This window comes from Microplitis mediator, chromosome 10 (assembly GCF_029852145.1).
Source record: "Microplitis mediator isolate UGA2020A chromosome 10, iyMicMedi2.1, whole genome shotgun sequence".
Lineage (NCBI taxonomy): Eukaryota > Metazoa > Arthropoda > Insecta > Hymenoptera > Braconidae > Microplitis > Microplitis mediator.
This window is the reverse complement of record NC_079978.1, coordinates 10,890,576-10,962,664: the sequence shown is the minus strand read 5'-3', so window position 1 is coordinate 10,962,664 and position 72,089 is coordinate 10,890,576. Positions and strand designations below refer to the sequence as shown.

Genomic DNA, 72,089 nt, shown 5'->3' with positions numbered 1-72,089 from the left:
ATCTTGGTTTTCACAAATTTCTATCCACTACTACTACTACTACACGGGCTGCTAGTCATCATTAAAATGGGCCAAGAGCATATAAGCCCACGGCTCGTGGAAGCTTATTCTTTTAATTGAGTTTATTTAAACGGTTATTTATATTGTAACGAATGTGAAACTGATCTTTAAAATATTTGAATAGCTAGAAAACAAATGCCTTCTTCTCTTGTTTTATAGATACGCGACAAAAGTCAGTCTTATATTGACAACTAAACAACAAACATTGTATCTAAATAAACTATATTGCTCCCTCTTGCTTTCTTTACTGCTGTTAATTGTGGTGTTGTTATTTATAATTTAAGTGTGTTATCATTGTAGTGTATAAGTGATATTAATTTAAGATACCAGTCACTACAATTTGGTGTCAGAAGTGCGTGAGTGAGTGAAGTGACATATATAAAAAAAAAAAAAAAAAAAAAAAAACAATATTAATAATTATGCCGCGACAAACAAGACGAACAATTTCCGATGATATCTCGGATATCATCGAGGACGCTCGGGACAATAAATTGCGGAGCGAGCTTGACAACAAGCTGGAAGATTTCCGCGAGCAAATTACGTGTTATCTAGAAAAAAAGAGTGAGGAAGATAAAAAGAAGAGAGAGGAGGATGAGAAGAGGTTCGACAGCCTGGAATCCAAATTCTCCAGGATGGAAGGTTTCCTCAACAGGATCATGGATAAATTAGAAGATACATCAAAAGGAAACATATCCGGTGATGTACCCCTTACTAATAATAATAATAATAATAATAATAATAGTAGTCGCGACACAACATTTGATGCGGTTCCTCCTCGGAACATTAATGTTGACGCGGAAATTCATGTTGACGCGGAAATAAATAAAAACTTAGAAAATAAATCGGGCGAAAAATTTGATAAAAACAAACCAAAAATAATCGCGACATCAAACCCATCATTTGTTTTTAAACCGATTGACTCAATTAAACCAAACACATTTGATGCTTCTGTGTCTGCTGATAGATATTTAAAACATTTTGAAATCGTTTCAAATCATAACGGATGGTCAGAACAAATTAAAGCGTCATACTTAGGAGCTTCATTGAGAGGAAAAGCTCAAACAATTTTAGACAAATTATCGTCAGATGAATTAAAAAATTACGACAAAATTAAAGAAATTTTAATATCGCGATTCGGAGAAAGAAAATTTTCTTATGTTTATTTAAATGAATTACAAAATAAAAAACAAAAATTTAACGAGTCTCTTGACAGCTTTGCTGAAACAGTAGACAAACTCTCTCGTCTCGCGTATCCCGATCTAACGGATGATATGATTGAACGTCAATTTTCTCAACAATTTATTAGTGGGTTACTAGACAAAAAATTACGATATTCTTTAAGATCCGAAAAAATTTTTACGTTAAATAAAGCTTTAGAAAGAGCTTTAGAATTAGAATCAATTTCAAAATTAATTGACAGTGAGGAAAGAAATAAAATTCATCCAAATAATAATTTTAAACAATTAGATAATTATAAAAATAATTTAAAAAGAAAACTAGAATTTGATAATAATATTCGTAAATGCTGGAATTGTAATCAACAAGGTCATGTTATGAAGGATTGTAGAAAACCACAAACTAATAATCAACAAAATTTTCAACAAGTTAAGAAGTTTAGATTTAACCAAAATAATACATCTAACCAGCGTCAGGGAAACTAAATGGGGTTGATTCGACGGGGGACGAATCAACCTATTCTATTAAAAAAATTAAATTAGATAATTTAGATTCGGATATAAATTTTAAATTACACGGAACTATTAATAATATTCCTTGCGAAATGAATATTGATACTGCGGCTGACATTACTATTGCTAATGTTAATTTATTTAATAATCTAAAAAATAATAATTATAAACCTTATAAAATTTATACGGCATCTAATGAAGAATTTCCATATAAATTTATTCATAAAAGTCAGATTAAAATTTCGAATTTCTCCATCGATTTAGATATTGTTTTTGCAGAAATTAGAGAGGATTGTTTACTGGGTAAAGACTTTCTAAAAAAATCAAAATTGATAAAAGATTTCAATAAACTTTTAAATGAAAAATTTAACAATAACAAAAAGATTTATGTAAATCAATTAAAAACTAAAACAAATTTATTGTTACCAGAATTTTTAAAAGAAGTTTACGATTCATCAATTAAAAATTTAAACGATTCACAAAAAGAAAAATTTAATATTTTTTTAATAAAATATAAAAATATCTTTGCAAAAAATAAAAATGACATTGGCGTTTGTAATTATATTGAACATGATATTGACACAGGAAATGCTCAACCCATTAAACAATCACCTAGACGTATTCCATTACATTACAGGAAAGAAGCTTTCGAATTATTAAAAGACATGAAAAGTCAGGGTGTTATTCAACCTAGTTCTAGTCCATGGGCATCGCCAGTCGTATTTAAAAAGAAAAAGGATGAGACTCTTAGATTTTGTGTTGATTATCGACAATTAAATTCCGTGACAAAGAAAAAGGCTACTCCAATTACTAATCAATTAGAAATTATCGACTCTATAGTAGGTACGGTTTGGATTTCAGTCGTCGATTTTAAAAGCGGATACTGGCAGATCCGTATGAATGAGAAAGATAGAGAAAAGACAGCATTTTGCATAGGTGGTCAACTTTGGGAATTTTTAGTTCTTCCGTTCGGGTTATGTAATGCCCCAGCTACTTTCATCGAATTAATGAATATTGTTTTAGAAGGATTAATAGGAAAAATTTGTGAAGTTTATATTGATGACATCATCATTCGTAGTAAAACATTTTCAGAGCACCTCGAACATTTAGAAATCATATTTGATAGACTTCTTCAAGCAGGCCTAAAGATCAATACTAAAAAATGTGTATTCTTCCAACACAAAGTTCCATTTTTAGGTCATGTAATTTCCGGAAATAAAATCGAATGCGACCCAAAGAAAGTTGAATCAATCACCAATTGGCCTATTCCAAAAAATAAAACCGATCTTCGAGGTTTCTTAGGACTCTGCTCGTATTATAGAAGATTTATAAAAAATTTTTCCCTAATCGCTAAGGATCTTCATAAATTAACCGAGGAGAAAATACAATTTATTTGGGATGATAAAGCTCATCAAGCCTTCGAAAACTTAAAGAAAGCTTTAAGTACTGCCCCTGTTCTAACACCTCCAGATCCGAATCTTCCTTTCATTCTAGATACTGACGCTTCCTATTTCCAATTAGGTGCAGTTTTGTCTCAAGTTCATCGAATTAAAACTCCTGATGGTAAAGAACAAGAAGTTGAAAAAGTAGTAGCTTATTATAACAAAATATTAAACAAAGCGGAAAGAAACTACTGTGTAACTAGGAAAGAATTATTAGCTGTTGTAAAATCAATTGAACATTTTCGTCATTATTTGATAGGGGGAAAATTTATCATTAGAACAGATCATGCCGCACTGAAATGGTTATTATCTTTCAAAAACCCTGAAGGTCAAATGGCTCGTTGGTTAGAGGTTCTATTTCAATATGATTTTGAGATTATTCATCGCCCTGGTAAAAATCATCAAAACGCTGATGCATTGTCTCGTCGTCCTTGTAATTGTAAAAAATGTCAAAAATTAAATTCAAAAATTTCAGAAGATTGTCTCTATATCCAACAAATAAATTTAGGTATTGCAGATCCTATCAATTGGAACAAACTCCAGAACGAAGACGAATTATTGAAAGTTGTCATTAATTTTAAGAAAAAAAATCTTATACCAGATTGGCAGTCTATTTCTCATCTTAACTCCACCTTTAAAGTTTATCTACTCTATTGGGATTCTTTAGAGTTAAAAAACGATATACTTTATAAAAAGTGGGAATCTCCAAACCTCTCAAAAATTGTTTGGCAAATTATTGTTCCAAAAAGTAAAATTAACGATATTCTTCATGAAGCACATAACTCTTCATCTGGTGGACATTTTGGAATCAATAAGACCCTTGACAAAATTCGTCAAAGATTCTATTGGGCAACTTGTAAACAGGACGTTGAGTTATGGTGTAAAAATTGTAAAGTCTGTTTCTCGAAAAAAGGTCCTCATCGTAAAACTAAAGCAGAATATCAGATTTATAATGTAGGGTCACCATTTGAAAGAATTGCAATTGACATTCTCGGTCCAATTACCAAATCTTCTTCGGGAAATCGTTTTATTTTAGTCGTCACAGATTATTTCACTAGATGGCCAGAAGCGATTCCTCTTCCAAATCACCAAACATCCACGATTGTTGAAGCATTAGTTTGTCATATTATTTGTCGTCATGGTCTTCCTTTAGAAATTCATTCAGATCAAGGTAGAGAATTTGAATCTTTAATTTTTAAAGAATTGATGGAATACTTAGGAATAAAGAAAACTCGAACAACTCCTTTGCACCCTCAATCAAACGGTTTGGTAGAAAGATTGAATAGGACAATTCTTCAATACCTTTCAAAATTTATCTCGAAAAATCAAAAAGATTGGGATAAATGGTTACCACTTTTCCTCTTAGCTTATCGCTCTTCTAAACATGAAACTACAGAATTTTCTCCTGCAATGCTCATGATGGGACGTGAACTCAGAATTCCTTTAGATCTTCTTCGAGGTTCTCCGATAAATCTGGAGAATTCGGGGGAATCTGAATCACTGTCTAATTTCGTGAGTCAATTGAAAGAGAAAATAAATTCTGTCCACAATATTACAAGAAATAAATTTGAAATTAAATCAAACAAAGCGAAATCAAATTTTGATTTAAAAATGAATATGTTAACTTTTAAGGAAAAAGAATTAGTTTGGCTCTATTTCCCCCATAGAGTCAAAGGAAAATCCCCAAAACTTCAATGCGATTGGGAAGGTCCTTATGAAATTGAAAATAGGCTAAATAACGTAGTTTATAGAATCAGAAAAATCCCCAAAGGAAAATATAAAATCGTGCATGTAAACCGTCTTGCACCGTACTGTGATCAATGAGAAGAAATAAAAGAGAAGTCCGGCTGGGGCCCTGAACGATCTCAGTGTAGACGTTGTAAAGGGTTCCCGGGATTCTGTAGTCAGTTAGTAAGTCTAGGATATCTTGCAAACTGATAGAATTGAAGATATCTGAACGACTGCTAAAGACTGGTATAGTCCTTAGGAGAAGTCTGGCAGTGGACCCTGAATAGCCACACTGTAGACGTTGCTGAAGAGTTCCCGAGATTCTGAAAGAAGTCTGGCTGAGGGCTCTGAACGATCTCGGTGGTAACGTTATTCGAGGGATTCCCGGGATTCTATAAGGACTGGAAATGTTCTGGGTTTGAGTATATTAGCTGAAGGGAAGTCTGGCCGTGGGCCTTGAACGATTAATCGTTGCGGGGTTCCCGAGATTCCTCAGTCATTGATCGGAGACTGGATATTTCTTTTGATCTAAGTGAGCTCAACGAGGATCAAAAGTTTGATTCTGAGGACTTATCAATGGCTAAGAGCAACCTGACTGGAGCTTTGGGATCCATCCGGAGTTGACACAGTCGACATTTCTCTTTTGTTGATGGCCACGACTTCTGAGAGATAGATGGATGCCCTGGAGAGTTTCCAAGGAGCTTTTAGGGAGAAAAATGAAATTCGTTGCAACGTGTGTTATTCAGAATCATTGGTATGTTAGCTCGAGATAACATATCGGAGAATGGTCTGGATGAATCGAACGGCAGAACATTGAGCATATAAGATCGAAATTATTGAATTGATCACGATAATAAAAGTTTATAAATTAACAACTGATAAATAATGGAATGTAACGATGAAATATGTTTAACTATAAAATTTAATAAAATATTAGAGATACTTGTTTTGTTCTTTATTATGTGCAGATAATATTTCCAATTTCATTGGGGAAGGAGAGAAGGAGTCCATTCCTAGTCCTTCAAGGAGGAGAGGAAGGAGTTCCTGTTCCCATCCCGTACCTGATCCCATTCCCATTGAAGGTCCATTCAATCAAGAGGAGGGTTACATTTTAAATTTTATTTATTTTTGATTCGTGAATAGAAAAATAGAGTCACGCATACCAATTAACTTCTTAGCAGAATATTTTATTTTTTTTTTATTATCAATTCTTAGCTCAATTAAACTATAGACTATTTTTTTTATTTTTTTATTATCTTTGCGTTAGCCTACAGGGTTGTTTTTGGGCTATGGTGTTTTTTTCCCTGTAGGGTGATAGATAGGGTGTGTTGGGACCATAGCGGAATCGAACGAAGATTGTAAATAGTTTTAATTTCAATTAAGTTCGATTCTTCCAACACAAATTTTATCGGGACGATAATTTATTGAGAAGGGGGTAGTGTAACGAATGTGAAACTGATCTTTAAAATATTTGAATAGCTAGAAAACAAATGCCTTCTTCTCTTGTTTTATAGATACGCGACAAAAGTCAGTCTTATATTGACAACTAAACAGCAAACATTGTATCTAAATAAACTATATTGCTCTCTCTTGCTTTCTTTACTGCTGTTAATTGTGGTGTTGTTATTTATAATTTAAGTGTGTTATCATTGTAGTGTATAAGTGATATTAATTTAAGATACCAGTCACTACAATATAATATTTATTGTGAATTGGACCTGGTAGATTGGGAAGGATTAGAATGGTTTGGTGGACTTGGAAGGAAGGACTGGTTATGGTTTTGGTCTTGGAGGAAAAGGATCGGTGGAATAAGAAGGACTGGTAAAGGTTGGAGATTGTTGGAGTAAGTGAACTCGTTTGGTTATTGTCGGGTTAACTATTTGTTTTGTAAAATAATATTTTATGATTGGAGTCGTTTATTAAATTAGAGTCAGTAGAGCCACATTGTCGCTAATTAAATCGCCCCAAAAACAGATTCTCTGTAAATGGTTGCGCCAAGTACACGTTCAACATTGATCTCAGGTTGCATAATAAATAATATTTTCACAAAAAAGGCTGAAATCATAAAACACCAAGTAACTGAGATTTTTAATAATTTATTTAAAAAAAAAATTTTTTTTAAATAAAAATGAAAAAAAAAATACTTGAACGTACTTGGTGTGCGCTGTTAAACTCAATTTTTAAAATTATTTAAGAGTAAGATATAAGAGTAAGATATTCAAATTATATCACATGACTGAATAATTAATTTTTTGCATTTACACACACCAAGTACGTTCAAGTATTTTTTTTTTTTCCTTTTTATTTAAAAATTTTTTTTTTTTTTTTTTATTAAAAATCTCAGTTACTGGGTGTTTTATGATTTCAGCCTTTTTTGTGAAAATATTATTTATTATGCAACCTGAGATCAATGTTGAACGTGTACTTGGCGCAACCATTTACAGAGAATCTGTTTTTGGGGCGATTTCAAATTTTTTTGTAACAGATAATTTTTATTGATTTTACTACTCTTTCGATAAAAAAATTTTCTCTGGTATGGAATAATATTAATAAAATTAAGTAATTCCTTCAAGCTCCAAATTATTTTTTGAAGAGTTCCAATCCGTTAATTATATACACATACAATAATTCTAATTTTGCTCTGTTAAGGAGGTTTAAGCGTTACTAAATGACTCAAAAAAGCATCTAAGCTTTTTCATTTCTTCAGCTGACAAAAATATGATTACAATTTTTTTTTTTAATTGTACAAATTTTTTGTAGTTTATATACATACATTAATTAATGTTTAATAAATTAAAATATTTAAAAAATCCTTTCGTAGTAAAAATTTTAAATAAGATATGACACCAGTGCTCTTTGATAGAGATATATAAACATGTGTGTGAACGTACATAACCGCTTAAGTCGGGTGTTTAGCAAAAATTTAAATATAAATAATTTCCCTTCATTTAAAAATGGAGAAAAATGTTTATCACTTAAACTGTTTTATTATACTTCATGTTTGCTTAAAAATTGGAGTTTCTACCGAGAAGACCAAAAAAATTTTTTGTTTTTTTCATTTTTTATGTTTTTAAAATGGGCGCCACACAACAGGTGTCTCTGACAGTGTTGCCAAGACGTCTTTCCTCTATGTCGCCTCAACTCACTAACCACTAAAATAATTTTTTCAACTCAATTTTTCTCTATGTTTTAACGATGACAATAACTTTTAAATATAGAATTTGACTTTACACGTGTAACAATCGGTACACCTGAGTCACCACTCAATCGAACCTTAAGTTCAAAATTTTTCATTTTCATTTTCACATAAAATTAATCTGGAGAATTCGAAGCACACTCACCAGAATACAATAATGCATGGGGATACGTATATGCGTAATGTACATGTGTTAATATTTATATATGCTGCCCGTATATGGGTACTGACATATTTTGGGTTTGCTCCAAATTCCCACAGACAAGTGTGCAAGTATGAACGGTCAAGTTACAAGATTTAAAGACAAGCAACTAGAAAATAGTACGCACAGCTGCACCGCTATGGCCGGTCCCTTATGAAGAACCTGCTGATTCAATGTTTTCCAGATGTCCCACGCGAGGATTTCTCTGGGTCTTCCGCGACCGCGAGTCCCTCGTCATCGTAAAAGTCTTAGTAAATATGTCAAAGCATTTCTTTGTTTTAGCTCGACTCAAATTTTTACGACTTTTCCAGTTAAAACATCTGTTACCAATAGGTCCCGCTGTTAAGCGGATCCTTACTATTTCTTTTCTAATGTACAAATCTCTCTCGAATTTTATTTTTTCTCTTAATTTTCAATTACATTTCTCAGAACCGTCTAAGATACTGGTAGCAAGTGTCGTCATAAATTTGTCAGAGAGACGTTGTCTTTAAAAAATTACATGGTCCCCTGCAGAACCTCTCTGTTCTCTTTTTCTATCACCCAAATTTTTCCTCTCAATTTTATTTTTTTTAATTATATTTTTCTAGAGTACAAAAATATATTGACCATAAAAGTCATCATATATTTGTCAAAGAGATGTCGTTTTTAAAATCCCACGATTCCCCGCGGATCCTCACTTCCCCCTTTACCACCATAGAAAAACTTTTCTCTCAAATTTTTAATTATATTTCTCAGCAAATGTCATCATATATTTTATAAAAGTTATTTTCAAACAGCCCACCGTGGATTCGTTTTTCTATTTCATATCCTGTTTACTACAAAATACCAAGAACTCCCGCAATAAATATGTCATTCTCAGCTACTCAAAAATCAAACCCTGATATATAATTTTTCCTCTTTCTTTAACCCTGTAAAATGAGAGGATAACTAAAATGGATCTGGTTATGGCGTGAAGGTTTAAAACAATTAAAAATTACTCAAGATTTATCAAATATAAATTATAGATTTATTTACACTTATTTATACTTAAACTGTAAGAAAATACTTGATAGCGAATGCGACAAGATAGATAAGCGATAGCGAATGCGACAAGTAAAGCGGTTAAAAACGCGTGGTGGTCAGTAAGACTGCACAATCTAGATTGAATATTGAGACGGCGTCTTCTTCCTTCGTGGCTGCTCGGTGGTGACGTGGCAGCATGGCTGCAGTAACGAATTTTCCCATTGGGTTAAAAGCGCGCCAACAGGAAATAGTTAGTCGCCAATTTCTTTGATCGGCCGGCTGGTAGCGGGTTCTCATGCCACCGTAGCACGGCCATTAGCAAGAAATTGTATGTGTCGGGCCCAAATAGCGAGTAACCCGGCACGATACTGACACTCAAGTCAGTAGCGAGTTCGGCTACTCCCGATCGTAGCGGAAATGCACGAAGCTTTTCAAATTGCCTAAGCTCGTGACTGAACAAACCCATTCTTTATTTTATCTTCGGTCTTACTTTTTTTTCAAACCTTTTCATATATAAACCCAGGAAAAATACTCAAATTCAGTCATTACCGCCGCAACTAAAACCCTTGTCGGATCTATCCGCGAGTAAAATTCCAAAGTTCGTTCTTGTGACGCTCCACAGCCGAGGCAATCGGGGGTCCTAGATCGATAATCGGAATGCAATTTTCTTTACTTTTGTAATTAAAACTTTTGTCGGATCCATCCGCGAGTAAGACTCACTGAGTCGACTTCATTCGCTCTCGTGACGCTCTACGCCGAGGCAATCAGAAGTCCTAGACCGATAACCGAGTTTCGATTCTTTTATTTTAAATTAAAATTTTGCGACTTAAAATTTTATTTTTAAAAACTTTCCTCGTGAGGTCCTTCGCCTAGGCATCTGGACTCCTAGGTTGGATACCTAAGATAAAATCTTTTGAGTTCGCATTTGAATTAACTAAACTCCTTCACGTGACGTCCACCGCCTAGGCAATCGGAGTCCTTGTTCGGGAATAGTTAATCCTTTTAATAAAACCCTTAAAATAAAATATATATATATTTATATATTTCATAATAAATTCACTCGACAGCAAAGCCGGCCTTTCGGTTCAGCGTGCAGTGCGTTCGTGTGAAAAGATTCAACCTGTGAATCCCAATTAAAAACTGTCATAAATATTGTAAACTCCTGTATACACAAATTCAAACTGGTGAATTTGGAGTGAGTGTGTGTGCAGGTATATCAACCCTTCTGGGTAAGTCTAAAATTATAATATTTACATGTAAGATTTAGCCTGTCAATATACTACACATGTTCTTCTTTTTATACATTCGTCTCTTCAATTACTGTCCTTTTTCTCCAGCATTCAAGTGCTAGTAAATTAAGTCATAGTAAACCTAAAGTAAGACGGAGAAAGAACACGGTCTTCTCGAGGGCCCATATTCACCGACCCAATATCCCTCTCGCTCAAAAATCCCGGACCTTCCCTAACGCCACGCAGGTCATTGAACGGGACGGTCTGTAGTACATCCGCTCAGTACGAATAGACAAATGAGTTATAAAACGATAAGAAATTTAAACATTTTTATATCAGCCACGTGACGCCAATTCCTTGGTTGGATGACAGAATAAAATAATTTCATATTATAACTTAAAATTTAATGATCAGTACCCAATCACTCATAAGTTCTCACACTAACCACGTGACGGTTCAATCGAACTCCTTGGCTGAGTTATAGAACGAGATAATTTGGTATTCCGATATTAAATAATAAATAAAATAATCCTTTCGCCCGTCGCCTTCACTCACTCCGATCGTGACACACGTATTCAACTTTCTTATATTCGTTTTTGAGAACTCAAAGTTGGAATGTTGTCAGCGAAAAAAATTCATATTGCTAGGGGCATAGTGTTTCTGGCATAGGAGCTCATAAATGAAGATTTGATAAACACGATTTTTAATCATTTTTATCGTAATAATCATACAGTAACTCCTCGTATAATATTAATAGTATATGTATGATAAATTTATCTTTAAAATTGTAAAATTTCAAATCTTAAAGTTGGAATTTTCGATAACCATTAAAAACGCGTGAACGTCCTTAAAGTACAACAAGTTTAAGTTTACTATGAGTAACAGTGCGGCCAATGAGTTAAAATATATACCCTGATAGAAAAACTTTCTGATTTGCCTGAAAATTGACGAAACATTTTTTCTAGTCAACTTTTGAAGTGAATTTGCATTCTAAGTCGGAAAGTAAATTTCCGTCAAATTGAATAGCAGTTGCATACAAATGGGGTCTGTTTTGCGAAACTCCTCCGCTTGAGAGCAGCAATACCGCGAATTCGGTAGAGCGCACATTTTTAAATGCCAAATTTAAAAAGACAAAGAATTTGTTCTAGAGTGATTTAGAAAAAAAACTCAAGTAATTTTCAAATTTACAATCAATTATATGATGTTTTCGATAAATAATGTAAATGTCAGACCATAATAAATATACAGTATATTTGTCAATTACATATGTGATATCAGAAAATTAAAAAATTATACAGAATATGGGGAAGTGTTGTGTTCTTTTTTGTAAAAGAAAAGCAAATTTCAATTTTCCCAAAGATGAAGAACCTCGGGCTCTTTGGGAAGGCTATAAATGTAAATTTCCGGTCTTCGAAATCGTCGAGGTTATGTCCTAACCATTTCGCGAAGGATGTTATTGTTGAAAAAAATGAAAGTTATTACACAGGTAAATAGATAGTTGAGTTATCTTCTTTTAACTGTGCAACATCACATGTGAAATATTTATTATTATTTGTATCTATATTGTTAGTGAGACAAATCGCTTTTCGTCTTCGCGATTTTTACCAGCAGCCACCAGAATTCGCGGGTTGAACCCTGGCTTGGGCTGGCCTCTAACAAATTTTATTTTACTTGGACAGAGCAGTGGGCTGGGGTTCTTGCAAAGCAAAGACCCGCACTTATTCAAACTCGGCGACGTATGAGAAAACTTATCAACTTACCTCACGGCTTATAAAATTATAGAATATTCTTATTGATGGTCGAATTACTATTTGTAACTTAATTAATATTTATTTTATCAGACTATTTAATAATCTTACCAGTAAAATAGGAAATAAGTGGGATGAACAGTGATAGATGGAATAAAAGGAATTAATCAGAATACTTTGCAAGTTTATTGCCAATTATAATAATCAAAATTACTTACAATAAAATGCAAGCGCTGGATGTAATGTAGACAGATACGTGGCACAGTATAATTTTATATCGCTAATATATCGCCGGTAACGTACAGTAATATTTAATGGAACTAACTCTATTTATAGTAATCAGTAAACCTGGACAGTAAAGTATATCGCAAGAGAATTGCTAGTGACACAACTGTAACGCAAGTTAATTTCCCGATTTACAAAGTAGTTATCCGTATTAACAAGGTCGCAAATAAATTGCTCGTATATGACAGTAAAACTAATTTATACGTCTTATCACTAATTGATCCAGGATCGAAGTCAAGTTCAATCACCGTAGGGTCTTAGGGCCGAGTTTTTGGGCTCGCTCCTCACTTCCTCTCACGGTCATGCGTTGAGGTGATAACTAGTCATGTGACCATGGCACTATGACTAGCTTTAGGTGGTTTCAGACGGCAACGAGACCGGGAAAAATGGGAACCGCAAGGCTGAGGGAGAAGATGACAATTCACATTGTCTCATTAGACAAGTTAAGAAATTATTTTTAACGTTAAATTTTGGCGCGCCACCGAATTAGCGGTAATGCTGTCCCCTGGGCCGAGTTTGACAAAAACGGAACCCCATTGTCGTCAAAAACAGAAAAGTCCGAAGTTAACGGAAATTCGACAAAAATTCAAGGAAACTTTTGTAAGTAAACTTTTGTTAAAGCAAACTGTGCTATTATGGTAGTAAACTTAATTGCTTAAAATATAACTACGACATAAGTGTAAATTGACAGAATAATAACCACAAATTATACTCTAACCCTAATAGCACAGTTTGCTTGAGCAAAAGTTTACTGTACAAAAGTTTCGTTGAATTTTTCTTCAAATTTCCGTCAACTTCGGACTTTTCCATTTTTTACGACAAGTTGTATGAAATTTACTATTGAATTTAAGGTAAATTTACTGCCAGAATTAGAATGCAAATTCACATTAAAAGTTGACTAGAAAAAAGTTGTCCTTAATTTTCAGGCAAATTTCATGTCAATTTATCGTTAATTTGATTTGAAAAATTGTTAAGTATATTTTTACGCTCAAATTGTAGTCAATTTTACATATAAATTTGCTTACCTTCTGAAATGGTAGGAATGAACATTACTGACCGTTTTTTTTTTTTTCGTACAAGTTTACCTTAAAATTGAAGAAAAATTACCCGCAAATTTTTATTTTCAACTTTTGGTGTGAAATTGTCTGCAAATTCGGGCAGCAGATTTCAGGTAATTTCAACATCAAATTACCGTCAATTTCAATGCAAAGTGGCTATTAGGGAACTTGTTCAGTTCGTAGTTTAAAATTTTAAACTTTCTCACGAAAAATAATTTATTGTATTCTTTCTATATTTTTCTCTAAACTTATTTTTGTAGATTGTAAAATTTATTGCTTCTTGTTTAATTTTAAAATTGTAAAATTCTCACGACGGCCAACTTGACATCTGTTTAGTCTTAAGAAATTGTATTTTTTCGTTTCCATAAGATTTAAATTTTCTTCATGTTTTTTTTTTTTGTTTAACTGCGTTGACCGTCACTTTGTGAACCTTTTTTTTTTGCTCTACAATCCGACCGTTTGGGTCTCGCATCCTTTATTGCACCCTGGGAAAATAACCCGACATTTCCAAATATTTTTTATATAGTTACGTTTAAGAGGTTGTAAATTTTATTTAAGTAATATTTAAGTAAAATGCCATTTTTAAGTAATGACCTTCAACCTCTCAGCGCTCCTTTAGCCTTTTGGGTCCGTCCCAATCGACCCACCTACGTACGACTTTCCACAGCCCCTTTTTCCCTTTCCTTTACTTATTTACCAATCACTCGTGTTAATTTTCCTTCCACTAAAATTGTGACCCTCTCCAGTTTTTCGCATCCTTTTAAAATTTGTACAACCAAATTATGTTCTAAGTTTGTAAGTTAGTTACCATCAATGTACTGTATCGTCAACACGTCTATGACTAGTACAAAATAAACTCAACAATAAACCTTAACTGAGCCGAGTCTCAATTTATTCGACTGCCCTTATATTTATTTAAATATTAAGTGCAAATATTTCACAACAAAATAGTTGTGAATCTGTTCATGGTCCTTCGAGCCGGATTTTCTTAAAAAATTATATAGTTAATTCGGTATTATCTTCATTGTGTTCGAAAACTGTAATTGCACAGTTTTAATTTCGCTACAAACAATTGAATACTTCGATTATTACAATTGTGAGTGCAGTGTATAAGTTTTTAATATTGCATTTCCGTCACCGTTACATCGTTATCATCGAGATTCAACCATCGTCGTCGGCAGTATATCTTCTGAATATCATCAACCCTTTCGAATCCATTGGAAGGACGCCAGTGGCAGTCCCGCATCATCGCAACGTCAGTGATCCTGTCATATTATCGGAGCATTAGTAACCTACAACGATCAAGGTAAGTCAATTGGACCATCCAATATTTCCTTACTTCAATTTGAATTCCTATTTTGTATCGCATTGATCTCAAGTCTCAAATACAACATTTATTTGCTAATTTAAAAATCATGACCGAACAAGCTATTAAGGTTTTAAAGTCCAAGCGCGGAATCGCCAAGAGGGCGTTGACTAGTTACGATACCTTTCTCCGTCGGTTTGATCCATCAAAAGACTTTCCTGCTCTGGAAAAACGTTACAAGGAAATAGAGGCAACTCGGGAAGCCTTCGAGTCTCATCAATCGCAGTTAGAATCACTTATGGATGAAAGCGAAGAGCTTTCAAATTATCGAACTGAATTCGAAGAACTATATTTCGAAGCATACACAGTCGCCATGAATCTTTTGTCTAAACAAATAACAAATGAGTCGCAATCATCGACTTCTTCCGCGCACGGGTCTACCATCTTATCGCCATCTCCGTTTCCAATTCCGAATCTCGCAGCTGTAGAAGGTGGGGATAATCTTCAAACAACGCCATCAGCACCTCTTATTAATTTAACAACCTCACCATCCGTACTTCCTCAAACAACATCAACGACGCCTCTCATGAATCAACCTATCTCACAATCCGCGTCTCATCAACCAAATCAATCGGGCTCACATTGGAATCCAAGCCTTCCGGCCATCTCATTGCCTACTTTTCGAGGATCTGTCGATAAGTGGTTGGAGTTCTATGATTTATTCAATACACTAGTACATGAGGATAACAGCATACCGCCTATTTGCAAATTATTTTATTTGAAAGGCTGTCTAGCCGGTGAAGCCGCCGGTGTTATATCATCTATCGAGTTATCTGCTCAAAATTATCTAACTGCGTGGAACTTACTAAAAGAACGTTATGACGATAGAAAATTCATTCGGGACAGTTACGTCAAATCATTAATAGATATCCCTTGTATTTCAAGGGAATTCTCGACGCGTTCGTTTCTTGATCAAATTCAGAAAAATGTTAGATCTTTCCAGGCCTTAGGAGAACCCGTCGAGCATTGGAACGCGTTATTAATCGTATTGCTCCGCGATAAATTCAATAATTTTCTTCGCGAGAGATGGAAAGACTATAGTAATGACTTGCGCAACCCAACATTAAATCAAATGATCTCATTCTTAAACCGAAGAGCTCAGCTCGAGAGCTCAAAACCCCAGGTCGCTACTCCTAAAGGACAAAACTCTCAAGACAAGCCCAAGTCTTTTAATTCTCAGTCTAATTCGCGATCTCAGCATGCATACATTGCCACTACCTCTCGTAATCAGTGCCTCCATTGCGAAGGTAATCATTACCTCAGTATGTGCACCAAATTTCTGGCAATGAATCCCTCTCAGCGATACGAGACTTCAAAGAAGGGAGGATGGTGCATCAATTGCCTACGCAAGGGGCATCGCGCGGCTCAATGCACTTCTGGAAATTGTTGTAATTGCAGCCAGAGACATCACACTCTCTTACACTTCGATAAGCCGAACGTCGGCAACTATAACGTCACGGACACTGCTTTATCCCCATCGCCTGGTAGTCCTAGCATCAATCTTCACGCACACGTATCCTCCGAGGCAGTGCTGGCTACCGCGCTAGTAGACCTCATAAATAGTCAGGGAAAAACGAAAACTTGTCGGGTATTTTTAGACGCTGGGTCTCAAGCCCACTTCATCACAGAAAGTGCTGCTCAATTTTTAAATTTGGAGCTCAAGTCTGTAAACATTGCAGTTTCTGGACTGGATGATTCATGTACCACCATCAAACATTCGACCACTGCGGTAATTAAATCTCGTCACAACAAATATCAAAAAACCGTAGAATTTCTGGTCATACCCCGAATCAATACAACAATGCCTTCCATTCCTATCAATCCTGCGCTTCTGGAAATTCCGAAGAATATTCCTTTAGCTGATCCAGAATTCTCCAGGCCATCTACGGTCGATGCTCTCATTGGTGTCAAATTATTCTATAAGCTTCTTAGCGTTGGTCAAATTGCTCTAAAAAATCATCCCAATGCAGTTCTTCAAAAAACGCAGCTGGGATGGATAGTTGCAGGTGAGATCGACAATCAATCCACGGCGCAAAATATAGTGTGCCATCTAAGCATCCGTGCGTCCTCATCGGATCTCGATCTCTCTCGGTTTTGGGAACTAGAAGAAGTTCCATCCAACAGGGTCTTTTCTCCTGAAGAGAGCGCCTGTGAGGAACATTATAAACTCCACACTACGAGGGATAACTCAGGTCGATATGTCGTCAGATTACCGTTTAATCATAAAATACATAGACTCGGAGAATCTTATTCGTCAGCACTAAGACGATTGTACTCACTGGAAGCTCGTTTCCAGAAAAATCAAGATCTCAAGCGTGATTATTCAGGCTTTTTAGCTGAATATCTAGATTTAAAGCACATGTCTCTGTCAAAAGACCAAGAGAGCACCTCTTCTGGCTTTTACCTTCCTCACCACGCCGTATTTAAGCACGACAGCTTGACGACGAAACTTCGTGTAGTTTTTGATGGTTCTGCAAAGACCTCCACTGGTATCTCCTTAAATGACACGCTGATGGTTGGTCCAAAGCTCCAAGATGACCTATTTGTCACTCTAACTCGTTACCGCTCTCATGTCTACGCTCTCACAGCAGACGTGGAGAAAATGTATCGTCAGGTTCGTGTTCATCCTGATGACGCTATCTATCAAAAGATTCTCTTTCGAGAAAATCCTCATGCGCCTACTCTCATGTACGTGCTCGATACCGTAACTTACGGAACTGCAAGTGCTTCTTACTTGGCAATTCGATCCTTGCAGCAATTAGCTGAGGACGAAGGCGGTCCTTATCCACTCGCATCCATAGCATTAAAAAGGGATTTTTATGTCGACGATCTACTCACTGGTGCGAGTACGCTCATAGAAGCAGAAAGGCTGCGTGATGAGCTAATTCAGTTGCTAGAAAAGGCTGGATTTCATCTTCGTAAATGGGCATCCAATCACCCCTCTTTAATAACCAACTATCCTGAGCATCCAGACAGCTCTCACCTATCTCTCGACCTTGAAGCCACGGTAAAAACCCTGGGTACTCATTGGAACTCTCGCAATGACACGCTATTCTACAGCGTAAATTTATCCGCATCTGAAGCTGTCTCGAAGCGAGCTATTTTATCGCAAATTGCTAAATTATTTGATCCTTTGGGTTTACTTGGCCCTGTCATCGTGTACGCCAAAATAATTATTCAACTCTGCTGGAAGTTGGGCGTAACTTGGGATGAATCGGTTCCGTTAGATATTCATAACATGTGGGTATCGTATCGCGAGCAACTACCTTCCCTGGAAGGGTTAAACTTTCCGCGTTGTCATATAATTCCAGAACCAATTGACATTCAGCTTCATGGATTTTGCGATGCCAGCGAAAAGGCATACGGCGCTTGTATATACGTGCGATCCACTGATCGGCAAGGTATGGTGCACGTGCGTCTTATATGCTCCAAATCTCGCGTTGTACCGGTCAGTACCGTAAGTTTACCGCAGCTGGAGCTCTGCGGTGCGCTCCTGCTCTCGCGCCTGTGCGCTACGGTGCGGGAGTCTCTTCTACTTAAGATTAACGATATTCATCTGTGGTCCGATTCTACTATCACTTTACACTGGATAAATACTTCATCCCATCTCCTTAAAACCTTCGTCGCAAACCGAGTCGCTGAAATTCAGAGACTCACCGGCGCGTGTCACTGGCGGCATACGCTATCACAAGATAACCCCGCAGACTTCGTATCCCGTGGTCAGCTCCCCTCGGAGTTTCTTCAAAATCCCATTTGGTCACAAGGTCCCTCCTGGCTATTGCTCGAAGCTCAAGCTTGGCCGAGTGGAGTGTTATCTCCTATCGATATTCCCGAATTAAAACCCTTGAAGCCCGACCAAGCTATATGCATGAATCTTACTGTAACAAATTACTGTCTGTTGGAAAAATACAGCTCGATGAGTAAGTTACAACGCGTGGTCGCTTATGTAATTAGATTTATACATAATACCAGAACTAAATCCCCACGTAAGGGCTCGTTCTTAGGCGGTATAGAGCTTTCGGAAGCACATGCTTTGATTATGAAGCTCACGCAATTTTCAGCGTTTGGCAAAGAAATAAACTGTTTAAAAAGAAAAGATGGAATTCCGGAATCTAGCAAATTAATTCCCTTAACGCCATATCTTGACGAAGTTGGCATTCTAAGAGTTGGTGGTCGGCTAAACCATGCGTCAATTCCTGAAGATCAGCGCCATCCAATTTTATTGCCCGCGCAGCATCATATAACTCGACTTATTATACGCGAAGAGCATGTACGTCTTTTGCATGCCGGTCCGCAAGCCACTCTCTACTCCGTACGCCAAACCTATTGGCCGCTAGATGCTCGAAATGTCACACGAAAGATAATACATAGCTGCATTTCATGCTTTCGCGTAAAGCCGCGTTTAGCGGATCATAGCACCGGTTGCTTACCAAAATATCGCGTGTCTCACTCCTGCCCGTTTTTACGCACTGGAGTCGATTATTGTGGTCCGTTGTTTATAAAAGAAAAGCGATTTCGAAATCGCAATAAGATAAAAGTGTACGTGGCGATTTATGTATGTCTATCAACCAAAGCGGTTCATTTAGAATTAGTATGTGACCTCACGACTGAGGCTTTCCTTGCAAGTCTCAAACGCCTGTTTGCCCGAAGAGGAAAGTCTACTGAAATATATTCAGATAATGCCACAAATTTTGTTGGTGCAAATTGAGAATTACAACAGCTTGTTAATTCCGAAGAATATTCATCGTCATTAAAACAATATCTTGACAGTCAACACACCGCTTGACATTTCATACCTCCCAGGGCTCCTCACTTTGGAGGACTTTGGGAGGCCGCTGTAAAATCATTTAAGCATCACCTATTGCACACCGTTGGGGATACCCCATTAACATACGATCAACTAGAAACCTATGTCATTGAGATCGAGGCGATTCTAAACTCCCGACCGCTGTCTTCTATGTCCTCTGACCCACATGATCTCTTACCCTTAACACCTGGCCATTTCCTCACGGGTGGTCCATTGACGAGCTTTCCTCAGGTTGACTTCTCCGATACACCATCCAATCGATTGTCAGCATGGCAGCACGCTCAAAAGCTCAAGCAGCATTTCTGGACTCGATGGTATAAGGAATACCTGAACAATCTCATCGGACTTCGTCACCAATCCAAAACCGACAATCTACAAGTGGGATCATTAGTCCTGATTCTGGAGGACAATCTTCCTCCACTTTCATGGGCCTTGGGCCGCATTATCGCTACGCATCCTGGAGAAGACGGCATTGTACGTGTTGTCACCCTGAAGACGAAGATCGGCGAATATAAACGTTGCACTAAAAAACTGTGCCCTTTACCTTTAGATTAAATATTCATACGCTGCTCCTTAAACTTAGATAGTTCAAGGGGGGCGGCGTGTTCAGTTCGTAGTTTAAAATTTTAAACTTTCTCACGAAAAATAATTTATTGTATTCTTTCTATATTTTTCTCTAAACTTATTTTTGTAGATTGTAAAATTTATTGCTTCTTGTTTAATTTTAAAATTGTAAAATTCTCACGACGGCCAACTTGACATCTGTTTAGTCTTAAGAAATTGTATTTTTTCGTTTCCATAAGATTTAAATTTTCTTCATGTTTTTTTTTTTTTGTTTAACTGCGTTGACCGTCACTTTGTGAACCTTTTTTTTTTTGCTCTACAATCCGACCGTTTGGGTCTCGCATCCTTTATTGCACCCTGGGAAAATAACCCGACATTTCCAAATATTTTTTATATAGTTACGTTTAAGAGGTTGTAAATTTTATTTAAGTAATATTTAAGTAAAATGCCATTTTTAAGTAATGACCTTCAACCTCTCAGCGCTCCTTTAGCCTTTTGGGTCAGTAGTTGAACAGGGGGATTTCACTCCCTCGATAAAACAGATTGTGGGTTCTAGTCCGTGCTAAGTTACCGACCGAGGGTAACCTACCTGCAGTCGGTATGGTTATCGGTAGTCGGTAGGTCTGTTTTACCAATCGCATAGGCAGTCGGTATGGTTATCGGTAGTCGGTAGGTCTGTTTTACCAATCGCATAGGCAGTCGGTAAACTTTTACTGGTAGTCGGTAAACAGTTATTTGGCAGTCGGTAAACAGTTATTTGGCGGTCGGTAACCAGTTATTTGGCAGTCGGTAAGCTCTGTTTTATCTTCTGTATGGATATTGGCAGTCGATCAGCGTGTTTTGGCTGTCGGTAAAATGGAAACACGCTTTGAGGTTATTTTTTGATGTTTTTTTAACTTATGTACGGTAGTTATTGTTTAAAAAATAATATACACACACACACATTTCTCACAAACGAAATGGGTCATAGGCCGCCTACCAGATTAAAGGTGGTTGTGTAATTCGCATCACCCCAGAGCTGGCACTAGCTACCTGCCATCTACAGGTTGTGTCCGTGTGTGTAATTATAAGTGTAGTTATTTCAAATCTTATATATTGAAACTGAGGTTTGGACAAGTACATGCGAGAAGCATGCGGAGAGGATGCAATCTATCGGTTTAATTATCCCTAACCCCTTTTTTTTAATGAATAACGTCATCGATTGCGTCATCCGACAAGTTCGAGCTTGTTTCCGAGGTTGTAGTGGGGGTAGACGAATAATTTCTGAGCTCTCGAGCTCTCAGCACTCAGTCTATGCTGAAACATCTAAGTGAACAGTCAGTGAAAATTTTATACTAAAGTTTTTTATGATATTTAGTGTGTTCATTTTTTTATAAATCACGTAAGTCATTTCACTTGTAAATTTAGATAAATATTTGATTTTTTATCAATGAATTAATTAACATATTATTTAATTAATTAATTAAGTAATTAATCAAATATCTGTTATAGGATGGATTTGAAGAAAATTAATGAAATTAGTAATTTAGAAAACATTTTGCCAACCAGAAAGTTTCAAGAATTAGAAGTTGGCAAAATGTACAAAATTACCGAATTAAAAAAAATTCCAACGCAGTATGGACCTAGAGTGGTTGCTGCTCTCGATAATGAATTTATAGTCTACTTTCCTACGAGGACCAACAACCAATTGATTGCTGATGAAGAGACATTAAAAAATCTCACCAACACTGTTGAAGAAGAGCATCTCTATCTTCGATTTCACGGTAGCAAATACTGTAAATTTGAATTTGTTCTTTTGTCAACTTAAAATGTACTTTTATTTTTTAACAAAATAAAATATTCAAAATGTTATTATTTTTTTACACAATTTTTCATAGACCTATCCATAGTAATTTTATGTTTTGTAGTTGTATTTTAATTTATAATAATAATAATAATAATAATAATAATAATAATAATAATAATAATAATAATAGTGATAACAATAATAATAATCCAAATTGGAAAAAAGTCAGACTGCGCATGCGCAGCGCAAAGCAGATGACAAGTCGACGCTATCCACAAGGCTTTATATTTGCGGGAAATTTAAAAAACCGCTCGCGCACACTCCGTGCAGCGCGCGGTATTTACGACTATTTTAATCGTGAGGGATAAGTTGGACAGGAGAGGCAAGTATATTTTTTAACATATAAACGAAAAAATATAAGTGTATTGAGTACTTTTTTATTAATCAATAAATTTAAAAAAAAAAAAAATATTTAATATTCAAAAATTAAATTTAAAAATTAAATTTAAAAAAAATACTTAAGATACATAAAAAGAATGTGTGTGTGTGTGTGTGTGTGTGTGTGTGTGTGTGTGTGTGTGTGTGTGTGTGTGTGTGTGTGTGTGTGTGTGTGTGTGTGTGTGTGTGTGTGTGTGTGTGTGTGTATGTGTGTGTGTGTGTGTGTGTGTGTGTGTGTTCTTACAAAATGATATTGAATGGTAATAAAAAAATTATAATGAGAAAATGCTTATAAAAAAATTATAAATAAGAAAATGATAATAAAAAAAATTATAATTTTATTCTCCATCTGATGATGACGAATTTTCTCCATCGGACCGAAACCTTTGAGCTGACGATGATGATTGCGGTTGCAGTGGAAGAGGTGATGGCGGTAATGACTCTGGTGACGGCGGTCGTGATGGTGGTGATGCATCGTCATCATCATCACTCACCAGTAGCGTTGAAGCCAGTGACGGCGGTCGTGATGGTGGTGATGCATCATCATCATCATCATCACTCACCAGCAGCGTTGAAGCCAGTGACGGTGTTGGCGATTCTCGCCGTTGTTGTTGTTGTGATTGATGCCTATCATGACAACAACAACGGTCATGACAGCCCTTTGAGATCAATTGATGATGATCAGCAATAACTCGCTGTTGATGCTGTTGTTGCAGCTGCTGTTGTTGTTGTTGTTGTTGTTGTTGTTGTTGTTGTTGTTGTTGTCGCTGTTGTTGCTGTTGCTGTTGTTGTTGTTGTTGTTGTTGTTGTTGTTGTTGTTGTTGTTGTTGTTGTTGTTGTTGTTGGTGTAAGAAGTTATTGATGTTCTCATCAATTTGACGGTGATAATCAACAACTCCATCACCTATCCAACAAAATATCGCTTCGACGGCAGCCCCCATCAGAATTCTTAATTCCCGGTTCGAATTTGGCACTTGAAGCACCCATTCTTGCCGGGAATCATCAACTATTAGTTCGACGGATATGCCGTCCAAAACGATAAGTGGGCCATCTCGCACCGATTCTCCTCCACTCAAAATGCGGATGACTTGGCTTCGAACATCACCCGCCAAAAGGTATTCGTCATTGTAGTTTAAGTAAATTCTTAACGGTACTACGAAGAGATAATGCAACCGCCTCTCAATGAAATTCATTTCTATATTGAATTCTCGATCCATCGTCCTGCAATGGCAAAAATACTTGATTATGTATATGTTTTTCTAAGTGTTTAATTAAAATAATTAGTTGCGTCTAAAAACAAACTTATTCATAAAATATTTAATAATTAAAAAATCTAAGAAATAAATTTTCCTTATCATGACTTGGATTTTGAGACACACACACGCGCAATTTAAATATGTAAATTAATAATAATCATGAAGAAAATAGAAAAATCAGTTACGGTGAAAAACTATTTTTTACACAGATTAGTAAAAATAATTTAAAAAATTATTTATAAAGTATTTAATTATTAATATACTTAATTTTCGATTATATTACAATTGAAGACTTTACGAATAAGTTTTTTTCCCAATTATTTTTACTATCCTGTGTTAAAACAAAAGAAATTTTCCTATTTCTACATGATTAATTATTTTACATATTTATTTGTGTCTTTAAATAATAAAAAAATTAATTTATCAATACAAAATGAATTTTTAAGAAAATTAATTTTCCTTCTAATTATTTTTAATATTTAGACATAATTATTCAAAAAAAAAAAAAAAGAAAAACTTGTTTAATAGGAAAGAAAATATTTTTTTATTACTTACGTTGTTTTTTTAATGATGACTTTTTCAATCGCAATTGATTTTATCCAAGAACTTTAAATCGTAATTGATTTTATCGAATAACTTCAAACACTTGTCGCAATAGAAAAACTTGTCACGTTATTATTCAATTGTGCGCACTTGCTTTTTGCAACCCCTTTGTCTATCTTGACAAGTTTTAACAAGAAACTACCCCCACTTCCTGAGATCTCATATGTAAGACAAAGAAAAATTAAAGGACCAATCGGAAAAAAAAATTGATTTTTTTAAACCAATCATAGAAATTTACATATCTTTTATTGTTGGTCACTATGAGCACGTGGGTAACAAACCCACGCTGGTTTGTTTACATTTTCAAAGAAATTGATTTAACTAATGTTTAACAAAAATAATATGAAAATATCAATTAATATCATAGTGTATGATCGTAATCATTATTTTTTTATTCATAAATTAATTAAAAATGAATAAATTCTATCTTAGAAAAAAATTTGCGCGCGTAAGTTTAGACAAATAAAATAACGCCATCTATGAGTAAAAAATGTAACCAACATTGTATTCGAATTATCGGCTATAAAATCCCAGCCGTTTGAAATTCATCGATATTTATTGAAATACATCGATATTTATTTAAATAAATTAAAATATAAATTATAATTACCTGTTTTTTAAAAGATAAAACACTAAAGTGAAAATCAATGTATCTAATCATTAGTTGTGGTACAATCAAACTTCGTAAAAAATATACTCTGGTAGTCGGCAAGTGTGCATAAATGACTGAAAATGACCGTAAGTTGTCGTTAAATTGTCATCAATTTATTACACTCAGCATGGTTGCAACATTATGTTGATGACAACTTATCATCAATTAAAATAATAATTAATTATAAAATGTAAACAATTATTTTCTAGGTTATAAAAATGTAAACAATGATTTAATATCTTTTAAAAATAATAATTGTTAGAAAAAAAGTTGAATTGCATCAAATTAAATTTTATTAATTATTTTCAAATAGCAATTTTCCAAAAATGCAAGTAATTATTTTTTTCAAGCGCGGGAAATTCAAAATCGATACATCCAATCGTTACAGGTGGCGGTAAATTCAATCAACTTGTTGTCATCAAAATGTGACAACAAGTTATTTCAGTGGGTAGATGTCAACTTATCATCAGTTTTGACTATCAGAATGCATGTAAATTATTTGATAATTCAATTAATAAGTAATTATAAAAAGTTAAACTATTTTCTAGGTTATAAAAATGTAAACAATTACTTAATATCTTTAAAAATAAAAAGAAAAGGGGGAAAAAATAGAGAAAAAAATAGAATAACATCAAGTTCAATTTTATTAATTACTTAAAAATCCAATTTTTTAAAATTATTACATTTTCCAGAGCACACAAGTAATTATTGTTGTTCAATTTACAGTGATATTCACAAAAATTATTGTTCAATAATTTTATATTTTTCAACGCGGGAACTTTAAAATCATCTAAATCAATTACAATTTTTTCGCTTCCAATCAAATCTTCGATCCATAATTTTTTCTCAAAACCTTTTACATAAATATATTTGTAATTATAAGTGACATGTTCAATTGTTTCTTTTAGCTTTAAATATTGCGTTTTTCCAGCATCCCAGGTGATTCCATGATGATTATATGTTACCCAGGTATTTAAGCGTTGACACTGATTTGATAATAATGTCCAATCACAAGGTGGTTTGAATAACGTACATGACATTTCTTCAACACCATCAATTTTATGCTGGACCGTAATTGAAGCAAGCTCTTTTACAATAAACTGATTATTTGAGCCTTTAAACCCTTGCACATCTATTATCATCTCCATTTTGATAGCTCGTATCTCGACAACAGACAATGAATTACTGAATAATTAAAAATCCCGCACAGCTATTTGTTATCATCCCCCACCACACAATTTTTTAATCAATAATATTTTAATTCCATTGGTTAATTTAAAAACTGCGCAGTAGAAAGTTCCAGAAAATTTATTTTTAGACTGATGACGTATTCATGTGCAGGAAAAAACTTGTTTTCTTTGTTTGATTCTGAAACTGCGCAGTAGAAAGTTCCAGAAAATTTATTTTTAGACTGATGACGTGTTCATGTGCAGGAAAAAACTTGTTTTCTTTGTTTGATTTTATAACTGCGTAGTAGAAAGTTCCAGAAGATCTATTTTTAGACTGATGACGTGTTCATGTGCAGGAAAAAACTTGTTTTCTTTGTTTGATTTTATAACTGCGCAGTAGAAAGTTCGAGAAGATCTATTTTTAGACTGATGACTCATGCACGTGCAGGAATAAACTTGTTTTCTTTGTTTAATTTTCTAACTGCGTATTAGGTGACGTCATACTATTTGTCGCGCCATCTGGTGTTTTAGGTTATGTTGACACGTTATTCTAGGGGATTTCACTACTTTTTGCTTGGTTATGTTGGTACTTTGGGGGCGACATCTATTTTTACTGCGTCATTTATGACGTCACAGGTTGTTCTAGAACTTTCTACTGCGCAGTTGATGAGTCGCGCCCCACCTATAAAAGCAACGCGCGAGAGCATACTCCACAAAAAAGAAGTACGAGTCTCTGAATGAAGTACGAATCTCTGCTCAAATATTCTCTGACGTTTACTGTGTGTTAAAGTTCTCTACGGTTTTTTAAATAATTTTTTCACAAAAAATTATAAACAATTTTTAGTTTAAGTGAAGTGCATAGACATTATTTTTTAGTGCAACTGACACTTATTAGTTTTTAATTTTTTGTGCAACTGACACTTATTAGTTTTAATTTTTGTGCAACTGACACTTATTAGTTTTAATTTTTGTGCAACTGACACTTATTAGTTTTTAGTTTTTGTGCAACTGACACTTATTAGTTTTTAGTTTTTGTGCAACTGACACTCATTAATTTTTTTTTAGTGCAAAAAGACTCATTTTTTTTTTGTGAACTGTTGATAAAAAAACATTATTTAGAAATGGCGCGATTAGTTGATGCACTTCACGGTTTAGTGAATTCTGTTGCACAATCGTACAACGATTTGCACTTAGAGTCAGTGAATGAAGAACATTGTCAGAGGTGCTATCAGGTGTGTGTTGAGACAATTGAATACTTTAAGACTATTTTGGCAGATCCACAATCAAGTGTTCAAATTAAAAGAAGCGTTCAAGCCAGTATTGTGCTTTTGTGCTGGTATGGCGATCAATTTGCTCAACTCAGCGGCCTGGCTGCAGGTGGTGATTTGAGAATGCGTCATCGACTCATCAAGTGGCAAGATCTCGATAACGCTTTCGCCAATAATATTCGAACTGGATGTGTCACAAATCTCTCTCACACCGATTTGAGAGAATTTTTAAACGATTCACAAGACTTGGTGTTTGAGAAAATCCAAGAAATGTTGGGAGATGTTGCTGGGGTGAAAATCAACGTCGAACTTGTATGTAAATTCAGAAATGAAAAAATTAATGACGTCGTTGATGAAACTAAATCATTCAACACCACAAGTCGTGAAATTACACCCACAACATCTCTCGCTGATTGGTATGCTAATCATGTCAACGAGAACTTATTAAAAAAGGTTGAAGAGTTCAATCAAAAGGACTCGGGGTGGAGATTACTTGAGATCCATAGCTTGGTTATTACAATGTCCAGATATACACCTCTACAAGCTGGAGCATCTACATTCGTCAGACTGCCGAGAGACATTCAACTCAAACGCGCAGTCTTAAACATCGAGAACCACGACGAGTACTGCTTTCTCTGGTGTGTTGTGGCGGCAACACACGAAGCTCACACCGGACATCCGGAGAGGACAACATCGTACCCTCATTACAGCAGCGTACTTGAGTATGCAGGTATTGATTTTCCTATTACCCCCAAAGATATACCGAAATTCGAAACGTTAAATAATTTATCAATCAATGTATACGGTATTGAGTCAGAATTTAACGGTTTCGGGGATGAAAAAAGTACTATAATACCATTATATTTAAGTGAAAATTGTAAGTCTGATGTAAGAAAAATTCATCTTCTAATGGTGCAGGCAAACGTAAATTTAAATATGTCCAATGAGAATGATTTTGAAAATTATAAGCCTGTTTATCATTTTGCCTTAATTAAAAATCTATCGCGATTAATAAAAAGTCAAATCACAAAGTCACATTGTAAATTATATTTCTGTGATAGATGCTTAAATCACTTCAAAACAGAAATATCTTTCAATAGTCACAATGATGACTGTTTCAAATTAAATAAAGTCCGTATGAAATTTCCTACTAATGAAAACAAAATATTAAAATTTAAAAATTATCGTAATAAAGACTCGGTACCATTTGTTGTCTACGCAGACTTAGAGTGTACACTAGAGCCTCAGGGGGATGATGAAATTCAAAAACATGTTCCACACAGCATTGCATTTTATCGTCACTGTAATTATGACAATAATTTGTCAAAATTTGAAATTAATCGATCATCTGATTGCGTAAAGTGGTTTGTAAATAAACTTGAAAATTTTGCTATTGAAGTTGAGCAGTACTTAAAAAATCCTATACCTATGAAACCACTTGACAAACAGCAACAAAAGAGTCATGATCGGTCAACTGTTTGTCATATTTGCGAAAAAACAATAGCCTCTGATAAAGAGAAATGCTATGATCATTGTCATTTTACAGGCAACTATCGCGGACCTGCACACATCTCATGCAATTTAAATTATCCGAAATCCCATGTAATACCAGTAGTATTTCACAATTTATCTGGGTATGATTCGCATTTCTTAATTAAATCATTAGCAACAGTTTTTGGAGGTAAAGTTACATTATTGCCAATTAATAAGGAGCGATATATCTCGTTTACAAAGTCCATTAATAATATATCCGTATCTTTACGCTTTATAGATTCATTTAGATTCATGGCATCAAGTTTAGAAAAATTAGCATCTTATCTTGATGATGACAATAAAAAAATTACAAGACTTCATTACCCAGATCCGGAAAAATTTCAATTAGTTACTCGCAAGGGTGTATTCCCGTATGAATACATTACAAACATTGATAAGCTTAATGACAAACAGTTGCCCGATCAAAACTCATTTTTTTCAAAATTATCCAATACTGGTATAACTGACGATAATTATGCATTTGCTCAACTTGTCTGGAATAAATTTAACATCAGTACATTAGGTGAGTACTCTGATCTATATCTCAAGACTGATGTACTACTCTTGGCCGATGTATTTGAAAATTTCAGACAAAGTTGTTTAAATAATTATAACTTAGACCCGCTGCACTATTATACAGCGCCTGGATTAGCTTTCGATGCAATGCTGAAATACACAAATGTGGAACTAGAACTATTGACTGACCCCGAAATGGTACTTTTCATCGAGAAAGGTATACGAGGTGGAGTGTCTCAGTGTACTAATAGGTATGCGAAGGCTAACAATCGGTACATGGGTGATGAATTTGACGTTAAAAAACCCGAGTCATACTTGATGTATTTTGACGTCAATAATTTGTATGGCGCGGCAATGAGTATGCCACTACCCAAAGGCTCATTTGAGTGGGTAGATGAAAATGATTTAAATGATGTAAATAACTTCGTAAATACCAATGACACTGTAGGATATATTTTAGAAGTAGACTTGCACTATCCACAAGAGCTACATGAGCTACACAAAGATTTACCATTGTGCCCTGAGCACTTTTTACCGCCGGGTAGCAAGTCTACTAAATTATGTACAACTTTGCATGATAAAAATAAATATATAATACATTGTGAAAATTTGAAACAATGTTTAGATTTAGGAATACAGTTGAAAAAAATTCATCGCGCACTTAAATTTGAGCAATCCCCATGGCTAAAGACATACATCGACAAGAATACAGACTGTAGGAAGGCTGCCCAAAATGAGTTTGAGAAGAATTTTTTCAAACTCATGAATAACGCAGTCTTCGGTAAGACTATGGAAAATGTTAGGAAACACAAAGATGTTCAATTAGTTACTAGATGGTCTGGTCGATATGGTGCATCAGACTTCATTTGCAAACCTAACTTCCATAGTCTTACTATCTTTGACAAAGACATGGTTATAGTGGAAATGAAAACAACCCAGGTATATTTTGATAAACCTATTTACACTGGGTTCGCGATTTTAGATTTATCAAAAATATTTATCTACGATTTCCACTATAACTATGTCAAACAAAACTTGACAAATCAACAATCTAAGTTGATGTACACGGACACTGACAGTTTAATTTACCACTTCACAGTACCAGACATCTACGAAATCATGAAACGTGATATTTCAAAATTTGATACGTCGGACTACCCACCTCTAAACTCATACAATATGCCACTTGCCAATAAGAAGGTCCCAGGTCTGATGAAAGATGAGAATAATGGGAAAATTATGACTCATTTCAACGGACTTAGGGCCAAGCTATATGCATACAAAATTTTAAATGATGATGAAACGAAAAAACGAGCAAAGGGAATCAAAGGTCCGACGTTGCGAACTATCACGTTTGATGATTTCGATAGATGTCTTCACGATCACATTAACTCGACGAAAAAACAGTACTTAATTAAAAGTTCTAAACATGACGTGACGACAGTAGCACAGTACAAAATTGCCTTAAGCTGGACAGATGACAAACGACAACTTTTGGATGACTCAACTGACACATTGCCATGGGGATTCAAATCAAATGATAACGATAAAAATGATGATGATAACGATGAAAATGTAATAGCAATTAAAAAAAGAAAACTTTTGTAAAAAAAAATAAATCTTATCGATGTAAAAAAATTAGTTTTTTAAGTATATAAAAAAAAGTATGTAAAAATTAGTTTTAAGGATATGTGTGTGTTTAAATAAATAAATAAAACATTTATATACAAATGAAAAAATTGTTTTTTATTTTATAGATATAAGTGTATTTTTCAAAGTTTATTTACAGATCAGATTTTTCAATCCAGCTGTTGTGGGAGCTATCGAAGCCGAGCCACTTTACGTACAATTTATTTCCGCGTTTTTTTATAATTTTCTCCACTAGATATACATCTGGATATTTGACTTTGCTGAGTTCTTCTGCATAAAATCCACCTTCAATTGGCTTATCCTGATAGTCTACGAGCTTATACGTTGTTGGATTTGTTTTCTGCACAGTCTTAATTGTAAAAATTTCAGTCGTCCAGTTGGGTGTGTAACCTTTCTCAAACACATGTTTGTACTTGCTGATTCGAACTTTGTCTCCGACTTTGAATTTATTTTTTCGCGCTTGTTGCTGAGCTTGAAGAGGTTTGTATATTTTTTCCAGCAGTTCTTTTTCATTAGCAGCAGTTACATCAGCAGGTTTCATTTTAATTGTCCGATGTTTGGTATTATTGTAAGTATCCAATAAGTCTTCTAGTATATCAATCCATTTATAGGTACCACGTGCAGAGAATTCACGCCACATTTTATTTTTAAGTGTCCTGTTAAATCGTTCACATATGGATGCCTTCAAGTTGCTGAATGTCGAGTACATGTTGATGTTTTTACGTTGCATAAGTTCTTGAAATTCTTTATTATAAAATTCTTTGCCTTGGTCAACGTGCAAATTTTTTGGAACACGTCCTAGTTGAAATATAGATTTCATTGCACTGGTGACATCACTGCCACTTTTACTTTTAATCGGTACAGCCCAAGCATACTTTGAAAAAATATCTATGACAGTTAGCAGATATTTGTTTCCTTTGTTTACTGTTGCATAAGGAATCATTTCAACTAAGTCAGCTTGCCAAGTTTCATCAAGTGCTCGTATGTCAACATGACGACGTTGATAATTCCTGCGTGCTTGTCTATGCAGCTCATACGCTATTACTGATTTCTTGTCCTCCTCCTCCTCCATTGTTGACAAAAATTCTAGCTTCCAATTCTTTTATTCGTTGTGTATTTCTACTGATTAAGTCTTTTTGTGACTTCATACGTTTTATTTTAACTTTTAGTTCTTGATTTTCTTTTTTCAATAGCGTTACAGCTGAGTCGAGTGTTACCACTTGAGAGTGTAAATGCGAAATGATCTCTGACTGATCATTCCTCATACTATCATACATTAGAGACAACTCGCGATGTACAAGATCACGTGTAAATTTTACAGTTGCTGCATCGCTATCTTCAGCAGGTTTGCCAACATGACACAGTCTCTTTTTCTCAACATCGTACTGCCCATCAACAGTTACTTGAAATCCTCGTCCAGGTGGTCCTGGTGGTCCACTGATTACAGCACCAGTTGGTAGTGAACGTCCAAATATATCGATACTCATTTTTTGCTCTTTTCACTTCAACAGTTGGCAAGTAAATGATATAAATTTGATGCAGCGGCTGCTAATAAATAATTCCTGCTTCTCGTAGCTCTTCTATAATTGATATGATTTCATTGGTATGGCTTGGATTTCCAGCTGCTTGAGATGCCATGAGTAAACGCAGACGGTCAACTAGTTCATTTGGATTATCCCAGTAGATATAATCCATACGTGATTTTTTCTTTTTCGCAATCATAAAATCAGGTAATCCTTTACCTTTTGATAAGTTTGCATTTTTAGCGAGAAAATCGGCAATATAATTATTATACTTGATTGTTGAGTCTTCATAAAAACTACCATCTGGTTTATAATTTTTTCTATGAGTATTTGTCATTTTAATAATTTCGAGATATTTATTTTTATCATTCTGCGTGACTTTTGAATCATCTGGCGATTTTTTAAATAATAATTCCAATAAACCAGGAGTCACAGAGTAATTTTTATTTTTTATATTGATTTCATTATCATTATCATCAAAAGTTATTTCAGAATCACCAATATAAAAATCATTATAACGTCGACGTACACCATATCTCACATCTATATCTTTACTTTTTTTATATACTTTAGCTAAATAAGATTTTATTTCACCACTTATTGGCTTAGCGGGGGTACTCGATGCAGCAGGAGATATTTGTGTTTCTTCCAGAGTTCTGCTTCTATCTTCAGAGATGATACTGTTATATTTACTTGCATCTTCAAATTCTGTATCATTATTCACCGTTGAATTATCATCTTTAAATTCTTCTTTGACTTCTTGCTTGACTTTATGTTTAGATGATTCGACTAGACTCTGCAGAGGTGTAACAATAGGCTTAAACATCTCACCCATTGCCTTTTCAGCTGTGTCTTTACCCAACTTGAGCATTCTGTGCTTCCGTCGGATAGCATCACTAGCCTGAGATATCTGATGTAAGACATCTCTCTGCTTTGAAAGCTCCTCGGTCTTCATGTTGATGGGTTAAAGTTCACTTAATCTCTGATGACTATTTATCAAGTACAACTTAATTTATACTAATAAAACAGTCAAATCCTTTTCTATATCTGCCACTATTTAGTTCACTGTCTTTGTCAATCACGACAAAACCATATTTACCATCGACATCATTCCAACATGCTGAACACAAGTCTTTGAATAAATTGTATGACATGTCAGTATTTACATGATCATCATACACATGCTTCAAGTTCATTTCATCTTGTCGAAAGAGAACTATAAAATTTGCATTGTCACGTATCAAATGCTTAGGAATACGTGTATAAGTCTGACAGAGATAAAAACTGTCAACATCTTTATGCCGACCCATACAAAAGTAAGCTCGGATATGATCTTGTTTTTCGCAAGCGACATCATCAAATATCATCAATGAGTTTGGTTTTGCATCTTCCGGTTTCAGTACTTCTTCGTGCTCGTTGAATGTAAAAAATTCAATACCTTCTATTGGTTTAAGTAGTGATTCTAAAAATTTATATTTCGGTTGGTTCAGAGATTTTGAGTAGAGATAAATATTATCAAATCTCAAGCCATTGGGGTGTATGATGAGTGAGAGCAGAGCATTTGTTTTTCCACAATTTGATGGACCACAAAATATAGCACGTACACTGTTTGGCAATAAAGCACCGTGTCTTTTAACTTTTTTCACTCCGGTACCTTGAACAATTTGATCAAAATTTATTACTGGTAACTTGGCTGCTTGACTTTTAAACTCCATGTTGTCAGTTTGCGATCACAACAACAACTCACTCAGCAAGCTATAAGTACCAGGTTTTATATCATTTTAAGTCAGTCATGATGCTGCTACTATGGAGAGCACATGTGTAAAGACCCGTGGTCGAGGTTTTATAAACAGTCTAATTAATAAGCTACCAGTTGAACTACACATACCTGGATACCAGTACTGTGGACCAGGTACAAAGCTAGCCAAAAGATTAGCTCGTGGTGATCCCGGAATTAATCCACTGGACGCTGCGTGTAAAGAACACGATATCGCATACTCATATAATCGTGAAAATTTGCCTGCACGTCACGAGGCTGATCAAATACTTGCTGAGAAGGCGTGGCAACGTTATCAAGCAAAAAACGCTGGTATTGGTGAAAAAGCAGCTGCGTGGAGTGTAAATAAAATCATGAAGATGAAAAAAAGATTCGGAATGGGGTTGAAGAAGAGAACAGCTGGCAAGAAAAAGCCTAGTAAGAGAAAGCCTAGTAAGAAAAAGACTGGCAAGAGAAAGACTAGTAAGAGAAAGACTAGCAAGAAAAAGACAAGTGTAAAGAAACAAGTAGCACTAAGACAAGTTGTCACAGCCGCCAAAAATTCCATGACTCCTGGAGGTGATCCAATTAAAACGGCGTTGAAAGGAGCTCGTCAGGCTGTTAAAAAATCTGGTGGGAAAAAAAATATTCGGCTGCCTCGAATTCTACCGGTTCCATCCAAAGTTGGTGGTATACTACCATTTTTAATACCACTTTTTGCTGGCCTGAGTGCAACAGGAGCTTTGGCTGGGGGTGCTGCTGGTATAGCGAAAGCTGTAAATGATGCAAGTGCTGCTAAAAATCGATTGGAAGAGAGCAAACGTCATAATTTGAAAATGGAGCAGATATCCATGGGTAAAGGTTTATACTTGAGACCTTACAGACGTGGTATGGGTTTATATTTGAGACCATATCCAGTAGGCCGAGGATGCAAGTCAAAAAACAAGTAGAGCTACCACATCGACCACTTACAAACATCGACATACTGAAATACGCTAAAGCTCTAAAAATTCCAAACTTTCGTGGTGTTTTTATGAGAAACGATTTACCTGAAACTGGACCGAGAAAAAATGAATCAGCTATTATTAATCTTGATGATAAATTCGGACCTGGTACTCATTGGGTTGCATACAAGAAAAATAATGATAAAGTTATTTATTTTGACAGTTTTGGTAATTTACAACCACCACAAGATCTTATGGAGTATCTCGATGTAGGTAGCGTGAAATATAACCACAAAAGATATCAGGATTTTGATACAATTATATGTGGACATTTATGTCTTAAATTTCTCACCGGGCAACTATAAATTGATGTGACTTTGTGTAGAGCACATCAGTCATGGCTGAGTCATTCACATTAACGTTAACAGGATCGAGGTCCGTGTTGGAGGCCAACTACTTCCCTCCAATTGAATTATCACCAAATAAAAATTATGTCCTGGGACTTGTAGAGTTATTAACATTTAATTCAATACCCAATATTGATGTGGGTGCTAATAAATTCTATGTCTCTTATCCTGTGAATAAAAATAATGATGATGATGATAATAGCATCAATGAGAAAAAGAAAATAGTCAAGAAAAAAAGAGCTAAAAGAAATGCGGCAATAATTACAAAGTATGATGACAATATCTCAGTGCCGGAAAATAATAATATAAATGACTCAGTGAGTGAAAATGATATAGAAGCTGAAAAATATGAAACTGTTGAAGAAAAAGTCTTGACAATACCAACAGGAAGTTACGAGATAACTGACATTGAAAAATACATTCAAAAGAAATTACGAAGACTCAGCATCAGCATCAGAGCCAATAATAATGAATTGAGAAGTGAAATTAAATGTGATCAATTTGTAAATTTTACACCCCAAGATTCTATTGGTCAGCTATTGGGATTTACAAATCAGAAGCTTGCACCACATAAAACTCACTCATCAGATTTACCAGTAAAGATATTAAAACTCAATGCTCTGAGAGTTGAGTGCAACATCACATCAGGTGCTTACATAAATGAACGCAAAGTTCACACTATTCATGAATTTTTCCCGAGTGTACCACCTGGATATAAGATTGTTGAATTGCCATCACACATCATTTATCTACCGATCGCCATACAAGCAATACATAATCTCAGACTGAGAATTGTAGATCAAGACGGAAAACTGGCTAATTTTAGAGGTGAGACGATAACGATAAGACTACATATAAAGTCTATAAAATAATGGGTATCGTGTATGAGACAAAAAGTGGTGCTGGCTATAAAAAGATAGCAGCATGGTCGAGCAACATCAGTCGCCGAGTACCTCACAAGGTGTTAACACATCAGAACGCTCAGCTTCTACAGAGCCTAGGACTAAAATTACGTGGAAAATTAAGAAAATAAAAATTTATTTTTGTTGTTTGACGTGTACACGACCATGGCGGCGGCGGCGGCGGAAATCTTAAATATTCAACGACAAATAATTTTTGATGAGTCAATAGCGCACTATGAAGCGCATGCTCATCTACCGTATGCTTCATCAACATTCAACAACAGCGATGAAATAAGAATTGCAGTTCAACATCAAGATTTGTGTCTACTTCCGAGTAAAAGTACATTACATGTATACGGGAAAGTCACCAAGTCTGATGGTACAGCTGTAAGTGCAACTACTCACATGGTCAACATGACAGTTTGTCATATGTTTGAAGAAATACGCTACGAACTCAATGGTGTTGAGATTGATCGTAGCAAAAATGTTGGCATCACAAGTCTCATGAAAGGATACACATCACTGAGTCCTGCTCAACAAAATACACTAGAAAATTCTAGCTGGATTATGGATGAAGCTGTCAATAAATTACACAATGATAATGGCTACTTTGATGTATCTATACCACTGAGTCTTTTGCTTGGATTTGCTGAAGATTACCATAAAGTTGTCATCAATGCAAAGCATGAATTAATTTTAATAAGATCAAATTCCGATTTGAATGCCTACGTTGTGGCCACACCTGCTGCTGGAGCTCATGCTGAAGCTGTTAAAATTACGCTGCAAAAAATCGAGTGGATTGTACCATATGTGACTATGGCTGATAAACAAAAGATTGAAGCTTTGAATTATATCACAAGTGATCCAGCTATCTCAATCAGTTTCCGTGCTTGGGAACTGTACGAATATCCTCTATTGCCAAATACTTCGAAGCACATTTGGGCTGTCAAAACTTCTACGCAGCTCGAGAAACCACGTTTTGTGATACTTGGATTTCAAACAGCAAGAAAAAATGATGCAACTAAAAATGCCAGTGGATTTGATCACTGCAACATCAGAGATATAAAATTATTTTTAAACTCTCAGAGCTATCCATATGGGAATTTGAATCTCAACATTGCAAATAATCAATATGCTCTGTTGTATGACATGTATATAAATTTCCAAATTTCCTACTACAACAAAGAACCTGAACCACTGCTGACAAAGAAGAAATTTTTGGAACAAGCGCCACTGTATGTTATCGATTGCTCGAAACAAAACGAATCAATAAAATCTGGACCCGTGGACATTCGCCTGGAATTTGAATCTGCAAATCAATTTCCTGCGCAGACATCAGCTTATTGCCTCATTATACATGATCGCATAGTCGAGTATAATCCCATAAGCAGCATCGTACGAAAACTAATATGAAGACTGTACAATTTAATCCAACGCCAACCATACATTACTTGTATGTCTGGAGATTTGCACACGAACAAGCAAGAAAAAGCAAATGGGAACAAGCAGCAAGAGATCGAGAACGATTTAAACAAAGAATTCATAAATTAAATATAATTATTGAACCTGTATTAATTAAAAAACTTACATTTATAAATGAATAAACTTTTTTTTATATTGATATATATTGTTTTTATTACTTATAACCTAAAATATACATTTAAGTCTTACATAACCTTAAATACATAATAAACTATAGATATTTTTCTTAACCTAAAATATACATTTTAGTCTTACATGAACTATAGTCTTTTTTTTTTCTTAACCTAAAACTATACATTTTAGTCGTACATAACCTCAAATACATAATAAACTATAGTATTTTTTCTTAACCTAAAACTATACATTTTAGTCGTACATAACCTCAAATACATAATAAATTATAGATATTTTTCTTAACCTAAAAATACACTACAGTTAGAGCAATCTTTTCTAAATGGATATGCAAAGCTATCAGGGATATCATCGTTGAATATATAATGATCCCGACACCTTTGATAGCCAATCAATTCTTCATTATTTTTTAATTCTTCTGGTAGTTTGTGCCAAGCGAAGTCGATTTGCTGGATTGCATTTTCCAGGATGAATGTATCATTAAGACATGCGATATCTCGATCATCCATACACAGTAAATTCCGCAATTGATTGAAGATCTGAACCGATTTTTCATAGGTTAGTTGAAATCCATAAAAATGCCAGAACCATCTCTTGAACTCTTGAACATTTTGAAATGCACATGAAGTATCCAGTTTCTTCAAGTGATAGGCATAATATGGACATTGATATTTCAAGAAATCATTCTTGACATAAAACGAGAAAAATCTCATTTTTTCCAAATCTATAATCGGTACGGCGGTGTCAATTAGATCTTCAAGCCATCTCTTCTTCTGTTCACCTTGTACATAAAAATAACGTGTACGTTTGACCATAATTTCAAGAATTTCTTTCAATAATTCATATGGTAGCAAACCAGCTATCCATGATATTGAATGTTGATGCCCACAGTGATCAATACTTTTCTGCATTACAGCAACCTCAACTTGATCCAACGGTGGTTCAAGCAACCAATGTTCACATCGTGCAAGTCCATATGTACAAACTTCATCACAAATATCAGTAGCGCATAGTTCTTTTATCACGAATTTGCCATCAGGCATCTCAAAACCCACGAAATCAATGATTAGTTCCATGATGATGATGATGATGATTGTTGGCGTGAAACCATAACTTGGTTAGCATGAATGTAGTTTTATGGCAAGCCTGTTCGTATTCGTGATGATCTTTGAAGCTTAACAATAATCTCTTCCAATGCTTCACTTGTAAATCGATTTCGTTCTTTTGTTCAGCCAATTTTTTTAATTTTTCTCGTTCTTCGTTATCACGATCAAAGTCATTAACGTTGTCGTCATCCATTACATCCTCGAAGTCAATCTGCGCATCATGCATGCATACATCCGTACATACATGAGGTCTGGAAAAGAAGTTTAATTAATTAGTTATTATAATTAAACGACTATAAAGCAGGTTATTAAAAAATCATTACTACATACCTTGACGAACGACTCATCGTGATTATTTCTTTGCTATACGCTTTTCCAGTTTCACCAACTTTTCCGTAGTTTTTATTAATCTTCTGGATAAAATCCTCCTATCGTGACAGCTTACACACGATGGTTCTAATCGAACACTGTAAATAATGTCTGTGTTTTTTGCGAACGCGATTATATCGTCAATAAATTTACCGATAGACTCGGGAGGCACGTCACCAAAAAACCCTTCAATAAGATCTTCAAAACTTTCAGCAAACGGGTAATTATTGCGAAGAAAAATCTTTTCACTTTCACTTAATTCAGCCATAAATATAAAATAACGGGGAGCGATATGTTCACTTCAACTCTTCTCAGCGTAGACTGACTGGATGCGAGCTCTTGAGCTCAGCGCTCAGACCTGTATCCCCCACTCAAACTTTAAAACAAGTTCAGACTTGTCAAATGACGTCACAAACAAAGGAAAACAAGTCCAGACCTGTTAGATGACGCAATCTTTAGAAAAAAAGTGGGGGGAAAACTAAACCACTAGATGGCGCACTCTTCGCCTGCTTCTCGCATGTACCCATACATACCCCAGTTTCAATATATAAAACATCGGTTGGAAATGTAAATAGACCTCGTGATGACGCTCAAGGCTGATAGACTGGAAATCATCAGCCTCGAGCGCCATCACGAAGTCTCTTTTGTTTCAAAATTTCCCACTCAAAACAGACGGTATGCGACATCTAGTCCAAACAAGAGCTCAATTCAACCGGGAAAATCGATATGAGCTCAAAATGGCGACCATTAGCTCAAAAGGCCCTTAAAAATGAGCTCAAAAGCAAATTACAGCCGGTAAGAGAGGTCTTACCGACTGCCAAAACAAGCTGATCGACTGCCAATATCCATACAGACGATAAAAAACAGAACTTATCGACTGCCGATATCCATACCGACTGCCCGATATCCATACCGACTGCCGATATCCATACCGACTACCGATACCCATACCGACTGCCAATCCAAGCACGGTCGGTAAAACAGACCTACCGACTGCCGATAACCATACCGACTGCAGGTAGGTTACCCTCAGTCGGTAACTTAGCACGGACTAGAACCCACAATCTGTTTTATCGAGGGGGTGAAATCCCCCTGTTCAACTACTTGGGTCCGACCCAATCGACCCACCTACGTACGACTTTCCACAGCCCCTTTTTCCCTTTCCTTTACTTATTTACCAATCACTCATGTTAATTTTCCTTCCACTAAAATTGTGACCCTCTCCAGTTTTTCGCATCCTTTTAAAATTTGTACAACCAAATTATGTTCTAAGTTTGTAAGTTAGTTACCATCAATGTACTGTATCGTCAACACGTCTATGACTAGTACAAAATAAACTCAACAATAAACCTTAACTGAGCCGAGTCTCAATTTACTCGACTGCCCTTATATTTATTTAAATATTAAGTGCAAATATTTCACAACAAAATAGTTGTGAATCTGTTCAGAACTTTTGCTGGCATTTTGCCGTCCAATACCAGCCGTAAATTTCGAGTGAGCTGAATTTCTAATTTAACATCAATTTGCAAATAAAGAGGTTATTAAAATAGTTCAAGTCGTACTCATATTGTTGTCAAACTTAAATATATTTCATCAGATTTCTGTACAATTTGATAGCAAATATATGTCAATCTTGTTGTTCGGTTGTTTTTCTATTTACGATATGACAGAAACTTACGTTCAGAATTCGACGTAAAGTTGACTGCCAAGAGCTAATGATTTTCTCATAGTTGACACCAACTTCCCTGCAACTTTCCCCAATCAAACAGCCAGGATTTCTGAGCAAGAGATTACTTATATTTTGCCGCCTAATCATAGAAGTAGATTTCCGTCGTTGAATTTTACGTTAATAATAATATGCGGGGAAAATGGTTACTGAAGCAGATAACTAAATTTTTTGAGTAAACTTTTGCTCACTGAAAGTTTCCTTTCATTTGACGACAAATTGTTGCCAATTATGAGTAAGATAAATTTCAATAATTATCAACTGCCATTTTTGGAAGGTAAGTTTATGGGAGGAGTAGCCTGAAAAGTTACGAGAAAGTTACCGAAAAACAACAATTGTTTTCAATTTGACAGGAAGTCGTTCAAAAGTTATGGTTAACTAATTAAACAACAATTCTCTACAGTCGATTCTTCGTCAATTTCTGGCAGTTGTATCCCTGATAGCAAAGTTGGCCGCAACTTGTCAACAACCTACTGCCGCAACCTGTTGCCAAGTTGGCCGCAAAACTTGGCATTTCCATAAGTTGACGGCAACTTTCCGAGAAACTTGTCGACAACTTTCAGCTTGTGTAATTGTTAAATTAGAGGATAAACTAATTGGATCTGGTGTAGGTGATGGTAATTTTAACAACTAAAAATTATACACTTTTTTATGGAAAATAAATTAGATATTTATTTACAGACAATTATTGTGAGAAACAATTATTAAGAGCGAATTCAACTTAAACAATGTACGCGAGAGCGAATGCAACGAAAGACGCACGTATAACAGCAACACGTGGTTGATAGCGGCTAACTACACGGAATTACTTTACTTTTAATTACGCGTGAATGAGCGATTTATCTATTCCCAATAAATAGCAGCCTTAATTCACTGACTAAATATTGAGAGTAGTTAGTTAGCTGAGCGATTTACTGTTTTTATTGGCACAAAAAGAAATACTTGAATTAATGAGCGGTTTTAAGCACGAGGTGAACTGTTTAAGAGCACGTTGTGAATCAATGAGGAAACGTCGTAAAGTGAAAGCTCACAACGGTTTCTTTGTGACGTCAGAGCGGTAGACCAATAAGAAAATTAATAGCCGACGCTGACGAAATTTTAGCCAATAGCGAAAATCCACGTAGCTCGTTGAGATCTTGAGCCAATGAGTGCGTTTCATGTCGCAACTCTTTTATTCAAAGTTGGAACTAATTATTCAAATGATGGAATTCTCTCATTGGCCAAGATCTCGCGCGTTTATTCAAACGGCGATAGTGCTGCCGACCTATTGGTGAGGCTCGGCGTTCTCAGGTGGTAGCGAATTGGGTCTTGACTGAACAGTAATTGTTGCCGACAACTTGTTTACAAGTTGCTCAGAAACTTGGTGACAGGTTGCGGCAGTAGATTGTCGTCAAGTTTCTGAGCAACTTGTAGTCAATAGTTACACAAGCTGAAAGTTGTCGACAACTTGTCGTCAAGTTAGTCGCAACTCAGGTACACAAACTTTTGAATCAGAAACTCTGGCTATCAGGGATTCCACTCAATCAAAATAACTGAATTTCTTCAGATTCTTTTCCACAACTTTCCATCAACACTTCCTATCAATTTCATATTATAGTCAAAAGTTGAAATATCTTATGTAATTGGCAAAAGCTTGTCGTCAAGTTAACGATGATTTTTGCTGAACAAACATTGACTCGGCAATCCTAAGTACCCAAATAGCCATTTTAGCTTGAAATTGACGGTAATTTGGTGTTGAAATTACCTGAATTTGAATGCCCAAATTTGCGGACAATTTGACAGCAAAACTTGAAAATAAAAATTTACGGTTGATTTTGCTTCAATTTAAAGGAAACTTTTTACAAAAAAAAGTCGGTAATGTTCATTCTAACTATTTTAGAAGATAAGGGAATTTATACATAAAATTGTCTACAATTTGACGGTAAAAAAATACTTAACAATCTTTCAAGTCAAATTAACAATAAATTGACATAAAATTTGCCTGAAAATTGACGACAACTTTTTTCTAGTCAAACTTTTGGAGTAAATTTGCATTCTACTTCGGGTAGTAAATTTACGTCAAATTAAATAGCAAGTTGCATTCAAATTGTCATAAAAAATAGAAAAGTCCAAATTTGACGGAAATTTGACGAACAATTCAACGAAATTTTTGTAAGTAAACTTTTACTGAAGCAAATTGTGCTATTATGGTATCTAAGTAAATATATATATATATATATATATATATATATATATATATATATATATATATATATATATATTGTAACACAAAAACTAGACGCTAATTTCTGCGCTATAACTTCGTTCTCTGCCTTTAGCCTCCAGTCTCAATACGAATAGGGCGCCAGGTAATTTTTATCACTGAAATCACCAAACCAGTAAATCATGAAGTTTTGGATAATTTTTGATCTGTGGAATTATCACCAAAACCACGCATAGACAAAACTAAAACTAAAACTTAACAAAGTGCTCAGAACTTATTAGCAAAACAAAACGGAGACTGGAAAAATAAAAGCAGTTACGGTATGCCATGGTGTCGCTCAGTGTGTAGGTTTATGGAGAGAGGGAGTGGTCCGGGTTACATCATTCCCAAAGTCATGTAGATTCATTTTTAAATTTGCAACTTTTATTTAACAACAAATAATCTCAAAACTCTATTTAACAATAAATAAAATACGATAGCTCAGTACAAATAATATTTTTCTCTATAACGAATGCTGAATATATTAAAATTAATCTTAACAGAAAGTAAATTGACGTCTAAACGATACGTATCAATATCTTACAAATAAATCACTTAATTAACTAGAACTAAATGATAATCAAATAATATTTGGTAAACTAGAACGATAATTATAGACTCGATACTCTAGAACATTCTCTTTAGCAAAATCGTAAAACTAACGTACATGGGTCTCATTTCGATGTTAATTAGACACTAATTGGTTTAACAATCAAACATATTTCTTATAATTCTTTTATATAATAATATTAACAATGGAACATGATCGTGACTCAAAAAATGTAACATTATTCTCATAATTCTCTCAGATTTTATAATCTTTTCTTTAATTAAAACAGGAGCATAATACCTCAAGACTTCTGACTCGAACTTGATTAATTATTTATAATAATTAGTCCATACCTGATGTCTGGTGAATAACTATCAAGTAACGTCTTACACTGTTTTTAATAATACTTCTGTAGCAATAATCTTAATCTGTAGATTTCCGCAATGCCTTGAACTGTAGCGCCATTACTGCACACGTCTACTCGCTTCAAGCGACTAGAGTCGAATGCCCACGTCCGTACTCCTCGAAGGTCTCCCTCCGACTCCCCTTTCTCAATTCTCAATTCTAAAACCCCAAACTCAATCCTATCGTTATCAATAACTGACCTCTATATTCTAAATTCTAAAATCCAACCCAATCTTTACTATAACTGTAACTGGAGGCTCAAGTCCTCACCAAACGTACTCACTAAACCCATTCTGAGTATGGATATCCTTGGCAGTTGCTCTCCTGGAACAGACTTCAGCTGGAATCATAGAACTTATAAACTAAGTGACCTATGACTTCCTCAGCGGTACAAGCGGTCATGACTTGTCCTCTGAGGCCTGTCAGACTAATAATTTAAAAATGACCAAACGGCTTCCACAACAGCAACGGTCACAAAATTACTGTTGAGGCCTGCCAAACCAAAAGTCCAAAACTGATCCCATTCTGCATCCGTCAAATTCCTTATATACTGGAGCACTAGCATCTCAGCTAGACCTCTGCAATCAACCAAGAAGTCTCAGAGGGATAAAACTAGGTTCTATCATCAGATGATACCGGGTGACTAATTTAAGTCCCGCTCCACGGTAACACTGACTCGTCCACATACTCAAAATACTAAAAATCCAAAACTCAAACAATCATTTTCCCAAACTTCAATCTCAAACCATATCCCATACTAATTTTCAATAATTCTGATTCTAATTTCTTATTTTCTTTATCCAAAAATTCATAACTGTAGCCAAACGTTACTCCATATTTAATTCTTAAACTATAACTTAATCGAAAATCTGTATAAAAATCGTAAATTACTGTAAGCTAAATTATAAGTCTTGAATTACCATGCTCGTAAATACAATAAATCCGTTGGTGTTTGTGACGTTCACTTTGATTTGACCCCTATACGAAAAATAACGTCACAATATATATATATATATCTAATCTAATATATAAAATTCTCGTGTCACGGTGTTCGAACTTGAACTCCTCCGAAACGGCTCGACCGATTTTTGTGATCCTTAGCGTGATTGTCGGCCAGGGTGGAGAATCGGCCAACATCTATTTTTCATCCCCCTAAATGTTAAGGGTAGTCCACCCCTAAATTTTTTTTTTTATTTTTTAGGCAAAATTTTTTGTTTTTATTTTTTTATGACACAGCATACAAAAATACATACAACCCTAAATTTTCACCCCTCTACGATCAACCCTTATATTTTATTTGTTAGTTAAAAAATTTAATTTTTTTTGGCAAAATTTTTTTTTTATTTTTTGATGACTTTCAATAAAAAATCTCATATTACTCTCAATTTTTCACCCCTCTACGATCAACCCCTATTTTTTATTTGTTAATTCCTATCCAGATATTATAATTTCAAGTTCCTTTAATTATGATTTTTTTTAAAATTCAATTCGATCTCCCGCCCTCACCGTTCGACTACTGATCAACTATCAATCGATCAGTTATCGCCACCAGGTGTCACTACTTATCCAGCAAACATTACGTAGTAGGGATGACGACGAAGCCGGTCTCCTGTCTTGCTCACTATACATTTTTCAGCCATGTTTTTTTAGTTTTATTTGTGTATCAATCGTAGCAGTGAATGTTATACCTATTATTTTCATTTTCCTTTGCAAATCTCATATTAATTTTACTGTCATCGTAAAATTATCATTAGTTTTCAGTGCAATGGGCTCAATCGAAAAAATGGATACCCCGCAAGCAAGTGATACCAGTTGATGCGTGCCCCGGTTTATTCAAATCAAATAGTTTGGGTCGTGTATATACCGTCAATCCAAGGCAGACTGAGTGCTTTTATCTGCGACTATTGTTAGTTAATGTCACCGGACCATTGTCATTTCAAGATATACGGAAGGTAGATGGACAACAGTATCCTACGTATAAAGATGCATGCCTTGCTCTAGGCTTGCTAGAAGACGACAATCATTGGGACAGCATGCTTGCTGAAGCAGCATTAAACTGCACAGGAACACAAATTCGTCTACTATTTGCTATAGTACTGACTACATGTTTCCCGGCCCGAGCACAAATGTTGTGGGATAATCACAAAGATTCAATGACTGATGATATATTGTATCGACATCGTACAAGGTGCAACGATCTAACAATATCATTCAGTGATGCAATGTACAATGAAGCATTGATTGCTATCGAGGATCTTTGCATTGCTATTGCGAATTTACCAATCAGTCATTTCGGTATGAGCTCACCGAATTGAAGTGCATCTGATTTACTCAACACAGATATGAATCGTGAACTACAGTACGATACTGTACAAATGGCGAACATTGTTAGCCGCAATGTTCCACTACTTAATGATAAACAAAAAATTATCTACGACCGCATCATGCTGGCAGTTTCGGCAGGACAAGGAGGATTCTTTTTTTTAGATGCACCAGGTGGGACTGGCAAAACATTTCTTATTTCGCTACTTCTTGCCGAGATACGATCAAAAAATGGCATCGCATTGGCCGTTGCATCTTCTGGCATTGCAGCAACTTTATTAGATGGAGGCAGAACAGCTCATTCAGCATTTAAGCTGCCGTTAAACATTCAAAATAATCCAGATGCAGTGTGCAACATAAAAAAACAATCGTCTATGGCCACAGTGCTGAAACAATGTAAAATTATTATCTGGGATGAATGCACTATGGCACACAAACATTCGCTCGAGGCATTGGATAGGACATTAAAGGATATAAAAAACAACGATAAACTATTTGGCGGCACTTTGTTACTCCTTTCAGGTGATTTCAGACAAACACTTCCCGTTATTCCGCGTTCAACCTACGCTGATGAAATCAACGCGTGCTTAAAATCATCGCGACTATGGCGTAATGTTGAAAAAGTACAACTGACGGTGAACATGCGCGTTCAAATGCTTCAAGATCCATCCGCCGAAACTTTCTCTAAACAACTGTTAGATATTGGCGATGGGAAAGTTGCTGTACATGAAAATACTGGATGCATAAAATTACAGACGGACTTCTGCACAATCATCGACTCGCAAAATAGTCTTATCGATCACATATTTCCCGACGTACACACACAATATGCAAATCATAAGTGGCTGGCAGAAAGAGCGATCTTGGCAGCTGAAAATGTGGACGTCAATGGGTTAAATTTAAATATACAAAAGCTGTTGCCTGGGGACTTGGTGTCATATAAATCTATTGATGCAGTTTGCGATACCAAAGAGACTGTGAATTATCCAATTGAGTTCTTAAATTCATTGGATTTGCCAGGCATGCCACCACATCATTTACAATTGAAGGTTGGATCTCCGATTATTCTACTTCGAAACTTAAACCCACCACGGCTATGTAATGGCACACGATTAGTCATTAAAAAATTAATGAAAAACGTTATTGAAGCCATCATCTTGAATGGCGAGTTTCAAGGCGAAAATGTGTTGCTGCCACGAATCCCTATGATACCTACAGATGTGCCAATTGAATTCAAACGCACTCAATTCCCAATTAGATTGGCATTCGCTATGACAATCAATAAGTCACAAGGACAAACATTGTCTGTATGTGGCTTAGATTTGGAAACACCGTGCTTCTCCCACGGACAACTATATGTGGGATGTTCTCGCGTGGGAAAACCATCCAGTTTGTTTGTGTTGGCTAAAGACGGACTAACCAAAAATATTGTACACTCTATTGCGCTAAGAGATTAATTTTTTTCTTTTTTTTAACTGCCATAATTGATAGTAAAAATATAAGTATTTATTTTTGATGTTTAGATAGCTATCAAAGACTGTTATTTAAAATATATTTGTTACTCTAATAAAGATTTATTTATTAACCTACATAAAACATACTTTATTCTTTATAATGCATTCGATTATAAATACTTCCCCGCAACTTATAGTAGATTATTTTTTTATTTAACTATAAAAATGTTTCCTAGAAATAACATACATGGAAAAATAACGTTTGCCGGGTCAGCTAGTATATATATATATATCTAATATATAAAATTCTCGTGTCACGGTGTTCGAACTTGAACTCCTCCGAAACGGCTCGACCGATTTTTGTGATCCTTAGCGTGATTGTCGGCCAGGGTGGAGAATCGGCCAACATCTATTTTTCATCCCCCTAAATGTTAAGGGTAGTCCACCCCTAAATTTTTTTTTTTATTTTTTAGGCAAAATTTTTTGTTTTTATTTTTTTATGACACAGCATACAAAAATACATACAACCCTAAATTTTCACCCCTCTACGATCAACCCTTATATTTTATTTGTTATTTAAAAAATTTAATTTTTTTTGGCTAAATTTTTTTTTTATTTTTTGATGACTTTCAATAAAAAATCTCATATTACTCTCAATTTTTCACCCCTCTACGATCAACCCCTATTTTTTATTTGTTAATTCCTATCCAGATATTATAATTTCAAGTTCCTTTAATTATGATTTTTTTTAAAATTCAATTCGATCTCCCGCCCTCACCGTTCGACTACTGATCAACTATCAATCGATCAGTTATCGCCACCAGGTGTCACCACTTATCCAGCAAACATTACGTAGTAGGGATGACGACGAAGCCGGTCTCCTGTCTTGCTCACTATTCATTTTTCAGCCATGTTTTTTTAGTTTTATTTGTGTATCAATCGTAGCAGTGAATGTTATACCTATTATTTTCATTTTCCTTTGCAAATCTCATATTAATTTTACTGTCATCGTAAAATTATCATTAGTTTTCAGTGCAATGGGCTCAATCGAAAAAATGGATACCCCGCAAGCAAGGGATACCAGTTGATGCGTGCCCCGGTTTATTCAAATCAAATAGTTTGGGTCGTGTATATACCGTCAATCCAAGGCAGACTGAGTGCTTTTATCTTCGACTATTGTTAGTTAATGTCACCGGACCATTGTCATTTCAAGATATACGGAAGGTAGATGGACAACAGTATCCTACGTATAAAGATGCATGCCTTGCTCTAGGCTTGCTAGAAGACGACAATCATTGGGACAGCATGCTTGCTGAAGCAGCATTAAACTGCACAGGAACACAAATTCGTCTACTATTTGCTATAGTACTGACTACATGTTTCCCGGCCCGAGCACAAATGTTGTGGGATAATCACAAAGATTCAATGACTGATGATATATTGTATCGACATCGTACAAGGTGCAACGATCTAACAATATCATTCAGTGATGCAATGTACAATGAAGCATTGATTGCTATCGAGGATCTTTGCATTGCTATTGCGAATTTACCAATCAGTCATTTCGGTATGAGCTCACCGAATCGAAGTGCATCTGATTTACTCAACACAGATGTGAATCGTGAACTACAGTACGATACTGTACAAATGGCGAACATTGTTAGCCGCAATGTTCCACTACTTAATGATGAACAAAAAATTATCTACGACCGCATCATGCTGGCAGTTTCGGCAGGACAAGGAGGATTCTTTTTTTTAGATGCACCAGGTGGGACTGGCAAAACATTTCTTATTTCGCTACTTCTTGCCGAGATACGATCAAAAAATGGCATCGCATTGGCCGTTGCATCTTCTGGCATTGCAGCAACTTTATTAGATGGAGGCAGAACAGCTCATTCAGCATTTAAGCTGCCGTTAAACATTCAAAATAATCCAGATGCAGTGTGCAACATAAAAAAACAATCGTCTATGGCCACAGTGCTGAAACAATGTAAAATTATTATCTGGGATGAATGCACTATGGCACACAAACATTCGCTTGAGGCATTGGATAGGACATTAAAGGATATAAAAAACAACGATAAACTATTTGGCGGCACTTTGTTACTCCTTTCAGGTGATTTCAGACAAACACTTCCCGTTATTCCGCGTTCAACCTACGCTGATGAAATCAACGCGTGCTTAAAATCATCGCGACTATGGCGTAATGTTGAAAAAGTACAACTGACGGTGAACATGCGCGTTCAAATGCTTCAAGATCCATCCGCCGAAACTTTCTCTAAACAACTGTTAGATATTGGCGATGGGAAAGTTGCTGTACATGAAAATACTGGATGCATAAAATTACAGACGGACTTCTGCACAATCATCGACTCGCAAAATAGTCTTATCGATCACATATTTCCCGACGTACACACACAATATGCAAATCATAAGTGGCTGGCAGAAAGAGCGATCTTGGCAGCTAAAAATGTGGACGTCAATGGGTTAAATTTAAATATACAAAAGCTGTTGCCTGGGGACTTGGTGTCATATAAATCTATTGATGCAGTTTGCGATACCAACGAGACTGTGAATTATCCAATTGAGTTCTTAAATTCATTGGATTTGCCAGGCATGCCACCACATCATTTACAATTGAAAGTTGGATCTCCGATTATTCTACTTCGAAACTTAAACCCACCACGGCTATGTAATGGCACACGATTAGTCATTAAAAAATTAATGAAAAACGTTATTAAAGCCATCATCTTGAATGGCAAGTTTCAAGGCGAAAATGTGTTGCTGCCACGAATCCCTATGATACCTACAGATGTGCCAATTGAATTCAAACGCACTCAATTCCCAATTAGATTGGCATTCGCTATGACAATCAATAAGTCACAAGGACAAACATTGTCTGTATGTGGCTTAGATTTGGAAACACCGTGCTTCTCCCACGGACAACTATATGTGGGATGTTCTCGCGTGGGAAAACCATCCAGTTTGTTTGTGTTGGCTAAAGACGGACTAACCAAAAATATTGTACACTCTATTGCGCTAAGAGATTAATTTTTTTCTTTTTTTTAACTGCCATAATTGATAGTAAAAATATAAGTATTTATTTTTGATGTTTAGATAGCTATCAAAGACTGTTATTTAAAATATATTCGTTACTCTAATAAAGATTTATTTATTAACCTACATAAAACATACTTTATTCTTTATAATGCATTCGATTATAAATACTTCCCCGCAACTTATAGTAGATTATTTTTTTATTTAACTATAAAAATGTTTCCTAGAAATAACATACATGGAAAAATAACGTTTGCCGGGTCAGCTAGTATATATATATATATATATATATATTTATAAGGTTTCCAATAAGATACACATACTATAGAAATTTAATTTTGTTAAGTTGCTAACCTGAAGAGATTTCCAATAAAAAAAAATTTGAGTTAGCTACTTTCATTGCATACTACGACATGAAGTCAGCTGAAAGGCGAAAATTAGACAAAAATCGGAATTTTTCTCTGTGGATCCCTAAATCGGCGCAAGAGAAATTTTTTAAAAATTGTTTTTTTATTAGATCATAAAATTACGAAAATTATGAATAAATTCGATAGAAATAAGATAATTATTAATAAATAAATAGATAAAATATAAAAATATGCTATATTTATTGATAATTATCAATTTAAAATCATTGAAAATACGAGTGAGGTTAAATAGGCCTCTGACTCGGGAATAGAGACACACACAGTCGCCTCGCGCCGCCCATGTACACGCACACATATTATGTGTTTGAACGTGTACTTGGCGCGAGACACTGCCGTGTCTCCGGATTAGTCGAGTCAGTTTTGTGAAATTAGTCGAGTCAGTGTCATCAGTCATTTTGGTTATTGTTCATCTGTTATTAATATTATCTGTAAAGCGGCTTCGTCAAATAAATGCCATTGTTTTTATATTTAAATTTGACATACAAATTTAATTTATCACAACCTTCCTGATGAGTTAGGTATAAGAATTCTCTCTTCATATTTTAATACTGTGTGGTCCAGTACGGAGCTTATCCTCACGTGGAGATACTGAGACAGTCAGACAGGTTCGCAGAACACCTCAAGTTTTGCACATGTGTGGGACACTTATTGTATTGAGACCACAATCAAAATTTAATCCAATAAGTGCACCCATTACAAGTGGATATAGTCTAGATAGCATACAGTACTGTCTGAAATTTGTTTTTTACAGAAAGTACTCAGTACTATCCCACACAGTAGCCACTCCTATTTTTTTTCCGTGTATCTTTTTTTTTGTCTACAATTCGTTCTACGTAATTTTCATACTTTCTTTCATTTTTATTGTAGACATTCATCAATCGATATTACTTTCTATTCTATTTTTTATTCGGAGTAATTATTAAAGTAAATGAATGCGTGGAGCGAGCACTTTTGAATTTTTCTAAGCTTGTGTTATACAGCTTACTTTTTTGAATGTCATACGTGCTGATATCGGTAACCTTAAGAGTTGTATAAGTCTGTCCATGTTTTGATATGCTGTTGATACGCAATTTTTTAATCCAATTAAAGGACAATGGCGACTCTTTCAGGGGCTAGCAATTCAACGAATGCTCATGATAATGCTCAAAATTCGCGGCCAGAAAATTCTTCAAATCGTGACTTGTGTTCTAATTCCGATGCTGATTTGAGTCATGATTTTGTTTCCGAAAAATTTACAGAGTGGAAGTTGAAAGAATACATCGAGATCTTTAACCGTTAGTTTCTTTTTAAAGTCTTACATTATTGATTTTTTTGTGTGTAAGTTTTATCTGCATAACAGCCTTTCGATTTTTAGTAGATTTCATAAAAATCTAACTATTGTATTTGTCCTCATGATGGAATTTTTGAAAAATTTTGCTACCTCTAAACTCAGCTCGACGAGCTGAGTCAGGAAATACATTCAGTTCAAAAGTTTATATATGTATTTATATATATATATATATATATATATATATATATATATATATATATAATATAACGCGCCGTTCTCCAACGATAGCGTCCGCAATTCTACACCGATCTTAATGAAACTTAGTATACTTATTCTATGGACGATTACCTTGAATGAGTTCGAAGATGAGCCATTTCGGCCAATAAGTTTAGAAGTTATAGTTAATTGAAATTTTGCAAAATTTTCAAAAAAAATTTGTTTGCTGCTCTAACTGGATGTAACTTCTGAACGGTAAGATATAGCTTATTTTCGTTTGTTCTATGTGAAAGCTCGTCCGATTGCCCACAATTTTGACTATACAGCTCATTAATTTGACCATTTTTTCTAGTAGATAAATGGTTTTGAACATTTACAAAATATTATAAAAACTAATTTTATGCGGGTTTTCACTTTGATCATAGCCACAATTTCACACCGATCACCTTGAAACTTAGTATACGTATTTTGTGGGTGACTACCTTGTTCGAGTTTGAAAATGAGCTCAATTGGTCCATTAGTTTAGAAGTTATAGCATTTCTAAATTTTCAAAATGTCCAAAATTCATATATTTTTATTTATTCTTCCTTCAATATCTTTTGAATGTGATAACTTATCGACTTTACATCAAATCCATCTGAAAGCTCTTCGAATAAGCTTTAATTTTCATGCCTATATATATGCTTAGACCACTGGAATTACTTATTTTACCATTCATTCAATGAAATTTTGCTTTCGCATTAGTTCTCCTACTCCTTAGTACATTCATGGAGCTACTTAAATTCATATAATCGCAGTGTGACACTTATAAAATCCATACATCTCAATTCAGTGGGTATATACAATTTTGTTTTATCGACAGTGTATAAATGATATGATATATCAATAACAAGATTAACATTAGTTATGATGATAATATTCTCTATATCTACTCGTCGTTCGATATTCTAATAGGCTTTTTATTTCAAATATTAGTACTAATTTCAAGTATGACACTTTGATGTATCGCAATCAATTTTTAATCTTAGAATATTTTATTAGTAGATTTTATTGAAAGCAAATTATCGGCTTTGTCCTTATGGTAGAATTCTCGAGCCCTAAAACCATAATCTTTCATAATTTTTCGAATAGGGTCCGGAATACCATTGGTCCAATAGTTTGAATATATGCATACGAATCTTTAAATAACGTCAAATCAAAACATATAGTGCATTATCAAAAATTCTTCTGAAGCTCATTTAGTTAGCTTCAATTTTTGGCATTATACTTATAATTTTTGGATTTCTTTTGTTTTAAGAATTTTTAAGAAAATGTAAAAAAAAATTTGATTTTATTATCAACTTTTATTTTAACAGTGAAAAAAATTAAACAATGAGAAATCTACTTCCATTTCGGCTGCCGAATGGCCTTTTGTTTTGCTTACAGGGGAAAAAATTAATAAATTTGTGTTTTTACACATTCCCGATGAAAATCTTGGTGAACTAATAAAACCATTCGGAGACCGCTATCAATTCACATTTCAAAGACCACAATATTTACAGTCCACGAACTCTATTGAAATCGCGCCTCAAGTATCATATACTCCTGGATCTAAATTAGAAACATTACAGAAAAGTACTTTCAATGGACAACACATTCTTAAACAATCAAATTTATTGTCATGTGGAAACGAACTGGCCACCATTGTTGTTGAATGTATTTTAAGTTTAAATAAACGACTGCTCATTAAAAAACAGCAGTATCAATTTTGGGCTGATGAAATAAGTGCTGTTTGGCCAAAAGAAATCTCAACAACATGGTATCATCATCGTAGTGGAAAAAACGCTACATCAGGAAAATTGTATCATCGCTTCTGCAATCAATCTAGAAAAGTTAAGTCATCAGTAAAAAAATTCTTGCAAGAAGACGAAGAAGATTTAGTTAAATCACAACAAGCTGAAAATGACAAAATTGCTTCTTCTTTTATTGCTGAATTAGCTCAAACTTCCTTAGATGATAAAGAACGAATTTTATTGCTGTGGGAAAAGACTCACAAGTATCGCACTACAAACATTGAAAGTATTTCATTGTATTTTGAAAATTATGCGCAACTTAAAACACCATTAGTGTTACAGTTATTAGAGTTGGATTTCAAATTATCTTACCCTACAGTAGATGCTAATTCTTTAGTAAAAAAATGGCCTGTTTTACATTTGAAGATTATCAAATTGGCAAAGAAAATTAAGACTGCCAATGAATTACTGAAAAATCTTTGTGGTGTTCCAAGTGATGTCGTGGCTTGGAAAGTATTTGCGCATCTGTTTACACCTGTATCGATGGCTACTGGTATAAAAAAGCTATGGAAAGCATCACGTAAAGAACAAGCTGATGGTTTTGTAACATGGATTGATGTAAGTTATGAAATTAAATTAATTTTATTCAAACAATTTACCGATTATCTTACAATTCTAATTAATTACAATTAATTTCCTAGGTTGTTGATCAAATGGATACCACATTAACTGCTCAAAGAAAGACTTGTGAGAACTGGAAAATATCACTACAGCCTTTTATTGTTGTTGTTGGACCTTTACAAAACATAACTGCAGCCTACGTTATTATCAACAGTGAACGGGTTCAATTTGATTCAGTGACAGAGGCAGTTGCATTTTGTTGGAAAGCAATATATGCTTTAAATGCAAAATATCAAACTTGCTGCATGGTTGTTTGGACGTATATTCAAACTGTTATCTTCGAGCGAACAGAGGCAAAAAGTTACAGGTACCAAAGCCTTAATTGGGCAAGAAAATCTTTGGACGAAATATCTGATGTAGTCAGCAGCGCTTCTAATGTTTTAGATGAGGGTGAGAATTAGATTTAAAGTTTAAATCCTCAAATCATCGATAATGAACACTTTTTATCTCAATTTTTTTCATTTATTTTTTATAAAAGTGTTTAACATTACATAATTTATGTTACTTAACTATCTAAAGTGCCGTCCTTCCTTAAAATCGATCAGTAAACTTAGATTCAAACAACTATGAATTCTTTTAAAGCTCGTTGCACGGTGTGCTAAAAATTGATCGTTACTTCAGCAATCCCTCAACATTATCGATACGTTCACAAAAGTAATATTCCCACATTTGCTTGTGCAAGAAATTTATGCAATAGGATGTTTGATAGCTTCTTGAGTTTACGTAGACATAATAAAACATGTATCTATGAATTAGTCGAAGATAATGAACATACTAGTTCTAATGATGCCTTTCAACTAGTTCATACTGATGATATAAATCTATCTCAAAATCAAGTCCTTCTACCTGTAGCTAATGATAATTTAGAAGTTAATAATAATATAAATAAATCAAAAGGATCGGAATTTTTTAAAATGGCATTGATAACTGCTACTGACTTTTATGGAGATGTAAATCTCAGTCGCTCTCAGGCCGAAAATATAACAGCAACAATTTCTAATGTTTTAAACAGTAATTTTATGAATTCATTGAAAATTTTAGTTTTAGAGTCAGTTGATAATACAGTTAGGCATGAAGTTGAAACTAAATTTGTTGATTTGCAAACAAGTTTTGATTTAATAAACTCAGAACATAAACTTTTTAAAACATTACGTGAGAGTAAGTGTTATATCGAACCAATATCCGAAATCTATGGTTATCGCCAAGAGTTACGTGACGGAAAACTCTAGTCAGTAGAATGTAAAGGTTCTATTATTCCATTAGTAGATGTACTTACAAAATTTTTTGAAATACCTGGAGTAATTGAAAAAACTCTTTCATATATGAATCACTTAAAGACAGAAACAAAAGTTTCTAATATTATCCAAACTGAATTTTGGAAATCCAAACTTCGTGACTCTAATAATTTTTTTCTTTCTTTATTTTTATATCAAGATGCATGTGAACCTGGTAATCCGCTAGGTTCACACGCGGGTGTTTATAGTATGTCAGCGATGTATGGATCTATTCCTTGTTTACCTCCAGAAATTCGTTCAAAACTTGACAATATCTTTCTTTATCAAATGGCTCATTCTAGTAATGTGAACAATTCCAGCGATGATATTGTGTACAATAAAGTTGTTAAGCAGTTGAATGATTTAGAAAATAACGGAATTGAAGTGAATATTAACGGACGAAATATTAAAATCTTTTTTAAGCTTGCAATGATTATTGGTGATACCCGGGAAAAAATGATCAGACCTGACCATGCCTGTTCATGTATGATCAGGCCTGAAATTAGACCTGATCATGCCTGTTCATGTATGATTAGGCCTGAAATTAGACATGATCAGGCCTGATCATACCTGTCCATGCCTGTTCATGTCTGTTCATGTCTGAAGCGTTGAATACACTCAGGCCTGATCATGCCTGTTCATGTCTGAAGCGTTAAATACAGTCAGGTCTGATCATGCCTGATCATACCTGCCCATGCCTGATCATGCCTGTTCATGTCTGAAGCGTTAAATACAGTCAGGTCTGATCATGCCTGTCCATGCCTGATCATGTCTGTTCATGGCTGTTCATGTCTGCTTACAGATCTAAAATTTTGTTGACCAAGAATCTATCACGTATAAGATTTTTATTACTTGAAGTTCATACGAAACTTACTTTTCAACTAAATCTCTTAGGTCAGTGGGTAGCGAGTTACACTTACGAGCGATAATTATATAGGGTCATTTTTTATATATAATTTTTTTACCCGGATGGGCATTAACAGACATGAACATACCTGATCAGACCTGAACACGCCTGATCAGGTCTGGTCATTTTTCATGTCTGATCAGGCCTGAAGACTCATGCCTGTTCATGTCTGATCAGGTCTGGTCATTTTTTCCCGGGTAACCAAGGTTTGAATAAGATGCTCGGTTTTACACAAAGTTTCAATGCTGACCATTTTTGTAGATTTTGCAAGGTAACTAAAAAGTCATCAACTTACCAAATTAAAATTAATACTTCTTTATTACGAAATAAATCAAATTATGAATCTGATCTCTTAGAAAATAATTCACAGCTAACTGGTATAAAATTAAAAAGTAAATGGAACGATGTTGAAGGCTTTCACGTGACGGAAAACTATGGTGTAGACATGATGCATGATTTATTTGAGGGTGTATGTAATTACGATTTAAGATTGATTCTTTATGATTTAATTAAAATTAAAAAATTGTTAACATTGGATAATTTGGATTTAAAAATCCAATTTTTTCAATATCCGATCGGCGTTAATAAAACTCCTCCTATATCTGATGCACACCTAGAAAAAAATATTTGAAAATGTCCGCTGCTGAAATGAAGTGTTTTATTTTGAATGCCCCGTTAATTTTAGCTGATTTAGTTCCGAATAAAAATATACAGGTATGAAAATTACTTGTATTATTACGTCAGATTATTCGTATTGTGCTGCAGCCTATGATCGATGATAACGATCCTATTTTGATATATAATTTAATTAAAGAACACCACAATTTATACATTAAACTTTTTGATAACGTTTTAAAGCCTAAGCACCACTTTATGCTTCATTATGCTGCCATTATGAAAACTATTGGCCCATTAGTTCACGTATGGTGTATGCGTTTCGAAGCAAAACATCAACCTATTAAACAATGTGCATTAACTACCCAAAATAGAAAAAATTTACCCAAAACAATAGCTATAAAAGAACAGCTTTCATTGAGTAAAAAATTTCTTAAGAATGCTAAACTCGAAGAAAATTTTTCTTACGAAAAATTACCTTGTAGTAATGAACGTCCTATTGTGAAAATTTCATACGGCATAAGCGATTACTTCCAGATAATAAATGTTACTTATAAACATGTTAAATATAATGTAGACAACATTATTAAGCTTACTAACGATGATCATTCGACGTATGGTTGCATAAAAAATATATTTAAAACCAAAGTTGATTCAACTGATTGGAAGTTCGCAATTATTGTGAAAATATTCAAATGTGTTGAAAAAAATTATTTATTACAAAGCTATCGGTTACGAGAGACAGAAAAATATGATTTTATACTTGGAAATTTATTATTTTTTGAACCACGGAATATTGTGATAATGTCAGATGCTGTACCTTATATTTCCTATGATAACCATATGATGTAATCTAAATATTTCACAAAAGTAAATTCATATTTAAAATTAATGATGCATAAATATAATAATTTAACTAAATTAAATTAATTTGTTATCAAGTATTAGAAATGATCTAAGAACTACTTAATATAATAATATTGCCTTTCATTATTATGATCTCATTGTGTTAGGAATTATTATATTTATTGCAGATATATGTAAGATTTATTATATTTGGTGTAGAAGTTAAGTTAAAAATATTAAGTTAACTATAAGTTATATGACATAATTAGTACTCCTTAATCCATTTTTTTTATAATTATATGTCCTTAAAGTGATAAATAATAAAACAATTTACTATGAATACATTGTTTAATAGGGTGTCCGTTATTTCCCAAATCGATTTTTATTTACCGATCGCCCCCTGAATCTTTAGTTAATGACCTAAAAAAAATATCCAACACAATGGGGCTCTTCATTTTCACATTAAACCGTGCCCAAATCATTTTATATTTCCCATTTAAATAACATGGGATTTTTAGACTTTTGACTCTTAATTTTTTTTCTCAGAAACAAATGAGAGTAAAAATTTAATCGAAGCATATTCTGATAGGAAATTTAACGTTCTACAAAAAAGTTCTCTTATGAATTTTCTATAAAATAACTCCTTCAAAAGTTATTTAACGTTAAACTTGTGTTTGTTATCAATCCTATAATATTTTTTTTTAATTCTATTTTCATTTTTACCGTTTTTGGCTATAAAATCGTTAAAATAAAAGATAGTTGTTATTATCACCAGAGTACCGATGATCATTTATGTAGATTTTATAGCCTAAACAGAAAATCAAGGGAAAAAAAACATTGTTTTATGAGAAATAATAGAAATAACATACCTTTCCTCATACAGACGAACTTTAAAATGAATTAATGGTAAGTGATGAAATAAAAATGTAAGAACTTCTTTGTCTATAATATTATAAGCAGATTTATTATCATTTTTGCTTTCTTTCGAAAGCCTTCTAAATAGTCGTTATTGCCCGCCCACGTTTCACATCTAATTTCAAAAAATTTCTATCAATGTTAAATCTTTTAAAAAATTGTAAGGATTCCAAATTTACTTGCGAATTGTTAACAATTTACAAGTCATTAATGATCTCACCAAAAGAGCAATTAAATCAACTGAAGAGTATATCAACATTTTAACAACACGAGAAGACCAAAAACAATATTTGATTTAAGTTGTAAATGAGTACAAAACAAAATATCCTAATGCGACCCTAGCTTTCTTAACAAAAAATTATAGAGAAAGCAAAGTTGATAATAAATCTGCTTATAATATTATAGACAAAGAAGTTCTTACATTTTTATTTTATCACTTACCATTAATTCATTTTAAAGTTCGTCTGTATGAGGAAAGGTATGTTATTTCTATTATTTCTCATAAAACAATGTTATTTTTCCCTTGATTTTCTGTTTAGGCCATGAAATTTACATAAATGATCATCGGTACTCTGGTGATAATAACAACTATCTTTTATTTTAACGATTTTATAGCCAAAAACGGTAAAAATGAAAATAGAATTAAAAAAAAATATTATAGGATTGATAACAAACACAAGTTTAACGTTAAATAACTTTTGAAGGAGTTATTTTATAGAAAATTCATAAGAGAACTTTTTTGTAGAACGTTAAATTTCCTATCAGAATATGCTTCGATTAAATTTTTACTCTCATTTGTTTCTGAGAAAAAAAATTAAGAGTCAAAAGTCTAAAAATCCCATGTTATTTAAATGGGAAATATAAAATGATTTGGGCACGGTTTAATGTGAAAATGAAGAGCCTCATTGTGTTGGATATTTTTTTTTAGGTCATAAACTAAAGATTCAGGGGGCGATCGGTAAATGAAAATCGATTTGGGAAATAACGGACACCCTATTGTTTAATTTATTTCATTATTGTATTGATAAAAAAAAAGAGTACGTAAAACAAATAAATTGCATGTCTGATTTGATTAAGTAATGTTTGTATTAAAATAAGCAAGTGATGTACGATTGGTTCAACTAAAAATTTAGTATTGTGCTAGTATTGTAGTGTACTAGTATTCTAGTGTAGTAGTTAATCAGCGTATCAGATTATTAATCTTTAATAGTTTACTAAAGTGTAATATTATTGCAAACGAACAAGGAATTTTATGGTGAGTTTTCTATGGTGAAAAAAACTTGACGCTTTCTGTAAGGTAAACTACAATTTCATCATGCTCGTAATGAAAAATTCGTTGTTCTCATAACTACATATACATGGTTTCTAGTACTATCCTGTATTAAGTCGTGTAACTAAATATTACTCATGTAAATAAGAACAAAATAATCTTTTCATCAACTTTTAACGGTTCTTGGCAACGACAAAATTTCCATGGTGAAACCAACTAGATGTTTTTTGTAAGGTAAACTATATTATCATTGTGCTTGTAATTTAGAAAAAAAAAATCTGGGCGTCGGTTGACCCTGCGGGCCAGCCCCAACACTTCCCGCTGTTTTCGAGCTCAAGGAGCTTGAAAACATCACAGTGAATATATTTTCGAGCTCTTCGAGCTCGACAATGCTATTACATGGAACCATTTTTTATGAGCTTTTCAAACTCTAACAAGTTACGTTTTATGCTAGAATTTGAAAAGTTACAAATCGAAAATCATTAATGAAGAAGCGGCTTTTAAATTTTTATTATCGATTATGTTCTCTCAAATAAATATGTTCAGGCAGAAATCAATGTTGGTGTAAATCAAGATTTGAATGAGTTTTGACTTAGGTCAGAGCAATAATATATGGAATATCCGAGAAAAACATTAAAGACTGTGTTTTTCAATTTTTTGCTGACAATATGTTTAAAACTAAGGAACAAGTTATATGACATTATCTGATAATCGGAAGAGACTATAAAGAGAAAGAGTTGGTATGATTTCAGACACATTTTAGCACATTATATTTTGATTTATCTAGAAAAAATAACATAAAATGTTATTTTTTTTAACTTTTCAGCGCCGATATCTTTTGAACTAATCAACCGATTTTGACGTTTGAGGTGGCAATCGGCGCGTTTCCTCGAATTCTAGAGTTGATTAAATTTTACTATTGATCGGATGAGTCACTTCAAAGATAATCGAAAAAAACCGTTTTTTATCATTTCTTTCGCCATCGATATCTCTCGAACAAATTAACTGATTGAGATGGTTGAGGTGGCATTCGACGCGGCTTATAAAGTTCTAGAGCTGATTAGATTTTGAAGTCGATCGTTCGAGTCGTTTCTGAGAAATCACTAAAAAACGTTTTTTTTCGTAATTCGCCAATATTTTCGAGTCTACTTGATCAAATGATTTGAAATTTTTAGGAAAGTTGAGGGCCAACAAGCTCCTTCGATTGCCACCTCAACCATCTAAATCGATTCATTAGTTAAAAAGTTACAAAGAGTTTACACACACACACACACACACACACATACATACATACACTCGGATATCATTCCGAAAATAGTCAGAATAGCTTCCTAGCCCTTGTGGAAATTTTTCTCTGCAGAAAGTGAAAATAATTCTTACAAATTGAAAATAACAGTTTTAAAAATCTTATTTTCTCTTAAAAACTCTGAAAAACTCGTAGAAAGTCAAAAAAAATTATATTAAGTCCTGAAAAGTCCAATATTTAGTCAAATTTGGCAATTCTTCAAGAAGAATTATTAAGACTTTTTAAGACTTGTAGCAAAAAATTTTCATATGGCAATACAAAATGTTTTTCAGAATAATTCAGAAAAATCTATTGAAATGAAGAATATTATTACAATAATTGGAAAACAAAATTTCTGGAAAAATTCGGAGAAATTTGAAAAATAGTAGATAATTTATTCAAATTTTTTTTATTTTACAATTAACATTAAATAATTTACTCATTTGAATAAATTAAGAAATTAAAAGGATAGGTAGGATATTAATGAAAAACTGTTTTAATTATCAAAATGATAAATATTTTATTTTGAAGTGCTAATGAATAATTCAAACTATTCAATAATTTTAATGGTAGAAAAAAATTATAACAATCCGGTAAGTATAATTGATAGTATTGTGATTTTTAGTACTATTCGCATCATATTTTAGAAAATCAACTGTGTTTTTATGCAGTTCTTATTTTTCTCATTCATTGATATGAATCAAATTTTTCATGAGCAAGAAATAACCAATATAAAATAAGCTATATAACCTTTTATGTTTCATTGATATTCTAAAAATAAGAAAAACGAAACAAATACTCACTGCATTGTACATCCTCTATAAACGTATAAATAAACTTATATTTAAACTTAGATTCATCGTTTATAAAATAATAATATAATTATAATAAAGAAATTTTTTTTTCTTTCTGTCGGTTCATACATATAACTAAATTATGACACTACGTTGAAATCTACATTTAAGAAAATAATAAGCTTAATACAGAAACAAAATCAAAATAATACATAAAATATGAAAGCAATAATTTTTAGACATATATTGCGTTATTAGTATAATCAGTGTTTCTACAATAAGATATGAATAAAATATAGTTTTTTTTCGTTTATACTAAATTAACTTAGAATATTTCACTTTAATTTAAAAATTTAAGATCTTCATATTCATTTCAAGAAGTATTTTTAATTTCTATCTCCTATTCAAGTAACATGAGAATTTTTTTTTTTTTTTTTAATTCCATAATTTTATAACTCGTCAGACAATCAGCCGACCGAAAGAACTGGACATATTTTTATTGGAAATTATACGTTTTACAAAAAAAATCTGTCACGATATTTCGATGAATCAACTCTTCCAATAATTACTAAAGGTCAAAGATGGATTTATTGTTAATTAAACTATTATTTGACCTTTCCGGCGAAATTATCAGCCTTATCGAGAAATGTGATGAGACCTTTTTTGTACATACATTTATTTTCCTCAAATGATTTCTTACAAAGTTTCGCGAATTCTAACAGTTCCTTAGTCACTTGGATTTTACTGTCATTTTGTTGAAGAACGTTGTGTTTTGACCGTTTCTGATAAACTATAAAAACAATCAGCAGCAAATTTCCCAACAAAAATTTATTTACCTGTGATTACCATAACTTAAGAAATGAATTATATGCTTATTCAATTAAGAATAGCCTATCAATATAATCTCTTTTTTCTCAGAATATTTAGACGACAATGCAATCAAATATTTCTAACAAAAAATTAATAATATTTATTGGCAATTTCTCTTGAATAACTTATATAAGTGTTTTTACATTATTTGATAGTCATAGTCAAACAACTTTTAGTTATAAAATCTGCTATTTCCATCTTTATAATCCATGAAATACGTGAAAGACATAGTTTTTTTAAACAAATTAATATTCAAACACAAATAAGTAAAAGGGCTGCCGGAAATTTTGAATATTTTGGATAAGATCATTTGTCGATAATAAAACTATTACCAAAAAAAAAGTTCTTTGACATTTCGTGATGTTTCATAATTTCGCCAGAAAATTCAAACAATAGTAAAATTTACTATGAATTCAATTTAGACCTTGAATAACTTCTAAGAGTTAAGTTTTTAAACAATAATGATAGATTTTATTTGTAGGGCATTCAGTACCGAACTAATATATGTTTAGCATTTTTCGGTAAACTGATTCCGTCATAAGTTATAAAATTCCAAAGTTGAAAAAAAATTTCCATGTCATTTAAATGGGAAATAAAAATTTATAAACTGCCATCTCTTCATATGAATTTTCAGAGTCTAATTTTTAACCACCTTATTATTTTTTCTCTGCATATATATATATATATGGAGAGTGAGAGGGCGTTCGTATCGCGTAGACACAGTTGTGGATCGTGCAGAAAAAATTCGAATAAAGTGATATAAAAAGGAAGTAAAAAATTTTGGAAAGCGCTGAAAAACTGCAGAAGTTAGCAAGAGTTGTGCAGAGTGATAAGCTGAAGAAATTCTTGAGTGATAAAGTAAGTTTTGAGCGAAGTAAGAGACAATGGAGTAAAAAGGGGTAGAATGGCAGGAGGTCAAATTGTTGGGATTAAAAAGAGCATAATGGAAGATTGGAAGGTAAAAGGTTGGGAGTATGGCTTCGTACTCTGTAATAAAGAGGAACACAGCATAATATCGATATACAACAACGTAAGCATGAGTGTTTGTGAGTCTAAACTGAGAGAAACAATTGAGGAATGTATGAGTGAATTCGAAGTAGTTATAGTATGTGGAGATATGAATGCAAGAGTGGGCAGTGCACAAGTATGCAATGGATTAGATGATGGAGATGGGTGTGGTAGGGAAAGGAAGACACAAGATATCGTCATGAACGAAAATGGGAAAAAATTAATAAAATTGTGCGAAGAGCTAGGGCTGGTGCTTGTGAACGGGAGATGTCAGGGAGACGAAGAAGGAAAGGTAACATATGTTGACTGTGATAGTGATACCAAGGGCTCAGTAATTGATCTAGTCTTGCAGGTAGATAGGGGGGACGATCTAGCAGTAGAAAGGCTGTGTGTAGTGCCGAGAACCGAATCAAATCACTTGCCAGTGACCTTTGTCCTCAGCGATGTCAGGGGTGAGCGGAAATACGACGCTAAGGATGGAAGTGAGGCAGGTGCAGAAAGAATTAAATGGAGCAAGGATAAGGAGATGGAGTTCAGAGAGACAGCACTAGGAAAAATTATGGGCAGTTGGGAAGAGAGATCTGCAGAGATAAGTTGGGAAAAAGTGAATCGAATAATATATGAAAGTGCGGGGGAAGTTGGAATGATAAAAAAACCAGGGGACAACAAAAAATGTAGCAGAGGTGGCATCAAATTCTCAGAAAAATGGAGACAAACAAAAAACGAGAAGTGGGGTCGATTAAATGCCTGGTTGAATAATAAATGCAAAGAGTTGAAAGTGAAGTTAGTGGAGTGTAGGAGAAGACTCAAAGCAATAGAGAAAGAGGAGATAGAGAAAAATAATGAAGAAAAGTGGGCTGAAATCAACAAAGCTAAGGGAGTATCGGAATGGTGGAGAGCATAAATAAATTCCGTCCCAGGAGAGTCAACAAAATTACAGAAGAAATAAGCGAGGATGAGTGGATCGACCACTTCCAGAAACTACTAAATACAGCGAAGGAATTGGAAGCGGAGGAAGCAGTAAATGGGAGAAGGAACGAGCAACCGTGGGTAGGGCAGGGAGAGGAGGAGACAGACGACAGTAGTTTGGATGAAGACTTTGGGGAGAAAGAAATTCAAAATGCCCTAAACAGGATGTCAAATGGCAAGGCTACTGGTGAGGATGGGATCCCTATAGAGTGCCTGAAAGCAATTGGTAAAGAGGATATTCAATGGCTGTGCGCGGCTCTAAATAATATTTGGAAGGAAGTCAAGCTGCCGGAGGGATGGGAAAAAGCTAGAATTGTGCCTATACACAAAGGAGGAATGGAGAACGTTGCAGGAAATTACAGAGGAATTTCTTTGCTGGACGTTGGATATAAAGTGCTGACGAACATCTTAGCAGACAGGATAGGGAAGTGGGTCGAAAAGGAAGATGTGTTGAAAGAGAGCCAAGCCGAATTCAGGAGGAAAAGAGGGGCTAGAGACCATGCTTTTGTGCTGAACTCAATTATAAATGGAAGGCTAAAAAACAAGAAAGGAAAGCTATATGTGGGTTTTATTGACTTGAAGGCGGCATTTGATACTGTTGACCGGGAGTTGCTACTAAAGAAGCTGTGGAAAGTAGGCATAAAAGTAAGGATGCATGCGTTGATCAGGGAAATCTATAAGAAGACGACGGCAGAGGTCATTGTGAACGGGAAAATGACAAGGGAGTTTGGAACCAACGTTGGGGTCGGACAGGGATGCGCACTAAGTGCCATCCTGTTTGACATCTTCATTGATGACATCGACGAAGAGTGGAGCAGAAAAGAAGAAGGAGGAACGGTAATTGGTAAAATAAAAGTGAGAGCTCTAAAATACGCAGATGACATCGCGATTGTTGCTGAAAATGCCAGTGAGCTGCAAAAGATGCTAGAAACGCTAGAGAAATATACAAAGAAAAACAAGCTGACGGTAAACACAAAGAAGACGAAAGTGATGGTGTTTAGAAACGGAGGAAAAGCCAGGGAAGGTGAGAAGTGGAGTTATAAAGGTGAAACCATCGAGGTGGTTAACCATTTTAAATATCTAGGATATACTTTCTCCACGAAAAATAGCACAAGCATGCATGTTGATGAAATGGTAGGGAAAGCGCAGAAAGCGGCGAATGCGGCCTGGGGAGTAATGAAGAGAGCGGGAAGGGACATGAGAGACGACAGAATATATATTATGAACTCATTAGTGAGATCAGTGGCTTTGTATGGGGTAGAGACATGGGGCTGGGAAAGTGTATGTGCAATGAAGAAGATGCAGGGTAGATACGCAAAAATGATTTTAGGGGTTGCGAGAAATACGCCAATGTATATTTGGAGACCGGAGTTGGGTATAGAGAGCATCGAATACACATGCAGAAAAAGAGCTATTAAATACTGGGAGGACATATTAGCAATGAAGGAGGGAAGATGGCTCAAAGTGTGCCTGATTGAGGAGATGAGAGCCATAATTAATAATAAGCCGACAAAGTGGGGTGAACAAGTGGTGGATAAATTGAAGGAGATGGAAGTAATAGAGATTTGCCGGTGGATCTGGGATGGAGGCAAAGAGGCTGAGGTGATAGTAAAGCTGAAAGAAGGTCTAGAGAGATGGTGGAGAAAAGAACTAGAAAAAGAGTGGGGGAGGATAGTAGACTCGGAATATAACACAGTGTACAGAGAAATCCTGCCGGATTCAGGAGGGGCCAAGTACCTAAACGAGAGAAATGTAAACAAAATGGATAAAGAAACATGGGCTAGATTAAGATGTGGGAATGTGGGGAGAGCGAGAAAAGGTTTTAAGGATTGGAGTTGCAGGCTATGTGGAGGAGGCACATAAAATCTTGAACATATCTTTAGCTGCGGGGAAGTCATGAGGTTGCAAGAAGGTCACATACAAGAGTTTATAGAAAAATGGAAGGATGGGAAGCAGGACGGGGAAATACACTGGCTACTAGTCAAAACGATGAGAGGAGCTCTAGTCAAAGAGATTTGTGAATTTGTCAGGGTGGTAGAGAACAAGTGGAGAGAGAAATAGAAGCGCTATCTGGGTGATAGAAGTTTCTGAAACCAAAGTAGTTGATAAGTAAAAATACGCGGAGAGTATCGGTTGATGATAGATATTAAGGGAAAATGTGTGATAAGAATAAATAAAAAAAAAGTGTTATGTTGCTTATTTAAGATATTTTATGTACTACAAGTTGTATTGGAAATTGCAAATGCTCCTAGAGCATGTAATGAAAATAAAAAAATTATAAAAAAAATTATATATATATATGAGGGTGTGTCATTTCAAGGCTATCTTTTTTTTTATTGTTATACCAGAAAATCTGGTAGTATATAGAAAATATAAAATTATGCCGCTGGGTTAAAGGGTTTAAGTCCAATAGCGGCTTAGCTCGTCAAAAAATTCGATTTCCCATTTAAATAACACGGGAAATTTTTTTTTTCAACTTTGAGTATTTTTAACTCGTGAACAAATAAATAGATCGAATTGACTAATACACACTTTTGTAGGAAATTGAACGCTCTACAAAAAAGGTCTCTTATCATTTTTCGATCAATCCATCTGTTCTAAAGTTATTGGAGCTCGAAGTCAAGTTATAGTAAATTTCAATATCTTTCCACTTTTCCGGCAAAACTATCAGACTTATCACAAAATATCATAGGATTTTTTTTGTAAAAAATTTTATTTCCTACAAATTATTATCAGTAAAGTTTTTTCAAATTTCGCATTGTTCTTAGTTATTTTCATTTTAATTTTAAGCTCTTAAAAAAGTAGTGTTTTGATCGATTTCAAGAGCTCGACATTGAAATGAAAATAACTAGAAAACAATGCGGAATTTAAAAAAACTTTACTGATAATAATTTGTAGGAAATAAAATTGTCAATAAAAAAGACCCTACAACATTTTATGATAAGTCTGATAGTTTTGCCGAAAAAGTAAAAAGATCTCGAAATTTACTATAACTTGACTTCGAGCTCCAATAACTTTAGAACAGATGGATTGATCGAAAAATGATAAGAGACCTTTTTTGTAGAGCGTTCAATTTCCTACAAAAGTGTGTATTAGTCAATTCGATCTATTAATTTGTTCACGAGTTAAAAATACTCAAAGTTGAAAAAAAAATTTCCTGTGTTATTTAAACGGGAAATCGAATTTTTTGATGAGCTAAGCCGCTATTTGATCTCAACCCTTTAACCCAGCGGCATAATTTTTTATTTTCTATATACTACCAGATTTTCGGGTATAGCAGTAAAAAAAAAATATGGCCTTCAAATGACACACCCTTATATATATATATATATATATATATATATATATATATATATATATATACATGATGTATATGAATTTGAAAGCTTTCCAAATTTTTCTTTAATTTCATAAAAAAAATGACCCTACCAACAATTATTTTTGCGGCCTAACATTTTTTTTTTTTTCTTTATTCTTGGCAGACGTAATGGCTCTTCCCAGATATGTATTTAAATTCTTTCTCTCTGCTCTAATTTTTTCATTACTATAGTTCCTGTTGTTTAAAAATTTTTCAAAATGGTATGATAATAGTTCTTTTTTCCGCGGTGATAAACGCTGTCTGCCACCGGTGTTAGATTGAGTACGAATCACTCGCGTGGATAACGTTCGTTTACCCCATATTGCATGTGCCATGATGGTGATGAATTTTGATGGTGTATCAGCATCATCGGCTTCGCGATGTGCGGCGCTGGCGATAAATAAATTGTCGCCGATGCGAAATTGATCATTTCGGTAAAAATCTACGTTATTATTAGGATCATGAAAATCATTTTCGTTTTGCAGTTGTTGACCTAACGGTGGTTGTTGAAGCTGATATTGTCGTCGTGGCTGTTGTTGTGGGGGTTGTCGTTGCCGTTGTTGCGGCTGCTGTTGTAAAGGTTGTTGTGAGGGTTGTTTCTGTGTTTGTTGACGCTTCTCAAGAGAGGTTCGTGCCAATAAAGCCTGCTGTTTCCATTTCTTTGTTTCTATCTCCTGCTGCCGACATTTTTCTCTAAGTTCGGATATCAATCGTTCTTCTTGGGTTACATTTAAATCCTGAAAAGTAAAGTCAATTAACAATTTAAGCAATGTGTTATAGTAAGATTAGTATTATAGTAAGTTTTGAATAATAAGAAAACACATATGAAGCTTACCACGTTATTTTGTACTGATGGAGTTTTCTGCCGCATTACATTTTTACCGGACGTGGATGGCTCAGTCTGCAAAGTAGATTTTTTTTTTATCACTTAAAAATAAGAACAGCTTCAATTTGTACGCAACTACTGAGCAACCACATATTTAATTTGAAAAATTCGACTCTTTTTACTCAAATATCTTTGTCGGAATAATAAAATTCAACTGTTAGAATGAGTATCTTTCGTGTTTTATCAAACTCGTACAAACAAGATGTCATGAAATTCCATAAAATTATACATCAATAAAGTGTACAAAATTAAAATGTAGTATGAATACAATGCAATACTGCATTCGAATATTCTGCATTCCCGGGAAAATATGATCAGATCTGATCAGATAAGAACAGGCATGAGTCTTCAGGTCTGATCAGGCCTGAGCGTACTTAACGCTTCAGACATGAACAGATATGAACAGACATAAACAGGCATGGACAGGTATGATCAGACTTGAGCGTATTTAACACTTCAGACATGAACAGATATGAACAGGCATGGACAGGTATGATCAGGCTTGAGCGTATTTAACGCTTCAGAATTGAATAGATATGAACAGACATGAACAGGCATGGACAAGTATTATCAGGCTTGATCATGTCTAATTTCAGGCCTGATCATACATGAACAGGCATGGTCAGGTCTGATCATTTTTTCCCAGGTTACTACAAAATTTATATGATTTAGTATAACTTTCTAAAATTTTGTAAAATATTTATTTCATAGGATTCTACATTTTATAAGGCTTTAGATACACGGAAAAAAAATAGGCGCTGCAACAGGACGCAGTCTTTTGGGGGCCACAGGACAAAATCCTGTTGCAGCGACAGGATTTTCATGTTGCAGCGACAGGATTTTCATGTTACAGCAACAGGAAAAATCCCTTGGGAGCTACAGGATGCTTCCTGTGGAATCAATAGGATAAGAAACAAGTTTCATGTATTAATTTTATTTTATCCGTATAATTAAATTTGCTTGTTGGCCTTCAATTTTCCTGAAAATTTCAGATCATTTGGTCATGTAGACTCGAACATATTGGCGAATTACGAAAAAAAAAAATTTTTTTTTTTAGTTTTTTAGTGATTTCTCAGAAATAACTCGAACGATCGACTTCAAA

General features: G+C 34.4%; 6 protein-coding genes across 6 annotated transcripts; 5 read left to right on the top strand and 1 right to left on the bottom strand.

Moving 5' to 3' along the window:
- The first annotated feature begins 15,053 nt into the window (after positions 1-15,053).
- Positions 15,054-19,712, top strand: LOC130675879 (uncharacterized). Its single transcript, XM_057481775.1, has one exon. The coding sequence runs from the start codon at positions 15,054-15,056 to the stop codon at positions 19,710-19,712; it is 4,659 nt and encodes a 1,552-aa protein (XP_057337758.1).
- A 7,688-nt stretch (positions 19,713-27,400) lies between these two features.
- Positions 27,401-31,281, top strand: LOC130675878 (uncharacterized). Its single transcript, XM_057481774.1, has 3 exons — positions 27,401-29,228; positions 29,319-31,171; positions 31,276-31,281. Exons 1-3 carry the CDS (start codon positions 27,401-27,403, stop codon positions 31,279-31,281), a joined length of 3,687 nt encoding a protein of 1,228 aa, XP_057337757.1.
- A 98-nt stretch (positions 31,282-31,379) lies between these two features.
- On the bottom strand, positions 31,380-32,733 carry LOC130675876 (uncharacterized). Its single transcript, XM_057481767.1, has 2 exons — positions 32,410-32,733; positions 31,380-32,336 (listed from the first exon to the last, which is right to left on the bottom strand). Exons 1-2 carry the CDS (start codon positions 32,731-32,733, stop codon positions 31,380-31,382), a joined length of 1,281 nt encoding a protein of 426 aa, XP_057337750.1.
- Positions 32,734-36,943: 4,210 nt separating this feature from the next.
- On the top strand, positions 36,944-38,191 carry LOC130675874 (uncharacterized). The gene has a single exon (XM_057481765.1). It carries the CDS (start codon positions 36,944-36,946, stop codon positions 38,189-38,191), a length of 1,248 nt encoding a protein of 415 aa, XP_057337748.1.
- An 8,941-nt stretch (positions 38,192-47,132) lies between these two features.
- LOC130675872 (ATP-dependent DNA helicase PIF1-like) lies at positions 47,133-48,569 on the top strand. Its single transcript, XM_057481764.1, has one exon. The coding sequence runs from the start codon at positions 47,133-47,135 to the stop codon at positions 48,567-48,569; it is 1,437 nt and encodes a 478-aa protein (XP_057337747.1).
- A 1,302-nt stretch (positions 48,570-49,871) lies between these two features.
- On the top strand, positions 49,872-51,617 carry LOC130675871 (ATP-dependent DNA helicase PIF1-like). Its single transcript, XM_057481762.1, has one exon. The coding sequence runs from the start codon at positions 49,872-49,874 to the stop codon at positions 51,615-51,617; it is 1,746 nt and encodes a 581-aa protein (XP_057337745.1).
- Positions 51,618-72,089: the final 20,472 nt, after the last annotated feature.

Coding starts and splice junctions, on each gene's coding strand:
- LOC130675871 (XM_057481762.1), top strand. CDS start 49,872: ATGCTTGCTGAAGCAGCATTAAACTGCACAGGAACACAAATTCGTCTA.
- LOC130675878 (XM_057481774.1), top strand. CDS start 27,401: ATGGCGCGATTAGTTGATGCACTTCACGGTTTAGTGAATTCTGTTGCA. Junction 29,229..29,318: donor ATTAGCAACAGTTTTTGGAG/GTAAAGTTACAT, acceptor TACGCTTTATAG/ATTCATTTAGATTCATGGCA.
- LOC130675879 (XM_057481775.1), top strand. CDS start 15,054: ATGACCGAACAAGCTATTAAGGTTTTAAAGTCCAAGCGCGGAATCGCC.
- LOC130675876 (XM_057481767.1), bottom strand. CDS start 32,733: ATGAGTATCGATATATTTGGACGTTCACTACCAACTGGTGCTGTAATC. Junction 32,337..32,409: donor AAGAAAATCAAGAACTAAAA/GTTAAAATAAAA, acceptor AAGAATTGGAAG/CTAGAATTTTTGTCAACAAT.
- LOC130675874 (XM_057481765.1), top strand. CDS start 36,944: ATGGCGGCGGCGGCGGCGGAAATCTTAAATATTCAACGACAAATAATT.
- LOC130675872 (XM_057481764.1), top strand. CDS start 47,133: ATGAATCGTGAACTACAGTACGATACTGTACAAATGGCGAACATTGTT.